The 60,948-nt window shown below is 39.8% G+C and overlaps 1 protein-coding gene and 1 pseudogene across 1 annotated transcript; both read left to right on the top strand.

Annotated features, from left to right (window-relative positions):
* Positions 1 to 281: 281 nt before the first annotated feature.
* Positions 282 to 36,240, top strand: LOC119543740 (high mobility group protein B1-like). The gene is made up of 3 exons (XM_037848642.1): positions 282 to 380; positions 1,075 to 1,560; positions 36,211 to 36,240. The coding sequence occupies exons 1-3, from the start codon at positions 282 to 284 to the stop codon at positions 36,238 to 36,240; spliced, it is 615 nt and encodes a 204-aa protein (XP_037704570.1).
* Positions 36,241 to 47,082: 10,842 nt separating this feature from the next.
* LOC119544822 lies at positions 47,083 to 47,847 on the top strand (annotated as a pseudogene).
* The last annotated feature ends 13,101 nt before the right edge of the window (positions 47,848 to 60,948 follow it).

Here is a 60,948-nt window from a genome sequence, read left to right as displayed (position 1 = left end):
TCCATTCATTGTTTTTGGCAAAAACTGTGAGGTCACCAATAATCTGAAGATCCATGATTAGCCCTAGGAGTCGGAGGCTATGTTTGGTATGTAATTTCTTATATAATTGAGCTGTGCTTCTTCCTGTAGATGTTATTGCCATATTTTGTGGAACATGAAAAGATAAATGTTTCTAAACTTTAAAGGAGTGAGTTTGAGACCAAGGCTGAATTATTGCTTGTCCAGTATAACTGCGGTTGGGGGGGTGAGGTGGGGTGAATTGTGCTTTCTTTCATTAGTCAATGACAGAAAATGCAGATGATGCAGGGACAACATTGAAGGGACAGTTTTCCTGGGGACCTGTCACTCTCTGGGAAATTCAGTGCTGCTTCTTGGTCCAGGTGATAAAATATGGCCCAGAGTTGGGACAAGGATCATTGTTCCTAACTCTGTGCAAACCAGCACCTCTCTGATGCTCAGTGGCTCTTAAGTGAGAGGACTCAGCAAATCGTCAAGGCCCCTGATATGCTCAGAAGACACACCACTGGTAGGGAAACTTTGGCAGAGGAAACAAAACATGGCAGCTGTTACATAGTGGCCTGGAGTACGGATAGGTCTGTAGGTGTGTCCCCTCTAGGAATGATAGAAATAGTGGGAGGGAAAGGGATACGTTTCTGGGGAAAGAGTGAAGTCAAGGACTTGAATTATTGGAGGCTTGAGCCCCTGTAATTTGGACATTAAAATGATTGCGATCTCACAGCACATCACCTCCTCACCCCACACCCCACCTCCAGGAAATCTCTGGTACAATTTCTGTATTCATTAATTAAAACTGAAAAGAATTTAGGGGAGGAATATAGCATAGTGATTATGTAAAAGAATGGATTCTGGAAATCAGCAGATTTCTGTCTTGGCATCCCATTTACTACTTGTATCATCTCAAACAAGTTATTCATCCTCTTTAAGACTGTTTTCTCATCTATAAAATAGAGGGTGTGGCATATGGTGCTTTCTAAAGTTAACAGCACCAATATATATTTCATCACACATGCTGTCTCATAAAATGACATTGACACTGCTTCATAAAGAAATTAGGTCTACGTATCTGCTAAAGAGAAAGGAAAATTTGAAGACATGGCCAAGGTGGACAAGGCCCATTATAAAAGAGAAATGAAAACCTATATCCATCCTAAAGAGGAAACAAAAAAGAAGTTCAAGGATCCTCATGCACCCAAGAGGCCTCCTCTGGCCTTTTTCTTATTTTGTTCTGCATATCACCCAAAAATCAAAGGCGAACATCCTGGCCTATCCACTGGTGATATTGCAAAGAAACTGAGAGAGACATGGAATGATAACAAGCAGCCTTATGAAAAGAAGACAGCTAAGCTAAAGGAGAAATACAGAAAGGTTATTGCTGCATACCAGGCTAAAGAAAAGCCTGATGTGGCAATAAAGGAAGTTGTCAAGGCTAAGAAAAGCAAGAAAAAGGAGGAGGAGGAAGACGAAGAAGATGAGGAAGATGATGGGGAAGAAGAAAATGAAGAAGACAACGATGAAGATGATGATGATGATTATGATGAAGTCAGTTCTGGTGCAGTTTTTTTCTTGTCTATAAAGCATTTAACCCCCCTGTATGCAACTCACTCCTTCTAAAGAAAAAAATTGAAATGTAAGGCTGTGACATATTTGTTTTTAAACTCTACAGTGTCTTTGTTTGTATAGTTAACAAACTACCAAATGTGTCTTTAGATAGCCCTGTCCTAGTGCTCTTTACAATAGCCACTAACCTTGCCTGGTACAGTATGGTGGTTGTAACTGGCATGGAAATTTAAAGCAGGTTCTTGTTGGTGCACAGCACAAATGAATTATATATGGGGATGATAGTTTTTTTCATCTTCAGTTGTTTCTGATGCAGCTTATTTAAATAATTGTCATTCTGTTAACTGAATATCACTCTTTAAGTGCAAAAAAAATGTTGCAGCTGTTTTATTGGCATTCTTAATGCTTCTAAGTAAATACAGTTTTTTTTAATTAAAAATAAAGAAATGAGGGTAGGGAAGAAGATGGCAGTATAGACAGGAGTGGAAGCTAGTTTGTCCCCCTGGAACAACTAATAAACAACCAGGAACAACTACTAAATAATCTGGAATAACTGCAGGGAGACAAACGTGATTGTCCACTCATCATACACCAACCTGAATTGGGAGAAATGCCCGAGATCGCAGCATAATATCTGTAAGTAAAAACTGTGGATTCAAGCCAGGAGCCCCCTCCCCTCATGGCCCAAACTGCATAGCCTCATGGTGCTAGAGAGCAGCACTTTCGGAGCAAGCGAATATAGCTCAGCTGAGCTCCAACTGGAGTTTTAATTAACAAACATGGACTGCACAATACAAGCTACGAATCCCCAACAACAAGAAAGAGGCTTTTGGTGATGACTGACCTCAGAGAGCCAGAGGGACTGGCCCTGAAGGGGGATTTCTGTCCCTTTTTTGGCTCAGTGGAGAAAGCCTCAGCCATTTTCAGCTCCCAGTGCTCTGACCCAGACAAGGTTGGAGACAGCACAAGCAAAGAGACTATTCAAATGTAAATTACTTCTCCCTAGGGGTTTTATCTTCCCTAAGAGGAGAGAGGTGGGACCCAGCTCTGCTATCCACCTTCCATTCAGAACCAGACCTGAAAGCCTGGGGAAAAACAGCCGTGGGCCATACCTCCTTGCACCAGTCTGGAGCTACAGGCTGACAGGTGTCACCTGCTAGGCAGAAAACCACAGTGACTTGAGGTCTCACAGGTATACCAATCTTCTAAGACACCCTCAGGGAAACCGGATACTATTCCCTCCTTCCAAGACCTGAGCCCATTCTGTTCTGGGAAAACCTGATTGGGGTAAACAAGGAAACCAGATGCCTAGACAATAGAAAACTACAACCTACACTAAGAAAAATGCAGATATGGCCCAGTCAAAGGAACAGATTTACACTTCAGCTAAGACACAGGAATTTAAACAACTAATACTAAATCAATTCAAAAAGTTTAGGGAAGATATGGCAAAAGAGATGAAGCATATAATGAAAACACTGGGCATACATAATGTAGAAATCGAAGTTCGAAAAAACAGCTGGCAGACTCTATGGAGATTAAAGGCACAACATAAGAGATGAAAGACACAATGGAAACATACAATAGCAGATCTCAAGAGGCAGAAGAGGGGAGGCGGGGCAAGATGACAGACTGGTGAGCTGTAAGTTTTAGTTACTCCTCCAGGAAAGTAGGTAAAAAGCCAGGAACTGCGTGGACTGGACACCACAGAGCAATCTGACTTTGGGCATACTTCATACAACACTCATGAAAACGTGGAACTGCTGAGATCAGTGAAATCTGTAAGTTTTTGCGGCCAGGGGACCCGCGCCCCTCCCTGCCAGGCTCAGTCCCGGGGGAGGAGGGGCTGTCAGCTCCGGGAAGGAGAAGGGAGAACTGCAGTGGCTGCTCTTATCGAAAACTCATTCTACTGATTCAAACTCCAACCATAGATAGACTGAGACCAGACACCAGAGACTCTGAGAGCAGCCAGCCCAGCAGAGAGGAGACAGGCATAGAAAAAAAACAACACGAAAAACTCCAAAATAAAAGCAGAGGATTTTTAGAGTTCTGGTGAACACAGAAAGGGGAAGGGCGGAGCTCAGGCCTTGAGGCGCATATGCAAATCCCGAAGCAAAGCTGATCTCTCTGCCCTGTGCACCTTTCCTTAATGGCCCTGGTTGCTTTGTCTATTAGCATTTCAATAACCCATTAGATCTCTGAGGAGGGCCATTTTTTTTTTTTGTTTTTGTTTTTGTTTTTTTTTTTTTTTTTTTTTAAATCCTTTTTGCTTTTTCTAAAACAATTACTCTGAGAAGCTCAATACAGAAAGCTTCAAAGAATTGCAATTTGGGCACGTCAAGTCAAGAGCAGAACTAAGAGAGCTCTGAGACAAAAGGCAATAATCCAGTGGCTGAGAAAATTCACTAAACACCACAACTTCCCAAGAAAAGGGGGGTGTCCGCTCACAGCCACCATCCTGGTGGACAGGAAACACTCCTGCCCATCGCCAGCCCCATAGCCCAGAGCTGCCCCAGACAACCCAGTGTGACGGAAGTGCTTCAAATAACAGGCACACACCACAAAACTGGGCGTGGACATTACCCTTCCCTGCAACCTCAGCTGAATGTCCCAGAGCTGGGAAGGTGGAGCAGTGTGAATTAACAAAGCCCCATTCAGCCATCATTTAAGCAGACTGGGAGCCTCCCTACACAGCCCAGCAGCCCAGAACTGCCCTGGGGGGACGGCACTCACCTGTGACATAGCACAGTCATCCCTCAACAGAGGACCCGGGGTGCACGGCCTGGAAGAGGGGCCCACTTGCAAGTCTCAGGAGCCATACGCCAATACCAAAGACTTGTGGGTCAGTGGCAGAGACAAACTGTGGCAGGACTGAACTGAAGGATTAGACTATTGCAGCAGCTTTAAAACTCTAGGATCATCAGGGAGATTTGATTGTTAGGGCCACCCCCCCTCCCCGACTGCCCAGAAACACGCCCCACATACAGGGCAGGCAACACCAACTACACACGCAAGCTTGGTACACCAATTGGGCCCCACAAGACTCACTCCCCCACTCACCAAAAAGGCTAAGCAGGGGAGATCTGGCTTGTGGAGAACAGGTGGCTCGTGGACACCACCTGCTGGTTAGTTAGAGAAAGTGTACTCCACGAAGCTGTAGATCTGATAAAGTAGAGATAAGGACTTCAATAGGTCTACAAACCCTAAAAGAACCCTATCAAGTTCAGCAAATGCCACGAGGCCAAAAACAACAGAAAATTATAAAGCATATGAAAAAACCAGACGATATGGATAACCCAAGCCCAAGCACCCAAATCAAAAGACCAGAAGAGACACAGCACCTTGAGCAGCTACTCAAAGAACTAAAGATGAACAATGAGACCATAGTACGGGATATGAAGGAAATCAAGAAGACCCTAGAAGAGCATAAAGAAGACATTGCAAGACTAAATAAAAAAATGGATGATCTTATGGAAATTAAAGAAACTGTTGACCAAATTAAAAAGATTCTGGACACTCATAGTACAAGACTAGAGGAAGTTGAACAACGAATCAGTGACCTGGAAGATGACAGAATGGAAAATGAAAGCATAAAAGAAAGAATGGGGAAAAAAATTGAAAAACTCGAAATGGACCTCAGGGATATGATAGATAATATGAAACGTCCGAATATAAGACTCATTGGTGTCCCAGAAGGGGAAGAAAAGGGTAAAGGTCTAGGAAGAGTATTCAAAGAAATTGTTGGGGAAAACTTCCCAAATCTTCTAAACAACATAAATACACAAATCATAAATGCTCAGCGAACTCCAAATAGAATAAATCCAAAAAAACCCACTTCAAGACATATACTGATCACACTGTCAAACATAGAAGAGAAGGAGCAAGTTCTGAAAGCAGCAAGAGAAAAGCAATTCACCACATACAAAGGAAACAGCATAAGACTAAGTAGTGACTACTCAGCAGCCACCATGGAGGCAAGAAGGCAGTGGCACGATATATTTAAAATTCTGAGTGAGAGGAATTTCCAGCCAAGAATACTTTATCCAGCAAATCTCTCCTTCAAATTTGAGGGAGAGCTTAAATTTTTCACAGACAAAGAAATGCTGAGAGAATTTGCTAACAAGAGACCTGCCCTACTGGAGATACTAAAGGGAGCCCTACAGACAGAGAAACAAAGACAGGAGAGAGAGACTTGGAGAAAGGTTCAGTACTAAAGAGATTCGGTATGGGTACAATAAAGGATATTAATAGAGAGAGGGAAAAATATGGCAAACATAATCCAAAGGATAAGATGGCCGATTCAAGAAATGCCTTCACGGTTTTAACGTTGAATGTAAATGGATTAAACTCCCCAATTAAAAGATATAGATTCGCAGAATGGATCAAAAAAATGAACCATCAATATGTTGCATACAAGAGACTCATCTTAGACACAGGGACACAAAGAAACTGAAAGTGAAAGGATGGAAAAAAATATTTCATGCAAGCTACAGCCAAAAGAAAGCAGGTGTAGCAATATTAATCTCAGATAAAATAGACTTCAAATGCAGGGATGTTTTGAGAGACAAAGAAGGCCACTACATACTAATAAAAGGGGCAATTCAGCAAGAAGAAATAACAATCATAAATGTCTCTGCACCCAATCAAGGTGCCACAAAATACATGAGAGAAACACTGGCAAAACTAAAGGAAGCAATTGATGTTTCCACAATAATTGTGGGAGACTTCAACACATCACTCTCTCCTATAGATAGATCAACCAGACAGAAGACCAATAAGGAAATTGAAAACCTAAACAATCTGATAAATGAATTAGATTTAACAGACATCTACAGGACATTACATCCCAAATCACCAGGATACACATACTTTTCTAGTGCTCACGGAACTTTCTCCAGAATAGATCATATGCTGGGACATAAAACAAGCCTCAATAAATTTAAAAAGATTGAAATTATTCAAAGCACATTCTCTGACCACAATGGAATACAATTAGAAGTCAATAACCATCAGAGACTTAGAAAATTCACAAATACCTGGAGGTTAAACAACACACTCCTAAACAATCAGTGGGTTAAAGAAGAAATAGCAAGAGAAATTGCTAAATATATAGAGACGAATGAAAATGAGAACACAACATACCAAAACCTATGGGATGCAGCAAAAGCAGTGCTAAGGGGGAAATTTATAGCACTAAATGCATATATTAAAAAGGAAGAAAGAGCCAAAATCAAAGAACTAATGGATCAACTGAAGAAGCTAGAAAATGAACAGCAAACCAATCCTAAACCAAGTAGAAGAAAAGAAATAACAAGGATTAAAGCAGAAATAAATGACATAGAGAACAAAAAAACAATAGAGAGGATAAATATCACCAAAAGTTGGTTCTTTGAGAAGATCAACAAGATTGACAAGCCCCTAGCTAGACTGACAAAATCAAAAAGAGAGAAGACCCATATAAACAAAATAATGAATGAAAAAGGTGACATAACTGCAGATCCTGAAGAAATTAAAAAAATTATAAGAGGATATTATGAACAACTGTATGGCAACAAACTGGATAATGTAGAAGAAATGGACAATTTCCTGGAAACATATGTACAACCTAGACTGACCAGAGAAGAAATAGAAGACCTCAACCAACCCATCACAAGCAAAGAGATCCAATCAGTCATCAAAAATCTTCCCACAAATAAATGCCCAGGGCCAGATGGCTTCACAGGGGAATTCTACCAAACTTTCCAGAAAGAACTGACACCAATCTTACTCAAACTCTTTCAAAACATTGAAAAAAATGGAACACTACCTAACTCATTTTATGAAGCTAACATCAATCTAATACCAAAAGCAGGCAAAGATGCTACAAAAAAGGAAAACTACCGGCCAATCTCCCTAATGAATATAGATGCAAAAATCCTCAACAAAATACTTGCAAATCGAATCCAAAGACACATTAAAAAAATCATACACCATGACCAAGTGGGGTTCATTCCAGGCATGCAAGGATGGTTCAACATAAGAAAAACAATCAATGTATTACAACACATTAACAAGTCAAAAGGGAAAAATCAATTGATCATCTCAATAGATGCTGAAAAAGCATTTGACAAAATCCAACATCCCTTTTTGATAAAAACACTTCAAAAGGTAGGAATTGAAGGAAACTTCCTCAACATGATAAAGAGCATATATGAAAAACCCACAGCCAGCATAGTACTCAATGGTGAGAGACTGAAAGCCTTCCCTCTAAGATCAGGAACAAGACAAGGATGCCCGCTGTCACCACTGTTATTCAACATTGTGCTGGAAGTGCTAGCCAGGGCAATCCGGCAAGACAAAGAAATAAAAGGCATCCAAATTGGAAAAGAAGAAGTAAAACTGTCATTGTTTGCAGATGATATGATCTTGTATCTAGAAAACCCTGAGAAATCAACGATACACCTACTAGAGCTAATAAACAAATTTAGCAAAGTAGTGGATACAAGATTAATGCACATAAGTCAGTAATGTTTCTATATGCTAGAAATGAACAAACTGAAGAGACACTCAAGAAAAAGATACCATTTTCAATAGCAACTAAAAAAATCAAGTACCTAGGAATAAACTTAACCAAAGATGTAAAAGACCTATACAAAGAAAACTACATAACTCTACTAAAAGAAATAGAAGGGGACCTTAAAAGATGGAAAAATATTCCATGTTCATGGATAGGAAGGCTAAATGTCATTAAGATGTCAATTCTACCCAAACTCATCTACAGATTCAATGCAATCCCAATCAAAATTCCAACAACCTACTTTGCAGACTTGGAAAAGCTAGTTATCAAATTTATTTGGAAAGGGAAGATGCCTCGAATTGCTAAAGACACTCTAAAAAAGAAAAACGAAGTGGGAGGACTTACACTCCCTGACTTTGAAGCTTATTATAAAGCCACAGTTGCCAAAACAGCATGGTACTGGCACAAAGATAGACATATAGATCAATGGAATCGAATTGAGAATTCAGAGATAGACCCTCAGATCTATGGCTGACTGATCTTTGATAAGGCCCCCAAAGTCACCGAACTGAGCCATAATGGTCTTTTCAACAAATGGGGCTGGGAGAGTTGGATATCCATATCCAAAAGAATGAAAGAGGACCCCTACCTCACCCCCTACACAAAAATTAACTCAAAATGGACCAAAGATCTCAATATAAAAGAAAGTACCATAAAACTCCTAGAAGATAATGTAGGAAAACATCTTCAAGACCTTGTATTAGGAGGCCACTTCCTAGACTTTACACCCAAAGCACAAGCAACAAAAGAGAAAATAGATAAATGGGAACTCCTCAAGCTTAGAAGTTTCTGCACCTCAAAGGAATTTCTCAAAAAGGTAAAGAGGCAGCCAACTCAATGGGAAAAAATTTTTGGAAACCATGTATCTGACAAAAGACTGATATCTTGCATATACAAAGAAATCCTACAACTCAATGACAATAGTACAGACAGCCCAATTATAAAATGGGCAAAAGATATGAAAAGACAGTTCTCTGAAGAGGAAATACAAATGGCCAAGAAACACATGAAAAAATGTTCAGCTTCACTAGCTATTAGAGAGATGCAAATTAAGACCACAATGAGATACCATCTAACACCGATTAGAATGGCTGCCATTAAACAAACAGGAAACTACAAATGCTGGAGGGGATGTGGAGAAATTGGAACTCTTATTCATTGTTGGTGGGACTGTATAATGGTTCAGCCACTCTGGAAGTCAGTCTGGCAGTTCCTTAGAAAACTAGATATAGAGCTACCATTCGATCCAGCGATTGCACTTCTCGGTATATACCCGGAAGATCGGAAAGCAGTGACACGAACAGATATCTGCACGCCAATGTTCATAGCAGCATTATTCACAATTGCCAAGAGATGGAAACAACCCAAATGTCCTTCAACAGATGAGTGGATAAATAAAATGTGGTATATACACACGATGGAATACTACGCGGCAGTAAGAAGGAACGATCTGGTGAAACATATGACAACATGGATGAACCTTGAAGACATAATGCTGAGCGAAATAAGCCAGGCACAAAAAGAGAAATATTATATGCTACCACTAATGTGAACTTTGAAAAATGTAAAACAAATGGTTTATAATGTAGAATGTAGGGGAACTAGCAGTAGAGAGCAATTAAGGAAGGGGGAACAATAATCCAAGAAGAACAGATAAGCTATTAAACGTTCTGGGGATGCCCAGAAATGACTATGGTCTGTTAATTTCTGATGGATGTAGTAGGAACAAGTTCACTGAAATATTGCTATATTATGTAACTTTCTTGGGGTAAAGTAGGAACATGTTGGAAGTTAAGCAGTTATGTTAGGTTAGTTGTCTTTTTCTTACTCCCTTGTTATGGTCTCTTTGAAATGTTCTTTTATTGTATGTTTGTTTTCTTTTTAACTTTTTTTTTCATACAGTTGATTTAAAAAAGAAGGGAAAGTTAAAAAAAAAAAAAAAGAAAAGAAAAAAGACAAACAAGGAAAAAAAAAATAAAAAAGATGTAGTGCCCCCTTGAGGAGCCTGTGGAGAATGCAGGGGTATTCGCCTACCCCACCTCCATGGTTGCTAACATGACCACAGACATAGGGGACTGGTGGTTTGATGGGTTGAGCCCTCTACCATAAGTTTTACCCTTGGGAAGACGGTTGCTGCAAAGGAGAGGCTAGGCCTCCCTGTATTTGTGCCTAAGAGTCTTCTCCTGAATGCCTCTTTGTTGCTCAGATGTGGCCCTCTCTCTCTGGCTAAGCCAACTTGAAAGGTGAAATCACTGCCCTCCCCCCTACGTGGGATCAGACACCCAGGGAAGTGAATCTCCCTGGCAACGTGGAATATGACTCCCGGGGAGGAATGTAGACCCGGCATCGTGGGATGGAGAACATCTTCTTGACCAAAAGGGGGATGTGAAAGGAAATGAAATAAGCTTCAGTGGCAGAGAGATTCCAAAACGAGCCGAGAGATCACTCTGGTGGGCACTCTTACGCACACTTTAGACAACCTTTTTTAGGTTCTAAAGAATTGGGGTAGCAGGTGGTGGATACCTGAAACTATTAAACTACAACCCAGAACCCATGAATCTCGAAGACAGTTGTATAAAAATGTAGCTTATGAGGGGTGACAGTGGGATTGGGAATGCCATAAGGAGCAAACTCCACTTTGTCTAGTTTATGGATGGATGTGTAGAAAAGTAGGGGAAGGAAACAAACAGACAAAGGTACCCAGTGTTCTTTTTTACTTCAATTGCTCTTTTTCACTCTAATTATTATTCTTGTTATTTTTGTGTGTGTGCTAATGAAGGTGTCAGGGATTGATTTAGGTGATGAATGTACAACTATGTAATGGTACTGTAAACAATCGAAAGTACAATTTGTTTTGTATGACTGCGTGGTATGTGAATATATCTCAATAAAATGATGATTAAAAAAAAAAAAAAAGAGGCAGAAGAAAACACTCAGGAACTGGAGAACAAGGCATCTGAAAGCCTATGCACAAAAGAACAGATAGAGAAAAGAATGGAAAAATATGAGCAACATCTCTGGAAACTTAAGGACAAAATGAAATGCAGAAATGTATGTGTCATTGGTGTCCCAGAAGGAGAAGAGAAGGGAAAAGGGGCAGAAGCAATAATAGAGGAAATAGTCAATGAAAGTTTCCCATCTCTTATGAAACACATAAAATTATGGATCCAAGAAGCACAGCATACCCCAAACAGAATAGATCTGAATAGGCCTATGCCAAGACACTTAATAATTAGATGATCAAATGTCAAAGATAAAGAGAGAATTCTGAAAGCAGCAAGAGAAAAGCGATCCATCACATACAAAGGAAGCTGGGTAAGACTATGTGTGGATTTCTCAATAGAAACATGGAGGCAAGAAGGAAGTGGGGTGATATATTTAAGATACTTAAAGAGAAAAACCACCAGCCAAGAATCCTATATCCAGCAAAACTGTCCTTCAAATATGAGGGAGAGGGAGGTGGGGCAAGATGGTGGAGTGGTGAGGTGTAGGTTTTAGTTACTCCTCCAGGGCAGCAGGTAGAATGCCAGGAACTGCGTGGACTGGACACCGGAGAGCAATTTGACTTTGGGCATACTTCATACAACACTCTTGAATGCGTGGAACAACTGAAGTCAGTGAAATCTTTAAGTTCCGTGGCCAGGGGACCCAAGCGCCTCCCTGCCAGGCTCAGTCCCATGGGAGGAGGGGCCGTTGGTGCTGGAAATGAGGAGGGAGAACTGCAGTTGCAGCTCTTATTGAAACCACAGATGTCTGATCCAAACTCCAAACATAGATAGACTGAGACCAGACACTGGAGAATCCAGGAGCAGTCATCCTGGCAGAGAGGAGATAGGGCTAGCAAAAACAGTAAGAAAAACCCAAAAATAAAAGCGGAGACTTTTTGGAGTTCTGGTGAACAGATAACAGGGAAGGGCAGGGCTCAGGAAGAGTCAGGCTCATATGCAAATCCAGAAGGCAAGTTTTCTTGTCTGAAGAGCCAGTTTATCTGCTTTCTTGATTATTCCTTAATGGCCCTAATCTCCTTGTCTCTTAGCATTTCAATAGCCCATTAGATCTGCAAGGAGGGCCCTTTTTTTTTTTATCTTTTTCTCTTTTTCTAAAACAATTACTCTAAGAAACCCAATACAGAAAGCCTCAAAGACTTGCAATTTGAATCCAGACAAGAGCAGAGCTAAGAGAGCTCTGAGACACAAGGCAATAAGTCCAGTGACAGAAATTTGCTAAACACTACAACTTCCCAATAAAAGGGGGGTGTCCCTTACAGCCATCTTCCCGGTGGGCAGGGAACACTCCTGCCTGGCCCCAGCACTACAGCCCAGAGCTGCCCCAAACAACCCAATGTGACGAGAAGTGTTTCCAACAACACATGCACACAGCACAATATCGGGCATGGACAGTAGCCTTTCCCGCACCCTCAGCTCATTATCCCGGAGCTGGGAAGGCGGAGCTACATGAAAAGGGGGATATTAACACGCCCCATTCAGCCATCCTTTCAGCAGACTGGGAATGCCCCTACACAGCCCTGCAGCCCAGAACCTCCCTTGGGAGACAGCACTCACCTGTGACATAGCACAATCATCCCTCAGCAGATGACCTAGGAGTGCACGGCTTGGAAGAGGGACCCACTCGCAAGTCCTAGGGACCATACGCCAATACCAAGGACTTGTGGGTCAGCGGCAGAGACAAACTGAATGATTAGACTATTTCAACAGCTTTAAATCTCCAGGAACACCTGGGAGATTTGATTATTAAAGCCACCCCTCCCTAACTGTTCAGACACGCGCCCCATGTGCAGGGCGGGCAACACCAACTACACACCCAAGCTTGGTACACCAATTAGACCCACAAGACTCACACCCCCACTCACCACAAAGACAAAGTGGGGGAGAACTGGCTTGGGGGGAATAGGTGGCTTGCAGATGCCACCTGCTGGTTAGTTAGAGAAAGTGTACTCCACAAAGCTGTAGATCTGACAAATTAGAGATAAGAGTTTGAATCAGTCTGCATATCCTAAAAGAACCCTATCAAGTTAAGCAAATGCCAAGAGGCCAGAAACAACAGAAAATTTTAAAGCATATGAAAAAAACAGATGATATGGATAATCCAAATATGAGGGAGAGCTTAAACTATTCTCTGACAGACAGTAACAGAGTTTGTGAACAAGATACCTGCTCTACAGGAAACACTAAAGGGAGCACTACAGACAGAAAGGAAAAGACAGGAGTGAGAGGTTTGGAACACAATTTTGGGAGATAGTAGCATAGCAATGTAAGTACACTGAACAAAATGACTGTGAGCATGGTTGAAAGAGGAAGGTTAGGACCATGTGGGACACCAGAATGAAAGATGAAAGATAAAGACTGGGACTGTGTAACTCAGTAAAACCTAGGGTGCTCAACGATTGTGATAAAAGGTACAATGATGTAGAACAAATGAATGTCAACATGTTAAAAATAAGGTGGGATTGGGGGAAAATACAATCAATGCAAACTAGGGATTATAATTAACAGAAACATTGTATTATGCTTCCTTTAATATAACAAAGGCAATATACCAAAGCTAAATGCATATGGGGGGGGCATAGGGGAAGGGTATGGCACTCCTGGCATTGGTGATGTTGTCTCTTTATTCTACTTTAGTTTATTGCTGTCTTTCCTTTTGTTGCTTTCTAGCTGTTATATTTTCTTCTATATATGTATTTTTTTTCTTTTTCTTTTGTCCCTCTACCTTCTTTGATTCTTCCTCCTTCTTTGTGGAAGAAGTGAAGGTGTCCTTATATAGATAGTGGCGATGGTGCTGAATACATAAATACATGACTATACAGGGAACCAACAATTGTTTACTTAGGACAGAATGTATAGTGTGTGAACAAAACTGCCTTCAAAAATGGGTTGAAGAAAACTTGAGGGCACTATATTGAGTGAAATAAGACAGACACATAAGGTCAAATATTGCAGGATCTCACTGATATGAACTAATTATAATATGTAAATCCACAGACATGAAATATAAATTACAAGAATATAGAATGAGACTAAAGAATGGGGAGTGGTTGTTTATTATAAACAGAATGTTCAACTAGAGTGAACTTAAACTTTTGGAAATGGATAGAGGTGATGGTAGCATGTTGTGAGAATAACTAACAGTGCTGAAAGGTGTGTGAATGTGGTGAAAGGGTAAGCTCAGAGTCACATATATCATCAGAAGGAGGATTGGAGGTTAAAAGATGGGAATGTATAAAACAGTGAACCTTGTGGTGGACAATGTCCATGATTAACTGTACAAATATTAGAAGTCTCTCTCATGAACTAGAACAAATGTATGACACTGTAACAAGAAGTTAATAATAGAGGGGCATATAGGGAGAAAATATATACCTATTGAAAACTGTATACTACAGTTAGTAGTATTTTAACATTCTTTCATCAACTGTAGCAAATGTACTATACCAAAACTATGAATCAATAATGAAGGGGGTGGTTAGGGAGTATGGGATGATTTGAGATTCCTTTTTTTTTTTCTTTATTTCTTTTCTGGTACAATGAAAATGTTCTAAAAATTAAAAAAAAAATTAATTGTGGTGATGGGTGCATAGCTGTATGATGGTACCGTGGGTGATTGATTGTACACTTTGGATCTTTGGATAATTGTATGGTATGTGAGCAGTCTCAATTTTAAAAAAAATCATGGCAGTGATAACAATAAATAATAATAAACATTTCTTAAATAAAAAAAAAAAAGAAATGAGGTCTGTATTCCCTTCCCATGAACCTGAGCTGACCTTTGAAACTCTCTCAACCAAAGAATGGGGCAAAGGTGATGTGACTTCCAAGGTTAAGTCATGAAAGGCAATAGACTTCTGCCTGGCTGTCTCTTGGAGACTCTTGTTCTTGGAATTCAGTCACCATGTTGTGAGGAAGCCAGGGCCACCTGGAGTTGCCACAGGTGGGTGTTCCAGTCAACAGTCCCAGCAAGACCCCTAGCTGACAGCCAGAATCAACCAGCAGACATGTATGTGAAATGAGCCATCAGATGATTCCAGGCCCCAGTCTGAATCTTCCAGCTGAGACCCCAGAAATTATAATGAAGAGACAAGACGTCCTCTCTGTGCTCTGTCTTAATTCCTGACCTACAGAAACCATAAGAGATAATAAATGATTTTTGTTGTGAGCCCCCATATTTGAGAACAATTTGTTATGTAATGATAGATGGCTTAAAAAAAAGGGCAATCATACGTAACTCATGGTGTTGTTATGAAGATTAAAAGAAATAGTAAAATGCTTAGCATGTAGTTAGTGCTCAGTAAGTTTTGTTTTGTTTTGTTTTTTAATTACAACAACAAAGGCAATTACTCTGAGGTGAATGAGGGCTCTCAATAGACAACCTTTTCTGGTTCTTTTAAAGACAGATAATCAGGAGAAAGAGAAGTTGAAATATATGAGGAACCAAAATGGAACCCAGAGGTTTGTGGTGTTTGTGCTTGAATCAACAGTCATGTATAGACTTTGTTTTTACACCTCTAGAAGAGGTCCTCTTAAAACCCTTGGAGGAGATGACATCAACAACATGGTGATGTAAACAGCTATTGAAAACTCCTCTTGAGAGATTCAATGAAACAAAGGGACATTTTTGAATTGTTGGAAACTCTGGAAGAGGATGTAGGCTGGAGAAGGACCCTGCAAATGCTGAATTGAAGAAAGAGAAGAAATGTCAGGTAGGAATCCTCTGTCCTGGACCAGCCCGTCCTCTCCCCTCCTTCTCAATTGGTATCATGGAGGAAAGGCACAGAATCAGAAGATGGGACCCCTCACCATGGATGCAGACTACAAAATCTCTCACAGCTTTGAGGCACACCCCCACTGTTTGAAGACCCAGGGGACAGGAGGGAACATTTCAGTGCCCAAGTCATTGAGGGACAAAGAGACTAAAAACGTGGGCAGACACTGTGTTTCTAGCCCTGGGTTTGAAAGCCCTTCCCCTACCCTTGAGAGAAGCAGCACCAGTGGACATTTCCTTGCCTGGGGAATGCCTGGAGTACTGGGTCAGCTGAGGGAGTACTTTTCCACAGGTGGTGCCCCACACTGAGCCATATTTTGGCTGGGAAAGTGAGGGCACAGGAATCCCACAGTTTCAGCTCACTTGTGTAGATGCAACCTGTGCTCGGAGGCAAAGCAGCTTCTGAGGTCAATTAAGTTACTAAACAGCACTATCTTCTAGAGAGTTTAGAAGGTACAATGGAATTAAAAAACATTTAAAAATCTGCTCCAGACCCTTTCCTAAGATGACAGAAGCTGGTCTACATTCCTGGCACTGTTTGGCCTGAGCAATACAGAAGACCAAACTGTTAAAGCAGGGCTCTAAAACAAACCCAGGTCTTGTTGGCTGGTGGAAAGCAGAGCACCACTGGAAGCCAGCGGATTTGTATTACCACACACAGTGAACTTGCTGGAGTGCCCAGTGCCTACCTCCCATCCCTGTGGTAGGCCATGGTAGGCACCTGATTTGGGGGGGAAGACTGGGGGCAGAGACAATCTGACAACTGGCCAGCAACAGAAACAAAGATAGAGATCAAAGGCAACCAACAATAAAACCCTAGAAAAAGAGATAAAACAACCTCCAAAATAAACTAATAAAGAAAATCAGATGCATAGAAAGCAAAAAAATCACTAGCCACACCAGGAAACATGAAGATATGGCCCAGACAAAGGAATAATCTAACACCTCCACTGAGATTCAGGAGTTGAAACAACTAAAGATGTTCAAACAAATCTTCTAAATCAAATCAATGAGTTGAAAGAAAATGTGACCAAAGAGATGAAGGATATAAAGAAGACACTGGGTGAAAATAAGGAAGAATTTGTAAATTTGAAAAAACAAATAGCAGAACTTATAGGATTTAAAGACACAATAGAAGAGATGAAAAACACAATGGAGATATACAACAGCAGACTTGGAGAGGCAGAAGAAAGCATCAGTGAACTAGAAGACAGAACATCTGAAATCCTACACACAAAAGAACAGATAGGGAAAACAATGGAAAAATATGAGCAGGGTCTCAGGGAACTAAATGACAACATAAGGTGCATGAATATATATGTTATACGTGTCCCAGAAGAAGAGAAGGGAAAAGGAGCAGAAAGTATAATAGAGAAAGTAATCAATGAAAATTTCCTCTTATAAAAGGCATAAAATTACAAGTCCAAGAAGCTCAGTATATCCCAAACAGAATTGATCCAAATAGACCTAACCCAAGACACTTACTAATCAGATTTTTAAATGTCAAAGACAAAGAGAGAATTCTGAAAGCAGCAAGAGAAAAGCAATCTGTCACATACAGGGACGCTTGATAAGACTATGTGTCGATTTCTCAGCAGAAACCGTGGAGGCGAGAAGGCAGTGGTATGATATTTTCAAGATACTGAAAGAGAAAAACTGCCAACCAAGAATCCTATATCTGGCAAAATTGTCCTTCAAAAATGAGGGAGAGTTTAAAATATTTACAGATAAACAGATACTGAGAGAGTTTCTCAACAGGAGACCTCCTCTACAAGAAATACTAAAGGGAGTGCTACAGACAAATAAGAAAAGACAGGAGAGAGAGGTTTGGAGAAGAGTGTAGAAATGAAGATATCAGCGTTTGATGCTGAAGGAGTACAGGATGTTCAAGAGCACTGATTATGTAGATCCAGAAATGCATAGAACAATACTGTGTGATAGTAGCACAATATTGTAAGTACACTGAACCAAGATGACTGTGAGTATGGTTGAAAGAGGAAGATTAGGAGTAGTTATGACACCAGAAGGAAAGATAGAAGATAAAGCCTGCAACTTTGTAATTTAGTGATTGTGATCAGTGGTCAGTGATTGTGATTAAATGTACAAATATAAAAATATTTTTATATAAGGGAGAACAAATGAATGTCAACTTTGCAAGGTGTTGAAAATGGAATGATATTGGGGAAAAAATACAGTTAATGCAGACAAGAATCTTCAGTTAACAGTGGCATTGTGATATGCTTCCATTAATTGTAACAAAGGCAATATACCAAAGCTAAATGTCTACTAGAGGGGGATATAAGGGAGAGATAAGGGACTCTTGGTGTTGGTGTTGTCTGAACTTTTTATTTTATTTCATTTTTATTTTATTTTTTCTCCTTTTCCTCTTTGTGTAAGACATAGAAATGTCCTCATATATTTTGTGGTGGTGAATGTATAACTATGTGATTATACCAGGAATGGTGTTTTAAAACTTCAGCTTCTTTGTGAGACCAAAGAAGAGATGTTTATTTCGTGCAAAATCTATATTCTCTGTAGCACACTATATAATTGAACTCGTATGGTCAGTTCATTCAAACATCGTAATTACGTGGAACTTTGGATAGGGAGTGAGATCTACTTGTCTTGTACAGGTTAGTGTGAAGCCCCAATATATCCCAGAGTAATTTGGGCAGAGAATAAAAGTGTATTTGCAAAGCCCCCTTCAAGGACTGGGGGAAAGTATGGAAATATTAAACTTCCCCACCTGGGGAATTACCTATATTTTCACAAGCATTGGGGGCTACCAGTTTAGAAGGCCACATCCTGGATTTATGCCCTTATGAAGCTTGTTACTGCAAAGGAGAGGCTAAGTCTACTTAAAATTGTGCCTAAGAGTCACCCACAGAGAACCTCTTTGTTGCTCAGATGTGGCCCCTCTCTCTCTAAGCCCACTCGGCAGGTAAACTCACTGCCCTCCCCCTCTACATGGGTCATGATTCCCAGGGGTGTAAATCTCTGTAAATGTGGGACATGACTCCCAGGGATGAACCTGGACCCCACATAGAGATATTGAAAAAGCCTTCTTGACCAAAAGGGGGAAGAGAAATGAAACAAAATTAAATTTCAGTGGCTGAGAGATTTCAAATGGAGTCTAGAGGACATTCTGGAGGTTATTCTTATGTGTTATATAGATAGCCTTTTTAGTTTTTAGTGTATTGGAATAGCTAGGAACTGTTGAACTATAACCTAGTAGCTTTAATTCTTGAAGACAATTGTATGACTATATAGCTTATACTGTGTGACCATGTGATTGTGAAAACCTTGTAGCTCATACTTCTTTATCCTGTGTATGGACAGAGAAGTAGAAAAGGGGACAAAAAGTAAATGAATAATAGGGAGGGATGGGGGGGATGGGATATTTTGGGTGTTCTTTTTAACTTTAATTTTTATTCTTATTCTTATTTTTTGTGTGTGTGGTAATGACAATGTTTGAAAATTGATTGTGGTGATGAATACACAACTATATAATGGTACTGTGAACAATTGATTGTACACTTTGGATGATTGTGTGGTATGTGACTATATCTCAATAAAATTGAATTTTAAAAAAACTCTTGGAGCTAGACTCTCAGACCAAAAGAAAGAAAATATTTGTGGGGGCAAGAACTATGTTTTAAGAGATGCTAGCTTCTGTGTGTAATTACAGTTACCTCTCCAAGTAGTCTGTCATTTGCTGATCTAATGTCAGTTTCTTGGAATATTTTGGTAAGTCCTTCTGTAATGTAAGTACTGCTTTCATGGGACCTTGGAAATGTGTGAAACTTGTCCTGCATTATTAAGGTAACTGTAACCGCATCATCCTCAGAATTTGCTCTGGTTTCCAGAGCCATCCATAATTTTTTGTAGATAGAGGTAGGTCTTTGAATATTTTCCTGGAGTTTATAATTACCAAGGATTTCAACAGGAAGAGGAAAGACCATGGCCTGTTTATACTTCTAAACTTTTTCCCCAGCAAAGTGTTATAAAGTATTACACGGTCAGTAACAGAAGGACGGTGAAAATCAACTTGGAAATGTATCTTTTTAAAAAAATCTGTTTCTGATGTGTGGTGCATAGAATTTGGGATTGGCTCAGATGATAAGCAATGATTTGAAAAAAGAGGAGAGATTTTAATGGCAGAGTCTCTGAAAATAGCAAGGAATTGGTTTAAAGGTTAGGTATCATTTTAGCATCCTTTAAATCATTTTCTCATCCTGCTGAAGTTCCATGTACTAGTATAACTAGAAACCATTTATTGAGGGCTTTTTCTTGTTCTAAGCCCGGTACTATTCTCTTTGTTTATATGACGTCATTATAATCCTCATCAGGACTAATATTATGATCCAGGCATCATTAGCTGCAATTTATCATGTGGAAACTGAGACAGAGAGAGGCTGTTCTAGTTTGCTAATGCTGCCAGAATGGAAAACACCAGAAATGGAACCAGCACAGAGGCCAAACAACTTCTAAGAGGAGAAGCTTCTGTGTGATTCCAAAGATGACTCCTTGTACAACTTGAACACACGGCATTGTGTCTCTGCTGGAGGCTGAAGTCCCTTCTCCACTCTGTATGTCCAAAGACTACCCACCTTTCAAGACTTAGCTCAACTGTCACTGTCTGGGACAGTTTTCTGTCTTATCATTCCCATCTCTACCTGCTTCCCACCACATACACAGGGAAGTAATCTCCCACTCCTCTCTAATCTTCTATAGCAATGCTATAGAAGAGAAATAAGGCGAGTCACATAAGTAAATTTAAATTTTCTAGTAGCCACGTTTTAAAAGTAAAAGGAAACAGATGAAATTAATTTTACTTTATTTAATCCATTATCTCCAAAATATTAACATTCAAGGTGTAATCCATGTAAAATATATTAATGAGATGCTTTACATTTTTTGCACTAAATCTTCAAACTCTGGTGTGTATTTTCCATCTACAGTACATTACACTTACAGCCACAATTCAAATGCTCAATAACCAATAGCAACCAATAACCAGTGACTATTCTATTGGACAGTTCCATAGCATTTAGCATGGGTTGTTTCTTTCTTACTTTGTGGAAAAAAAATTCCTTGAGTTCAGGAAATTGGGCTTACCCATCTTTGTATTTCCCAACATCCCTAGCGTACCATACATAATAAATGGTTGAGCAAACTTGTGAATCAAAAAACAAGTTGTCTTAATTCCCAGAAGAGAAGTGTCTATACCATATCAAGGCATATGTAGTTCTCACAAAATACTGCAGGAGTCTTAGGAGCTACAAGTTGCTCTGAGAGTGCCATGAGGGAGGCTAAGATAACAAAAAAGACAGAGAGAAGAAACCAGACCACTGGTTTAGCATTTGATAAAAAAGAAAATGAGATAAACAGAAAATAGTTAGAGTTCCAAGTGACTCAATAATAGAGCAGTAATTAACACTTGAGTGTAAAAGGATTCTTTAAAGCTCTCCAGAGGGCCTTACACAGTTGAATCATATCTTGAGCAAATACTTCCAGGCTATAAAGGTGGCATTTTTTTAAAAAATGTGTTTATTTTTGGTCACTTAGGTTAAATCTGGTTGAAACAAAAATCAAACAGGTAAAATTCACTTTTTAAAAATCAGTTATTAATTATTATCTTAAGAGATAATAATTTTTTTTCTATTTCTTCTATAAAAAATATTTCTAATATTTTTTCTATTTCTTCAAGAGTAGCTGTTCCAATATGAGAATATAGCTTCACAGTATTGTTTGTGAATTTGTACTAACTGTTTCCTAAAGGGCTGTGACAGTTTCTTGTGTATCATAAAATACTTTACATTCAGTTAGGGTTTTACAGTACCCAAATCCCTTCTGATCACATTATCTCATCTTGATGAAATGTCCAGGACATTTTGTGTTACTCTAATGGCCCTTCTGTCAAGAATTTCTTGAGTGATAAAATTAAAATTTCCGATTGCTGATTTTGGAAATCATATTAATTCATACAGTTTCCTGGTGATTAAAACTCAGTTGTCTTTAAAATCGTAGCCCTTCCTAAGTGCATACGGATGTTTCAGTGCATACATGTCGATTCGATGCAGAAAATCCTCAGATGCTGGGTCTGATCATCTGAAATCTGCACACTGGCTGAGAAGAAACACCTTATTCTGGATTTCTTTTTGCTCTCACCAAGATGCAGCATTCACCAACTGACATTTGATGGCTCCTACAGAAAAACAAGATATAAGGCTACTTCTTTTCTCTTTTTCAACCCCATGCTGATTTGCATTTGAATTATTTTAAGCATCCAGTAATAAAGCAAAGGTTTGCTCCCTTAGGAGAGCTTGGGTTGGGTCTCCATATGCTCTTTACCCTCAGTAAAGCTCAGAGAGAAACTGAGCTCTCAGTAGTGATAGTTTTAAAATCCCCCACTCCCACCCCAAACACACACTTTTTTTATCAGCATTTGAAATGAACCATTAAACCTTCAATTAATATCAGTCCAAGATATAATGATGTAGCTTGACAAGAATAGAGCCATGTTCTAAAGGTGTTTGTGGAAGAAACAGGAAGAAAAATGTTATTTATAAAAACTGAGTAACACTCTAAATTCCACACTCATTGTTCTCTATTAACAAACATCTTTTGGTTATGGAAATGGGGGGATCTGGGGGAAGGCTAGAATATTGGGGAAAAATAAGAGGGATTTAGGGCCACTGTTTTCAGACCTGTCAAATCAAGTTTCTAAGGAGAAAGACCAGCAGTGAGCACTTCCCAGAGATGCCCTATGTTCCATTTTAAGCTGTTTCCTGTTTTATATAATGCTGAGATCTCCTATTCTTAGCCCCAAACCTCCAGTAGAGCTGGAGAATCAGGCTTAGAGGTGACCCACCATGAGCAACATCCCCAATCATGTCCTGGAGCTAGTTTGGTGAAGACCCTGCTGCTGCTACCACCAGGCACAGACAAATCATTGTGTGCAGGTGCCATCACACCCAGAAAATAATGCAACTGTCTCCATAAGCATCACCTTCAACTGTGTGATGACTGCATGATCCCTGCTTCTTCAGAGCACTGATTTTCATGACAAAGGCTGCAGTGAGTGCATCTGACTGGCTCAGCCTGGGCCATTTGTCCTTGTCTTAACTGAGAGGGGGGCTGGGAAAGAGAACTAAGCATCTTCAGCTACTATATGGGAAGAGGATTCTGTTTCCTTCAAATATAGGAAATAGGTTCAGATAGTGAGCAGCCTAAAAGAATGACAAATGCCCACTCCAGTTAGTTGGCCACATTAGTTGTACAGAAGAGAAGTATGATGGAATTTGGGAGCAGAGAGTGATCATGTTGAGAAGGCATGGACAAGGAAAAGTTGGCTTAGGAGGTGACATCTCATCAAGCCTTGAAGGATGAGAAAATTGGTAGGGTTAAGGATAGGTTGTAGGTAAGGATGGGGGAAAGAATTCTGGAAAGATGGAATGACATGAGCAAAAATGCAAAGTTAGGGAATGGTGCAGTGCAAGAATCTAGGCTTTTGACAGCTGAGGTTTCATGGGGAGTCACTAGAAAGGACATGAAAAGCAGGGAGGAGTTGCTGTAACTGTGGTTTTTGAACAAAGGTGTGATGTAATCAAAGTGTTATTTGACAGAGGATTGCTTATGTTTTGTATTTACTTTCATTGCTTTACAACATATAATGTCCTTGGCTATTTGAATCTCCCTCTTAGTCTTTGAGAAAACAGACCTGATTTCATGAATTTCCAGGAGCCTTTAGTTTTTGTTTCTTTGTTGTTTTGCTGCTGTTGGTACTGTTGCTGGTGGGGTTTTTGTTTGTTTTGTTTTGTTTTTTGGGTGAAAGGGCTACTACCCTTTTACTCTGAGTTTGCCATCACATTGTATCCACAGAAACTTCACAAATGACTTTTGGATGATTCTAAGAGTGAGCCCACCTGCAACTTTTAATCAAACCAGGCACCATGATCCCTATTTCCAACACTCATTGCCCACCTAACATGTGCCATGCTCTCTACTTAATGCATTCACCCACATATTTAATTTAATCTTCAAATGATTCTCTTTTATTTGTGAAGAAATAGGATCTGAGAGAATAAGTAATTTACACAATGACATGCAGAAAGTGGTGGGATATGAGTTCAAACTCAGGTCTTTCTAATCTGATTCCTACATCATTATGTTGCTTGCCCCAATGTTGCTCTCTTATATGACTCGGCTTTTTAGAAAGCTCGGACATATTTGGGTTCAAGACATACTGAAGTTAGGAGTGGAGACTCGGCTTTAAAGAACTTTAGAGGAGGTGGATCTTGTTTGACATCTCGCCTAGGGTCACTTGGGTTTAAACCTGGAGATCTGTTGACTTGCCAAGGATGCCCTTGGCACGTATAGAAGTGGTTTTTATGCCATTTTTGTTTGGCTGTCATGGCAGCCCTGCTAGATGTGATATAAACATCCTTCTTTTGTATTTCCTTGGCAGTTCCAAGTACTTCTATACTGTACTGCCAACCTGGTGCACTCTTCTGTGATAAAGTAACACCTAAGGGAATTTGCCACATTCTTGCCTCAACCCTCTGAACCAGTGGCTCCAAGTCTTAGAGAGTGGCAAGACAAGTCAACATCCATGGACCAGGGATTATGATGGAGAAGCATAGATGATAGAAGTCCAGTGATAATCTAGCAACCTATTTTTGTCCACCATTTACACTGTCCACCTCTAGGAAAGCTTGAGCAGAAATTCTGATATGTAGTCATCCAGTCTGACCTGCAACATTTGGTTTTCCTTTTCTATTTTCTTGCCTTGTTCACCCTTTGAGAGAGAGGCTATCAGTCAATAAAATGTCAAAAAAAAAAAAAAAAAAAAGTAGGCAGTGGCAGGAAAAAGGAAAAATAAGCTTTGTTTCAAGCATGGATGAACCCTCTTTCCTTGGTGAACTTGACCCTGCAGCAGGGTATCAAAAATGGTTAACCCTCCCCTCCACAAGTCCTTACTCCCTGTAACCCTCAATTTACAGACCACTTTATCTCATATTTCACCAAGAAATGAGGCCATCAATTTTAAATCTCTCAACTCTTTTCTCCTCACCTTGGAGACCTCTCTCTAGTTAGAAAGATGTGCCTCTTGCTTTCCAAAGCTAATCTCTTTGGTGCTTCTCACATCATTTCTGCCTACCTTATTCTGTAACTTGCTCCATTTAATTTTATCTTTTTTTTAAAAAAACTCTCCCAAGTCTCTCAGGCTACAAGCATATTCAGGGATGCCATAACCCGAAGACAAACAAACAAAAAACCTTTCCTACTCCCACCCTGCACACTACCAGCTTACTTCTCATTTCCTTAGTACAAACTTCATGTACAGTCTGTACTTCTCACCTCTTCAACTTGATGCCATATGATATCTTTGCTCAAGAGGCTTCTCCCAGGTCAACAACGTGTTGGACGTCTGTTGGTTTTGTTTATTTGTCCTATTATTTTCTGGCTAGCATCCCTGACCAGAGTCCCTTTGCAGGCACAGTTAGAGGAGATACATAGAAGCCAATGTAAGCCATTTTGAGTTTCTTTCTCTGGAATTTCACCTTTTAACAGAGTCAAGCAAGGAAAGAAGACATGAGTACTGTTCAATTCAGCTCAGCCCCAAGACCCAAGAACATGCCAGGCACAGAGTTAGACATGCGTTTAATAGGACTTATGGACAGGAGAAAGCTCTTCTCAGTGGCAGCCGGCCAGAAAATGGCATTAGTGCTCTGCAAAAAGTGGGGTGGTGGTGCCAGTTTATAAGGGTTAAAACAAAGACATTCCATAAGATAAGAGAACAGAGTTTTGGCAGGGTCTTATGACACAGGGGTGTGGAGATTTGTTATTAACAGTGATCAGGGAAAGGAGTTTCAATACTTTGTATACAATATCATTTGTACATTCTTCCCCCTAAAGAGATGTCTGATGACCTTTAACATCTGTCCCAGTCAAGTAGGTGGCTATGTGCAATAACTTACTTTTACTACAGAGGGGAGGGGGCCTGAGCCCTGGGTCCCCACAGTTGACCACAGGAAAGACATGGCCTCCGTATTCCACAACATTATGAGAGATAGAACACTGGAAGTCCCCCAGGCAGAGATAACAACCCCACAAAGAGATGCCGCCTTGGCCAAGAAAGAGAATTAAACCATTTAGACAAGGGGTCTACTGATAATTGATCACTATTATGTACGTGCTCTTTTTTTTTTAATTCATTTTTATTGAGATATATTCACATATCATGCAGTCATACAAAACAAAGCATACATTCAGTTCTTTACAGTACCATTATATAGTTGTGCATTCATCACCAAAATTAATTTTTGACATTTTCATTACCACACACACACAAATGATAAGAATAAAAATTAAAGTGAAAAATAACAATTAAAGTAAAAAAGAACACTGGGTGCCTTTTTCTCCCCCCCCCCCATTTTTGTACTCATTCATCGATAAATGAGACAAAGGGGAGTGTGGTCCATATGGCTTTCCCAATCGCATTGTCACCCCTCATAAGCTACATTTTTATATAATCATCTTCAAGATTCATGGGTTCTGGGTTGTAGTTCGATAGTTTCAGGTATTTACTGCTAGCTATTCCAATTCATTAGAACCTAAAAAGGGTTGTCTATATTGTGCATAAGAGTGCCCACCAGAGTGACCTCTTGGCTACTTTTGGAATCTCTCTGCCACTGAAGCTTTTTTCATTTCCTTTCACACCCCCTTTTGGTCAAGAGGATGTTCTCCATCCCATGATCCCAGGTCTAGATTCCTCCACAGGAGTCAAATTCCACGTTGCCAGGGAGATTCACTCCCCTGGGTGTCAGATCCCACGTAGTGGGGAGGGCAGTGATTTCACCTGCCAAGTTGGCTTAGCTAGAGAGAGAGAGGGCCACATCTGAGCAACAAAGAAGCATTCGGGAGGGGCTCTTAGGCACAATTATAGGGAGGCTTAGCCTCTCCTTTGCAGCAACAGTCTTCCCAAGGGCAAGTCCTGTGGTAGAGGGCTCAGCCCATAAAACCACCAGTCGCCTATGTCTGTGAGCACATCAGCAACCATCAAGGTGGGGAAGCCCAACACCCCTGCATTCTCCACCAGCTCCTCAAGGGGGCTCTGCATATTTTTTCATTGTTTTATTTTTTAATTAACTTTTTTTTAAATCAACTATATCAAAAAAATTTTTTTGAACATACAATAAAAAAAACATTTCAAACAAACCATAACAAGGGAGTAAGAAAAAGACAACTAACCTAAGATAACTACTTTACTTCCAACATGTTCCAACTCTACCCCAAGAAAATAACCTAATATAGCAACATTTCTGTGAACTTGTTCCTACCATACTCATCAGAAATTAACAGACCATAGTCATTCCTGGGCATTCCCAGAACATTAAATTTACCCACGATAGCTTATCTGTTCTTATTGGGTTATCATTCCCCCTTCCTTAATTGTTCTCTATCGCTAGTTCCCCTACATTCTACATTACAAACCATTTGTTTTACATTTTTCAATGTTCATGTTAGTGGTAACATATAATATTTCTCTTTTTGTGCCTGGCTTATTTCACTCAGCATTATGTCTTCAGTGTTCATCCATGTTGTCATGTGTTTCACGACATCATTCCTTCTTACAGCTGCATAGTATTCCATCATGTGTATATACCACATTTCATTTATCCAGTCATTGGGTTGTTTCCATCTCTTGGCAATTGTGAATAATGCTGCCATGTACATTGGTGTGCAGACATCTGTTCATGTCACTCCTTTCAGATCTTCCGGGTATATACTGAGAAGTGCAATTGCTAGATTGAAGGGTAACTCTGTATCTAGTTTTCTAAGGAAGTGCCAGACTCACCTGCAGAGTGGCTGAACCAGTATACAGTCTCACCAACAATGAATAAGAATTCCAATTTCTCCACATCCTCTTCAGCTTTTGTAGTTTCCTATTTGTTTAATGGCATCCATTCTAATTGGTGTGAGATGGTATCTCATTGTGGTCTTAATTTGCATCTCTCTAGAAGCTAGTGAAGCTGGACATTTTTTCATGTGTTTCTTGGCTGTTTGTATTTCCTCTTCAGAGAACTGTCTTTTCATATCTTTTGCCCATTTTATAATTGAGCTGTCTGTACTATTGTCATTGAGTTGTAGGATTTCTTTATATATGCAAGATATCAGTCTTTTGTCAGATACATGGTTTCCAAGAATTTTTTCCCATTGAGTTGGCTGCCTCTTCACCTTTTTGGCAAATTCCTTTGAGGTACAGAAACTTCTAAGCTTGAGTTCCCATTTATCTGTTTTTTCTTTTGTTGCTTGTGCTTTGGGTGTAAAGTCTAGGAAGTAGACGCCTAATACAAGGTCTTGAAGATGTTTCCCTACATTATCTTCTAGGAGTTTTATGGTACTGTCTTTTATATTGAGATCTTTGATCCACTTTGAGTTAATTTTTGGGTAGGGTGTGAGGTAGGAGTCCTCTTTCATTCTTTTGGATATGGATATCCAACTCTCCCAGTCCCATTTGTTGAAAAGACTGTTATGTCCCAGTTCAGTGGCTTTGGGGGCCTTATCAAAGATCAGTCAGCCTTGGATCTGGGGGTCTATCTCTGAATTCTCAGTTCAATTCCATTGATCAATATGTCTATCTTTGTGCCAGTACCATGCTGTTTTGGCAACTGTGGGTTTATAATAAGCTTCAAAGTCAGGAAGTGTAAGTCCTCCCACTTGGTTTTTCTTTTCTAGAGTGTTTTTAGCAATTCAAGGCATCTTCCCTTTCCAAATAAATTTGATAACTAGCTTTTCCAAGTCTGCAAAGTAGGTTGTTGGAATTTTGATTGGGATTGCATTGAATCCATAGATGAGTTTGGGTAGAATTGACATCTTAATGACATTTAGCCTTCCTATCCATGAACATGGAATATTTTTCCAACTTTTAAGTTCCCCTTCTATTTCTTTTATTAGAGTTATGTAGTTTTCTTTGTATAGGTCTTTTACATCTTTACTTAAATTTATTCCTAGGTACTTGATTTTTTTAGTTGCTATTGAAAATGGTATCTTTTTCTTGAGTGTCTCTTCAATTTTTTCGTTTCTAGCATATAGAAACATTACTGACTTATGTACATTAATCATGTATCCCGCTACTTTGCTAAATTTGTTTATTAGCTCTAATAGCTGTATCGTTGATTTCTCGGGGTTTTCCAGATATAAGAGCATATCATCTGCAATCAATGACAGTTTTACTTCTTCCTTTCCAATTTGGATGCCTTTTATTTCTTTATCTTGCCGGATTGCCCTGGCTAGCATTTCTAGCACAATGTTGAATAACAGCGGTGATAGCGGGCATCCTTGTCTTGTTCCTGATCTTGGAGGGAAGGCTTTCAGTCTCTCACCATTGAGTACTATGCTGGCTGTGGGTTTTTCATATATGCTCTTTATCATATTGGGGAAGTTTCCTTCAATCCCAACGTTTTGAAGTGTTTTTATCAAAAAGGGATGTTGGATTTTGTCGAATGCTTTTTCAGCATCTATTGAGATGATCATTTGATTTTTCTCTTTGGATTTGTTAATGTGTTGTAATACATTGATTTTCTTATGTTGAACCATCCTTGCATGCCTGGAATGAACCCCACTTGGTCATGGTGTATGATTTTTTAATGTGTCTTTGGATTCAATTTGGAAATATTTTGTTGAGAATTTTTGCATCTATATTCATTAGGGAGATTGGCCTGTAGTTTTCCTTTTTTGTAGCATCTTTGCCTGGTTTTGGTATTGTATTGATGTTAGCTTCATAAAATGAGTTAGGTAGTGTTCCATTTTCTTCAATGTTTTGAAAGAGTTTGAGTAAGATTGGTGTCAGTTCTTTCTGGAAAGTTTGGTAGAATTCCCCTGTGAAGCTATCTGGCCTTGGGCATTTATTTGTGGGAAGCTTTTTGATGACTGATTGGATCTCTTTACTTGTGATTGGTTGGTTGACGTCTTCTATTTCTTCTCTGGTCAGTCTAGGCTGTTCATATGTTTCCAGGACATTGTCCATTTCCTCTACATTATCCAGTTTGTTGGCATACAGTTGTTCATAGTATCCTCTTATAATTTTTTTAATTTCTTCGGGATCCGCAGTAATGTCACCTTTCTCATTCATTATGTTGTTTATATGGGTCTTCTCTCCTTTTGATTTTGTCAGTCTAGCTAGGGGCTTTCAATCTTGTTGACCTGCTCAAAGAATCAACTTTTGGTGTTATTTATTCTTGTTATTGTTTTTTTGTTCTCTCTGTCATTTATTTCTGCTTCAATCCTTGTTATTTCTTTTCTTCTACTTAGTTTAAGATTGGTTTGCTGTTCATTTTCTAGCTTCTTCAGTTGATCCATTGTTTCTTTGATTTTAGCTCTTTCTTCCTTTTTAATGTATGCATTTAGTGCTATAAATTTTCCCCTCAGTACTGCTTTTGCTGCATCCCATAGGTTTTGGTATGTTGTGTTCTCATTTTCATTCCTCTCTATATATTTAGCAATTTCTCTTGCTATTTCTTCTTTAACCCACTGATTGTTTAGGAGTGTGTTGTTTAACCTCCAGTTATTTGTGAATTTTCTAAGTCTCTGATGGTTATTGACTTTTAATTGTATTCCATTGTGGTCAGAAGAGTTTCAATTTTTTAAAATTTATTGAGGCTTGTTTTATGTCCCAGCATATTATCTATTTTGGAGAAAGTTCCATGAGCACTAGAGAAGAACATTTATCCTGGTGATTTGGGATGTAATGTTCTATATATGTCTGTTAAATCCAATTCATTTATCAGATTGTTTAGGTTTTCAGTTTCCTTATTGGTCTTCTGTCTGGTTCATCTATGTATATGAGAGAGTGATGTGTTGAAGTCTCCCACAATTATTGTGGAAACATCAATTGCTTCCTTTAGTTTTGCCAGTGTTTCTCTCATGTATTTTGTGGCACCTTGATTGGGTGCATAAACATTCATGATTGTTATTTCTTCTTGTTGAATTGCCCCTTTTATTAGTATGTAGTGACCTTCTTTGTCTCTCATAACATCCTTGCATTTAAAGTCTATTTTATCTGAGATTAATATTGCTACACCTGCTTTCTTTTGGCTGTAGCTTGCATGAAATATTTTTTTCCATCCTTTCACTTTCAATTTCTTTGTGTCCCTGTGTCTAAGATGAGTCTCTTGTATGTAACATATTGATGGTTCATTTTTTTTTGTTTTTTTTTTTTTTTTTTGATCCATTCTGCAAATCTATGTCTTTTAATTGGGGAGTTTAATCCATTTACATTCAGTGTTATAACTGTGAAGGCATTTCTTGAATCAGCCATCTCATCCTTTGGTTTATGTTTGTCAGATATAGTTTTTTCCCTCTCTCTCTTAATGTCCTTTAATGTATCCATACTGAATCTCTTTAGCACTGAAACTTTCTCCATATCTCTCTCGTTTCTTTGTTTCTCTGTTGGTAGGGCTCCCTTTAGTATCTCAAGTAGGGCAGATCTCTTGTTAGCAAATTCTCTCAGCATTTGTTTGTCTGTGAAAAATTCAAGCTCTCCCTCAAATTTCAAGGAGAGCTTTGCTGGATAAAGTATTCTTGGTTGGAAATTTTTCTCTCTCAGAATTTTAAATATGTCATGGTGCTGCCTTCTCACCTCTATGGTGGCTGCTGAGTAGTCACTACTTAGTCTTATGCTGTTTCCTTTGTATGTGGTGAATTGCTTTTCTCTTGCTGCTTCCCGAACTTGCTCCTTCTCTTCTGTATTTGACAGTATTCTGTATTTGACATATTCTTGGAGAATATGTCTCGGAGTGGGTTTATTTGGATTTATTCTATTTGGAGTTCGCTGAGCATTTATGATTTGTGTATTTATGGTGTTTAGAAGATTTGGGAAGTTTTCCCCAACAATTTCTTTGAATACTCTTCCTAGTCCTTTACCCTTCTCTGCCCCTTCTGGAATACCAATGAATCTTATATTTGGACATTTTATATTATCTACCATATCCCTGAAGTCCATTTCAATTTTTTCAATTTTTTCCCCGTTCTTTCTTTTGTTCTTTCATTTTGTGTTCTGTCATCCTCTAGGTCACTGATTCACTGTTCAGCTTCCTCTAGTCTTGTACTATGAGTATCCAGAATCTTTTTAATTTGGTCAGCAGTTTCTTTGATTTCCATAAGAGCATCTATTTTTTTATTTACTCTTGCAATTTCTTCTTTATGCTCTTCTAGGGTCTTCTTCATGTCCTTTATATTCTGTGCCTGCTCTCATTGTACATCTTTGGTTCTTTGATTAATAGCACCAATTACTGTGTCTCCTCTGGTCTTTTGTTTTGGGTGTTGGGCCTTCGTTTATCCATATCATCTGTTTTTTTCATATGCTTTAAAATTTTCTGTTGTTTTTGGCCTTTTGGCATTTGCTTAACTTTATAGGGTTATTTTAGGATATGTAGACTGATTCAAACCCTTATCTCTAATTTGTCAGATCTACAGCTTTGTGGAGTACACTTTCTCTAGCTAACCAGCAGGTGGCATCTGTGAGCCACCTATTCCCCTCAAGCCAGTTCTCCCCAACTTAGTCTTTGTGGTGAGTGGGAGTGTGAGTCTTGTGGGGTCCAATTGGTTCACCAAGCTTGCATGTGTAGTTGGTGTTGCCTGCCCTGCATATGGGGTTTGTGTCTGAGTGGTTAGGGAAGGGGAGCAGCTTTAATAATCAAATCTCTCAGGTGTTCCTAGAGATTTAAAGCTGTTGCAATAGTCTAATCCTTCAGTTCAGTCTTGCCACAGTTTGTCTCTGCCGCTGACCCACAAGTCCTTAGTATTGGTGTATGGTCCCTGGGACTTGCGAGTGGGTCCCTCTTCCAAACTGTGGACTCCTAGGTCCTCTGCTGAGGGATGACTATGCTACGTCACAGGTGAGCACCATCCCCAAGGGAGGTTCTGGGCTGCAGGGCTGTGTAGGGGCGTTCCCAGTGTGCTGAAATGATGGCTGTATGGGGCATGTTAATTTCCCCCTTTTCACACCACTCTGCCTTCCCAGCTCCAGGACATTTAGCTAAAGGTGTGGGAAAGGCTATTGTCGATGCCCAATATTGTGGTGTGTGTGTGTGTGTGTTGTTGGAAACACTTCCCGTCACACTGGGTTGTTTGGGGCAGCTCCGGGCTGTGGTGCTGGCATCAGGCAGGAGCGTTCCCAGCCCACTGAGAAGATGGCTGTAAGGGGATGCCCCCCTTTTATTGGGAAGTTGTAGTGTTTAGCAAATTTTCTCAGCCACTGGACTTACTGCTTTGTGTCTCAGAGCTCTCTTAGCTCTGCTCTTGTCTAGACTCAAATTGCAAGTCTTTGAGGCTTCCTGTAATGGGCTTCTTAGAGTAATTGTTTTAGAAAAAGAGAAAAAAAAAAAAAAAAAAAAAAAAAGGAAGGGCCCTCCATGCAGATCTAATGGGCTATTGAAATGCTAAGAGACAAGGAGATTAGGGCCATTGAGGAACAATCGAAAAAGCAGAGAAACTGTCTCTTCAGACAAGGAAACTCACCCTCTGGATTTGCATATGAGCCTGACTCTGTTGAACCCTGCCCTCCTCCATTCTATGTTCACCAGAACTCCAAAAAGTCTCTGTTTTTATTTTTGGGGGTTTTTTTTTCGCTGTTTTTGCTAGCCCTATCTCCTCTCCACTGGCTGACTACATCTGGATTCTCTGGCATCTGGTCTCAGTCTATCTATGTTTGGAGTTTCAATCAGCAGTCTGAGTTTTCAATAAGAACTGCAATTGCAGTTCTCCTTCCTCATTCTCAACACTGATGGCCCCTCCTCCCATGGGACTGAGCCTGGAAGAGGGGGTGCAGGTCCCTTGGCCATGAGAACTTACGGATTTTGCTGATCTCAGCTATTCCACATGTTCGTGAGTGTTGTATGAAGTATGCCTCAAGTCAGATTGCTCTCCAGTGTCCGGTCCACACAGTCCCTGGCTTTCTACCTACTGTCCTGGAGGAGTAACTAAGACCTACACCTCACCTCTCTGCCATCTTGCCCCACCCTCCATGTATGTGCTCTTGCATATGATTTAGAACTTGTGCAACATTGTGTGAATGATTAGGAACATATACACAGCACTGCACATTCATTAAGGCACCGGTGCTGCCCTGTGCAGCAGTGAGGATATCTAAGGCCCTTCTATTTTATAAAACTACTTTACTAAGCTTTGTGGTTTCTTTTTTTAGCAAGGCTATAACTACTTTGGAATCATTAGGTGCTTGGGCAGTGTGATTGGCTAAAGCTGCCACATGTTTTTCAGTAGCTATTGCAGCTCCACTTGTTGCAAGAATGGCACCAGGAAGTGCACTTTATTCTATATCTGGCTTTAACTATTTTCCAATTACTGGAAGTATGGGGCAAAGAGTCATATAAGGTACCGAGGACACAGGGCTGTCCCCACATACAAAGTCCTGTCCATTTATAGGGTAAATAGGGCCAACCATATTACCCACAGGTCCATAGCCATCCCTTAGGGGAATGTATGCCCCATGTTGGTTGGAGGTATTTTGCCTGTGGAAAAGATTATTGTTTTGTAGTTGAACAGTACAATTATACAATTCGGGGGAGGTAGCCACCCTATATCATGAATTCCATCAAGTTGCTCCATACAGACAGGGCGACATAACATGATCTATGGTTACAGGTTCTGCCATCAGCCACCCTAACTATCGTATATAGCATACCGCAGTCCAGGTCGGGGCTTGTTCACCTGCTCTCAGACAAGAGAGGAAATGTAAGCCCCTCTCTTTATAGGATGGTAATTAGATTTCTGTCTTAAATGAGAAGATTCTGTTCCAGATTTTCTTGTGGGCTGAATTCTGCCAGGCCATCAGGGGATTCTGTGCAGTCCAATTCACCGGGGTCATAGTCCAAGGAAGGTCAGAAGCACCTGAAGGTAGCAAGTCCATGGAAACTCAACACTGGGTTCAATTGTGGGTATCAGTTACCACTGAAGCCCACTGTAGGAAGGTGTTTGCTAGGGTGCCATGGATGAAAAGAGGGACTTTTGTTAGGGAACAATAAGGGGTAAATCCTGCTGATCTAACAATATACATGCTAGAGTTCCATTGGTTGATAACAAGGAACCAGGCAGAGGAATATTATGAGGAAGTTTTATATACCATATAGTCTCCCCCTGTAAATCTTACATCAGTTGTTAATTTGGGCATAGGAAGTGTCCACACAGTCATGCCTAAAGTTCCTGTGGGAATAGGAGGCCCCAGATTGGTGATAAAGATTGTAACATGCATTTTCTGAATAAAGTGAGGTCTTATTACAATATTTTGGGTAACACCTATTCCCCAGGGACTTAGGATTCCTAACCAGTACAGCTGCATAAGCCAGCACCAAGGCCAACTGACCCCATTTTCCCTGTTTTGTGTGGTCCGAGACACAGGCAACAACAAGTTATTACTATTTCCCTACTTAGGCTGTAAGGCAGCTGACCCTTTAACTTGGATTCTCAATGCTTGCATTGGTCCTGCCATTAGCATTTCAACAGGGGCAGGTGCAGCAGCCTGCTGCATTGCATTCAAGCAAGTTAAGGCCTGATAGATCTTTTTAGTCCACTGCTGCAAGGACCTTTTATCATCTTCTAGCTATTCCATTAACAAACCATTCATTCTTTCAATAAGACCTGCACTTGTGGGGCTATAAGATAGATGAAAGTCCACATTACTTCATAGTCCATAGCCCATGCTTGGGTCATTTGTCCAGTGAAAGGGATCCTCCAATCACTGTCTGTGTAGGTATGCCATACAGAGCACCCTTTCTTTCCAAACAGCATATGGTGGCCCACTAGTTCGCCTTCCCCACTGGGAAAGCTAACAAAAGTCCTGTAACTGTATCCACAGCAGTAAAATCATACCTTGCCGTCTCCAAGAGCAGATGTAGTCCACTTGCCACCAGGTCACTGGGATTTGTGACCGGCCAATGTGTGGTAGTCTACGTGGTTGATGCAGGGAGCATGAGGGGCACTCTCTAGTGAGGTTCACTAGCTTCTGGTATGTGATTGGAAACTGGGACTGCTGAGCCAGATGCCACAGTGTTTGATACACCCAGTGTCTGTTTTCTGATGAAGCCACTCTGCTGCTTCCCTGGTCTCACCTGTGCTGCTCTGAAATGGCACAAGTGCATCTGCTTCCACATTCCTGGATAACATGTTGAGAGTGTGAGTAAGAACATAATAGACAGCTACCTTTTGTCATTGGCAGGCATCCCAGATGTCCCCAGAGGGGACAACCTATGATTATCCATTGTTTCTGCTTCCAGGTTGCCATCCAGGTTGTAAAGCCTTCGTAAACAGCCCAGCTGTTGGTACAGATGGTAAACATGTCTCCTGGTTCATGCACTATTACCAACCACACTGCTCTTAACTCAGCCCATTAACTGCTTTGCATATCATCAGTCTCCCACCATGTAGTGTCAGTAATGGATTGCACTGTCACAGCTGTCTGTGTGGGAGGCTGTGGGCTAGCAGGCCCATCACTGTACCAAGCAGACTTGGGAATGGTACTTGTGCCTTCTATAGTGGGCATTTCAATACCTATTTCAGGTACGGTGACTTTAGCCATTGAATTTTCTGTGTAGGACACTGATCTGAGAATCTCGTGCATTTCTGCACTCAGAGGGCTGGTATCGAAAATGCTGCACTGTAGCAGGTAGGCTTTCCATTTGGTCAGTGTGCTTAGTTGAACACTGCCAGAGTGCGGCTTAGAAGCCATGTCAGTTATCCACCCCTGAATAGGGAAGGCCATTTTCAAGGTGACTGGGCATCTTTGCATCAGTCCCTCAACTTGCAATAAGGCGTTATATGCAGCGCACAATTGCTTTTCTGGGGACCGTATCTCAGTTCTGCCCCTTTCCATAATTGTGACCAAAAGCCAAGGGGCATTCGTTTAGAATATTGCCTCTGCCACCCAAAGCAAATATCAGCTCTGCCTACATCCAATTCACAGGGCAGGTCTGGGTCTATGCCCCACCCCCCACCATGCTTGTGCCTGTGCTGTTGCCCTTTTTGCCTTTTCAAAAGCAGCATGTTGGGAGATGTCCCATTCCCAGGGATGGCCTTTCCTAATCAAAGCATGCAGAGGTTTTAACATTTGGCTAAGTGAGGAACAAAGGTTTCTAATAACCCCCAAAAAACAAGAAAGCCATTAGCTGCTTTGGCATTTGTGGCATGGGGAAACATTGCACCTTATCAACTACAGCAGAAAGTATTGTTTTTGTCTTACCTGGCCATACAACACCCAAGAATTTGACAGAGCAGCAGTTTGTCACCATTGACTGCCCATCCCCAACTGTCAAGGTGAGATAGCAATAAGCCTGAATCTTCTTTTAATTCTGAAAGACAGTTACTGGTTAGCATGACATCATCAATGTAGTGAAATAGAATTAGACTTGTGGGACATTTCTGTTTAGCCAAATGCTTTGCTATGGGACCGTGGCAGATGGTCAGGCCGTGTATATAGCCTTGGGGAAGCACAATGAAAGTCTGTTGTTGGCATCCCCAAGAGAAGGTGAATGCAGGCTGGCTTGGCTTTTCTAGGGAGATGCTAAAGAAAGCATTAGCCAGATCCAGTACAAAATGATATTGACACAATTGGGTACTAATTTCTTGTAATAAACCAGCAATGTTCGGGATTGCAGCACACAATGGTGGTGTTACTTTGTGTAACACCCGATAATCTGTCATGTACCACATTCAATCAGGTTTTCATACTGGCCATACAGGACTATTGAAAGGGCTATGAGTGGGTATTAGTGTCCCCACCTGCTCCAACTCTTTAATAGTGGCTGAGATTTCTTGGTGCCCTCCTGGAAGTTTATATTGTTTTGAAGCACAACCCTCCAAGGTGGGGGTACTTTTACAGGGGACCATTTTGCTGCCCCTTTAAGATAGCTTTGATCACTCTACACCAATGGCAGAATTCTCCTATAGTGGTCTGCAATGTGGCATTCTGTAGAAGATCAATTCCTAAAATGTATTCTGGTAAAAGGAAATATATACTGTATACACTTGGGGTGGGAGGGCAATCTCCCAATTTGTAAAGTTAGACTGTGCCACTTTGCCTGGATCATTTCCTCCTATAGCCATCTATAGCCAGTACTGGCCTGTGAAATTGGGCTGCATTCCCGTAAATTAAGGTACATTCAGCTTTCATATCTACTAGTGCTAACGCTGCTGGTTAGTAGGGGGCCAGAAAATGGTTAATTCTACATGTGGTCTCTGATCCCCAGGTCCCCAGCTATTGTTCATACCTGGGGATCTCAACCTCCCCCCTAAGCAAGAGGAAAAGGGACTTGATGTGCCTCTTCCAGGGGAGCAGAGGGCTCCTGGACTTGGGCTCCAAATGGCAGTTTCTTTCTTGACTTTCTCCCACAGAGTCTTGGGAGTTCACTTCAGTAAATCTCTTGCCCTTAGGCATCCTGCTCCATAGCTTTACTACTATTGCATTAGGTTGCTTATCTATAGCTGCTGTTTCTGTGCCTGCAGTGATGCAGTCTATCCACAGGGAGCCTTTCCCATTGCCCATATTCCCACATCCCTTTTCCATAGCCTCTCCAACTCTTCAAGGTTGGCTGCATTCTGAGTGGCATGGGAAACCAGATGTCCTACTAGCAGACTTAGGATAGACACAAAAGGCCCATAGTAATGGTCAGGGGGGCAGTATGCAATACAATATTTTTCATTCCTGCAGTAAAAACCTCAGTGTCAGGACCCACAGAAGCCACAGCATGAATGGTATGTTTCATTCTTAGCCCCCTTAAAGCATCTTGTATCTCCTCCATAATTTGCCAATGGGGGGGGGGTATTGTGCGGTTTATACCCTTCATTAGGCCATGCAGCCTGACACCCATCAACCAGCCATATCAATAAGGAGGCAGTTTTTGCATTAGCTGAGGTATCATACAAGCATTGTTGTAGCGAAGGGTGGGTTGTAGTAGACACCAATTTACTCATCTCCACTCCAGATAGCATCACCCTTCTGCTCAGGTGTCCCATAACCTCAGAAGCCAATTGGGGAGGGACTCCCTAGTTTTTTGTCTATACCGCTGACCTAAGCCATCCAATTCAGCCATGGTATATTCCCTCATAGTAATGTAACTTCCGTTCAGGAGGCTGGAATTGCTGAACCCCAGGGGGTTGATCTTGTGATGCCTTCCATTTCTGTTGTATCACGTGGCTCACCTGTTGGGGCTCTTCGCCCCCCTCTACCTCCCATTCTTCCTCCCCTTCCTCTTCCAAGGAGGAGTCTATGGGGTCCCACAATTTGGGGTCCCATCCCAGAGTAACTAAAATCCTCTAGACTCAAACTCAGGTCAATTTATAGCCTTTCATTTGGGCATATTTGCATGCCATCTCTAGCTGTCCACTTGGAGCAGGCGATCAGTCAGTGAGTCCTTCATTTCCACCTGGGCAAGGCGCAGTTTTATTTTCTCCTCTAAATGGTGCACAGCAGCTTTCACCACTTGCTCTTCCTTGGTAACCATCCACAGGGCTCCTAACAGAGGCCATGCTATGGTTGCTGCTATTTGGTGGTCTCTTTTCTTCTTACTCAAATTTAGTTGTCCTGCTATTTGTTACGAAACAATTAGCAACCCTGCTGGAGTTTTCAGGATGTCCCCATACTCTTGCACTGGTTCCATTTGTCTAGGAGGGCAGCCACCCCTCCCCACATGGATGATATGGACCAATTTGGGATTCTCCCTTCCCAGGACTCATGCCTGCTATGGCCAGTGGCTCTTTGGTCTCCTTGCTGATTTTCTAATTGTTCCAAACCAGCTCAGCCCCAAGACCGAACAACATGCAAGGAACATAGTTACACATGAGTTTAATAGGACTTATGGACAGGACAGATTTCTTCCCAGTGGTAGCCAGGCAGAAAATGGCATTAGCACTCTGCAAAGAGTGGGGTGGTGGTGCCAGGGGGTGGTTTATAAGGGTTAGAACAAAGATATTCCATAAGGTGTGAGAACAGTTTCGGCAAGATCTTGTGACCAGGGATGAGGATATTTGTCATCAACAGTGATCAGGGAGGGAAGTTTCAATGCTTTGTTTATGATGCCATTTGTACATTCTCCCCCACCCCCACCCCGGGGATGTATGATGACCGTTAATGACTGTCCCGGTCAAGTAGGCAGCTATATGCAATAACTTACATGTTGGGGCCCCCAATAATAGTGGGTCCCCACAGTAATAAACCATCACCTGGCATCACCCTGAAGAAAAAGTCCATCAGTTTCTTCTGCTGAGATTCCCAGGCTTACTATATTTCCTGCCCTTTCTGATGCATGATATTTCAGCTCTTCATGAGACTCTCAGCTAAAAGGTTTCCTTGCAACAGCTCCTCTGTCTCTCTTTTTTAAGTTAGTCTCCGTTTTTTGTTTGCCATCAAAGAGCCTTGTCAAGCACAGTGACCTCCCAACTGTGGGATACAATGTTCCTTTTTACTCCTTATTCTAATTGGCCTCTATGTTGGTTTGAATCTATTATGTCTCCCACGAAAGCCATGTTTTTTAATACAACCTTGTGGAGACAGACTTATTAGTCTTTTGATTAGGATGGACATTTGATTAGGTTTTTTCCATGGAGATGGGACCCACACAACTGTAGGTGAGACCTTTTGATTAGATCGTTTCCATGGAGCTGTGACCTTCCCCATCTAGTGATTAGTTCACTGGAGTCCTTTAAGAGACCTCATGGAGAGGAGAAGCTCAGAAAAGCTGAAAGAGACATTTTGGGGAGAAGCTAAGAGCCCACACAGACCTAGATGCTTGGAGATGCTGGGAGATGCAGACAGAAGGACATTTGGAGATGCTAAGCTAGGCAATGAAGCCCCAAGTTTGCCCTGGAAAAGCTAAAAGAGGACTCCCAGATGCTTCAGGAGAAATGCCCTGGGAGAACAAACAAGGATGCACAGAAGCTGAGAGAGAGAAGCTAAAAAAGACAGAAGCCCAGAGACAGTTTGGAGAAAGCTGTTTTGAAATGCAACCTAGGAGCAAAGGACCAGCGGATGCCAGCCACGTGCCTTCCCGGCTGACAGAGGTATTATGGACACCATCGGCCTTTCTTCAGTGAAGGTATCTTCTTGTTGATGCCTTAGTTTGGACACTTTTGTGGCCCTAGAACTGTAAATTTGTAACCTAATAAATCCCCTTTATAAAAGCCAAACCATTTCTGGTATTTTACATAATGGCACCTTGAGCAAACCGGAACAGCCTCTCAGAAACATCTAACGCTATTGACCATCTCCACCTTAAACTCTCCCTCTGTTCTATCCCATACATTACAGAACAATTATTCTCAGTCCCTGTCCTGGTCTTTAATCATCAGCCTCCCTGTTCAGGTCCAGGACACCTCAGTGTTCTTATCCAGGCTCCTTTAACTATTACCTGTGGGATCTTGGGAAAATTACTTAATGCAGTGAATCTCCAGTTTCTTCAACTGTAAAACAGAAATAATACTGCCTACCATAGAGTGTTGCAAAGACTAAATAAAATAGTGTAAATAAGGCAACCAGCATTGGGAATGGGACAATGTGACATTCTATAAATAAAACTAATTTCTCTCTGTTGTCCAACTCCCTCATGTCTCTCCTCCTGTCAACTCCACTCCTTTACACTGGGTTTCAGCTAAGAATTACCTGCTAAGCAACCCTATACATTGAGTTCCTGAGCTCCAGTTTTTATTTCCCACTGCCTTTGATATATCTCCATCTGGATGTCCTACAGGTGTCAGAGGCCAAAGCACACTGTTTTGGTTTGCTAAAACCACCGGAATGCAATATACTGAAATGGGTTGGCTTTTTCAATGGGGTTTTATTAGATTTACAAATTTACAGTTCTAAGACCATGAAAATGTCCAAATTAAGGCATAAAGAGGAAGATACCTTCTCTGAGGAAAGGCTGCTGGCATCCGGGGTTCCTCTGTCTCATGGGAGGACACATGGTGATGTCTACTGGTCCTTCTCTCATGGGTTTAGCCTCTGTTTTCAGTGGCTTTCTCTCTGAGCATCTGTGGGACCTTTCTTAGCATCTCCAGGCATTTTTCTCTCTCTCTCTGCCCTCTCGCTCTCTGTGTTTCTACCTTTTATCTCATAAAGGGCTCCAGTAAAGGATTAAGATCCCCCTTGAATGGGGTAGATTACATTCCAATTGAAACAACTAAACCCAAAGTTCCCACCCACAATAGGTCTGCACCCACAAGAATGGATTAAAAGACAATAGTGTTCTCTGGGATACAGCACAGTTCCAAACCAGCATACACATTTAAGAAACTCCAGGGTTGTATCTAATTGGAAAAAATCCTAAAACTTTGCAAGGTGCTTTATTAGCAAAATTTTAGGGATATGGGCACTTTCATCCACTGCAGGTGAAAAAATAAATTGGAAAGACTTGTAGGGAGGGTGATTTGGCACATTCATCCAGGTTACAGATGCATATATCCTCTGACCTAGCAATTCCAGTTCTGAGAATGCGCCCTCCATCTATAATCACAAACATGTATGATTTATGTAAAAGGTGATTCACTGTAGCAATGTCTATAGTAAACAAAAGATTGGTATGGTCCTAGTGTCCATCAGTAGGGCACTGGTTAGTGAAATTATGGAACAGCTATAAAGTGGAATACTATGCAGTAGAAAAAAACAATGAAGACATTCTTACATACTGATATGGATAAAATATTTGCTTGACTTCATGTATTTGCATAAAGAAACTCTGGAAGAATACACAAGAAAAAAATTTTATGCAGTTACCTGTGGTGCAGAGAGGGGTTGTAGATTAGATATGTGGCTCTACATAAAGTGTATGACTGTTTAAAATATCAGATCTGTTTTTATGTATATTTTATTCATCAAAAGCTTTAGGCATAAATAATGATATCCCCTATATGACACCACTTACTCAAGGAGGGTACAATACCAAATGAATGAATAAAGACCATGTCGATGAACTAAGGGAGGGAAGGAAAGAAGGAAGGAAGGAAGGAAGGAAGGAAGGAAGGGAGGAAGGGAGGAAGGGAAGGATGCAAAGACATCAGATATATAATGCCTCAAGAAAGACAGCATTATGATAAAGGAAATGATGGTCAGAGTTCACCAAACTCAGTTTTTCTCAACCTGGCTGTATATTAGAATCATTTAGCTAACTTTTTAAATTACCAGTGCTTGGGTTCCATCACAAACCAAATTCCTGGAGGGATGCTTAGGCATTTGAAGCTTTTAAAAGCTCCCCAAATAAAAAAGACAGACAATGCTCAGTGTGTCAAGGATGTAGAGAAATTGGAACTTTCTTATTTTGCTGATGAGAATGTAGAATGGAGTAGCCACTTTGGAAAGCAGCTTGGCTGTTCTTCAAATACTAAACATGGAGTTACCATATGTCCCCACAGTTCCACTCCTAAGTATATATATGTATACCGAAGAGAAGTCAAAGCATATGTCCCCACAAAAACTTGTATATGAATGTTCACAGTAGTAGTATTCATAGTAGCCAAAAGAAGGAAACAAACCCGATGTCCATCAGCTGATGAATGGATAAACAAAATGTGGTACATCCATAAAATAAAATACTATTCAGTAACAAAAGGAATGAAATCTGGAAACCACTAGGGTTAGATCCTCACCAGAATGATAGGACAAACTCCAAATGGATCCAAGATCTAGATGTAAAAATTAAAATCCCGAGAATCAGAGGAAAACACTAATGAATCCCTTTATAACTTTGGAGTTGGTAAAGACTTCCAACTATGACTTGAGATCCAAAGCCAGAAAAGAAAAATGATAAGTTAAATTATTGGTAGTAATAAAAATAAAACTTCTACATGATAAAAAAATCACCATAAGTAAAGTCAAAAGACAAAGGATAAACTGATAAAAAATATTTGCAACTCGTATCACAGATAAGAGGCCATTATGAAGAGTTCCTAAAAAAAAACAGACTAATAACCCAATAGAAAAACAGGCAAAAGATTTGAAACTTTCAAAGAAAAAGAAATATGTGTTCCTTAAACATGAGATAAAATGTTCAACCTCATTCATGTTAAGAGAAATATAAAGTAAAACTACACTAGGATACCATTTGTCACCAATCGGATAGACAAAAATCCGAAAGATTGACATACCCTATTGTGTTTGGAAATAGGCACCCTCACACATTACTGGTGGAAATGTAAAATAATACAACCTCAATGGAAGGCATTTTAATAATACTTCTGAAACTTGCAGATGCATTTACCCTTTGACCCAGTAGTCTCATTTCTGGGAATTTACTAAGAAGTTACACCTTGAACATGTAAGAAATGACATATGCACAAGTTTATTCAGTGCAGCTGTCTTATCTATAAGGACTAACTAAATAAACCATGGTTCAACCACGGAATGGAATACTATGCCATAAAGAAAAAGAAAAAAAAAGAGGCAGCTCTCTATGTACTAGTATGGAATGGTCTCCCAGAAATACTAATAAGTGAGAACAATTTGCAAAACAGCATATATGTATGCCAATACAGACAGAAATACATGAAGAAATATTGGAATATACACAAAAAAACTAATATTGTGATTTTCTCCAGAAAGCAGGGGAAGGGGATAGCTGGGACATGGAAATGGAATTTCTAATGAATGCATTTTTATAGCAGTCTGAATTTCAAACCATATAAATGTATTGCACATTCAAATTATTATAATGATATTCAAATAAATGTATTTATTTATATATTCATATATATATCTTTAAATATCCTTGCCATGTAAGGAGAAAAAGAAAAAGAAATGAAATACTGATACATGCTGTAACATGAATGAACTCCAGAAACATTATGCTAAGTAAAAAAAAACAGTCATAAAAGACTACATATTGTATGATTCCATTTATATGAAATATTCAGAACAGGCAAATCTATAGACATAGAAAGCAGATCAGTGGCTGTCTAAGGCTGAAGGTGTAGGGAATGGGGAGTGATGGCTAATGGGTATGGGGTTTCTTTCTGGGTTGACAAAAATTTTCTACAATTAAGTCATGGTAGTGGTTGCACAACTCTGTGAATATACTAAAAACATTGAATTGTACACTTTAAAAGGATAAATTTTTTGGTATATAAATTATATTTCAGTAATGCTGTTAATTTTTTTAAAGCCTCCCAATAATTTAGATGTTCAGTGGATGTTGAAAAGCAGTTATTTATCACATCCCCTGATATCTGTAACTTGGTTTCCAAGTTCTAGTTCACCTTTGGTTTAACCTGGACTAAACTAGAGTCACTCTCAATTCCTCTTGTAAATCCTCTTATTAACTCCCAGTGCTTCCTCTGCTATCTGATACCCACTTAGCTTCTCCATTCATTCCTCGAACAATGCATTCAGAACTGAGCTGATGTTCTAGTTCTTAAGTCTGCCTTGCCTTCTCCATTTCTTAACTGAGTTATTGGCATAAGTTTCAGCCTATCAGCTTAAGAAGTACCACTTGTCTCTTCTCCTTCTAACTTATATCCAGTTAATCACTGAGTTTTAGCAATTTTATTTCTGAAGCAAGCTCTTGCATCTCCCTCTTACTCTCCATTTCCACTGCCAAGCCTCAGAGTCCGGGCTATATCATTTCCTGCCTGAATTACAAACAAAACGAAACAAACAAACCAATAAACAAAATGCTATAACTATCTTCTCTCCAATCCATCCTCCCTATAGCCATTGAAGTCATCTTCCTAACACTGGGATATGATTGCTTCTATCTCGTCCCCCAAACTTTTCAGTGGCTCCACAAAGCCTACTGGATCACTCGATACTCCTTCATGTGAGAAGACCCTGTTCAGTCTGGGCCAAACTTCCCTTCTTAACCCTGTGTCCTTAGCCTTGTGTCCTAACATGTCCCCCTGCACAGACTTCAGGTCTGATCACACTAACTACTTATCATTCCCTACCGTGCCATTCAACACCCATGTGCCACAGTTCATAACTTCCCTTTTCCTGGAATATTGTTTCCACATGGCCTGGAAAATGAGCAAGCCTTTAAGTTTAGTGTCAGCAAAGAGGTTATTGACAATGGAGCAGATCACAGATAAGAGCAGGTGTCAATGAGAAGAAAGGTGTTTCATAAAGAAGTGAGCTCATTCCATGCCATACCTCTGAAAACCGAAGCCCAAAGAGGAAGTAGAGATCCAATCAACTGCTGAGACAGCTTGGGGGGCTGAGCAGCCTGGAAGCTGGAGAGAATAACCCAGTGGGTTGATGTGGGTGTAACCAAAGGATCAATTCATTACCAATCTAGGAACTTTGGAATCTAGAGTGCTCCAGCCCTCTAGATTTAAACAGGAAGGAGTTCTTTGTTTGAATGCAGGCTCCTTAAAGAGAAAGACCTGCATTCAAACAGAGAACTCCTTCCTCATTTGTCTCCTAGACCAACTATCACCCCCTCTCTATAGCATTCTCTGAAGCCATGCCACTTAAATATGCTTCTGGGGTAGCACCAACTATATTTTACTTTAATTTTTGAATCTTTGTCCTCTACATCTCAAATCTTGGAGCTTTTTAAAATTAGGAAATAAGACGTATTCATCTTTGTATCCCTAGCAACAAATATGATTACTAGCACATAAAGAGGTATGCAGTAAATTTATGTTGAATGAATGTTTCCTATGCCATTTCCTGCATCATTTATCCTCGGAATGGTATTGGTTCACACCAGGTACCTGGTGAATAAATGATAGTACTTATATAATGGAACAGCTAAAATATTAACCCTAACATTTTTATCTCTAGTACACACCTTTGAAGACCTTAAAGTTCCTTTATTTCCACATCCTAAGATCATGGGAATACAGAGGATAAATTAGTGATATCATAAATTTCCTAAAAACTCTATACAGTATTACAGAGCAAGTCATTAGCATGAGTCCATTAGAATCCACTTCCTCTACATTCCTCTGCACAGAATTTTCCAGCTATCAAGTAGCATTCAAAGGTAGAGTAGAGATGGTTCAAAAGCTTTCCAGGGTGGGCCCGTCTCGGCTGCCTCTCGGGCCTGGTCTCCCTCGGCATCTGACTGTGTACTCTGCTAGCCATCGGGCACTGTGGGGAAATGGGGCAATCGCGTGGTACTCCCAAAATTGTGACATGATATTACCAAAGAAATCAGAAGGCCTATATGAACCCAATAGCAATGGCCAGATCAAAGGGTCCAATCCAGTCTTCACGGCCAATGATACAAGATTATCTGAATTGACCAAGGCCTACCTGGAAAGAAGTAAAAGAGCAACTAGAAAAGAAAAAGAAAGGTTCCAAGGCATTGGCTGAATTTGAAGAAAAAATGAATGAGAACTGGAAGAAAGAACTAGAAAAACACAGGGAGAAATTATTAAGTGGGAATGAGAGCTCAACCAAAAAAAGACAGAGAAAGAAAAAAGAAAAGAAGAAATCTGATAGGTATTCATCATCTTCATCAAGCTCTAATTCTTCCAGCAGTTCTTCAGATTCTGAAGATGAGGATAAGAAACCAGGGAAAAGAAGAAAGAAAAAGAAGAACCATTCACACAGATCTTCAGAAAGTTCCATGTCAGAAACTGAATCAGATAGCAACGATGGTTTAAAAAAAGAAAAAGAAATCAAAGGATTCAACTGAGAAAGAAAAGGACAATAAAGGACTCCGCAAAAAAAGAAAGATGTATCCTGAAGATAAACCTTTATCATCAGAGTCCTTGTCAGAATCTGATTATATTGAGGAGGTACAAGCAAAAAAGAAGAAAAGCAGTGAAGAACGAGAAAAAGCAACAGAAAAAACAAAAAAGAAAAAGAAGCATAAAAAACACAGTAGGAAGAAGAAAAAGAAGGCTGCTAGTTCAAGTCCTGATTCTCCGTAACGTTAAGAAAAATCAGGATTCCCTTAAAGAGAAAGTGCAATGTCTAAGGAAATTTCAGCTGTGGAAATTATGACATATTTACTAAAATGCATGATTTTTCTTATTTTTAGAATTATTCCTGGACTTTCGGTAGCCACTCAGATGCCACTGTGTGAAAGGGCCGTTAATTGTTGCCTGCTGCTTGCAACAAGAACATTACATGGGTAGATACCATTATTATCCCCATTTTCCAGGTAAAGAAACAGAGGCTTAGAGAGTTTCAGGAACCGAATACCACAGTGAGGGATGAAGCTGGACTTAAACTTGGATCTTTTTTTTTTCTCTTTCAGTGCTTAATTAATGGCTCTGGGAGATAATACACTGCAGTCTTACTAGTGGTTTATATATTTAGGGATAAAGTGAATATTTTTGACTATGATTACCTAATTATAAATCAACAGAAATTGAATCTGAATATATCTTTAAGATGGTTTCAGAAATATCCAGACAACTTTAGTTAGCATTTTTGAGGTAGGGATTATATTGATAATCCAAAATCCTGATTCTGTAGATAAATGTATTTTAATTTTTTTTTCCCTTGTGTACTTTTTATTTACCTGGGGAAGGAACCTTTAGGTTGGGGGGAGGGGGTTGCTATCTCTTTAGCTAGCAGAATAGTGTGCCTTTGATTCCCACACATCCTAGTTTTGTGGAGGCAGCAGCCGTGCTTCCTGGGGAGGTCAGAGCTGGACACCAGCAATCTCGCCGTTTGTTGAGCTTAGTGACATCCTTGGACTCTGTCATATGCTGCCTCGAATGAACCAGGGAAATAGCCTTGTGCAGCATGAGATAGCCCCAAAAGCTCTGGAATTTACCTTCACTTCAGTAATTCTGAATATTTTTTAACATTACAATGTGTTATGTCACCTGAATTAATTTTGACTACACTTTGGCTTTGGAAAGAAATCATTTCAAATAAACACTGGTACTTTTTGAACTAGACAGTTAAAAGATTCTAAAATGCATGTTTTGTACTGTTAAGTTTTAACCACTCAGGAAGATTTTATGTAACCAGTACAGTTATTTATTTTTTTTGTATGAATTTTGTTTAGGCTGAAATGTTTAGTTTTTGTTAACTCCTTACTCTTGCTATCTTAAGCTCATTACTGTGTTTAATGGCGCACTTGCCGAGATATTTAGCCATGTAAAAAGCAGGTTTTGATATTTTTCTTTAACAGCTTCATATTGAAACTGAGACTCACCATAAACAAGATGAGTGGCAAAAAAAAAAAAAAAAAAAAAAACTTTCCAAAATTGAAAATCATAAAATAAAAGGAGAGTGATAGGGATGCTTATTAACTAGTTAGAAGAATAAAGAATCAGATTGAGCACCAATTGAGCACAGACACAAAATCAGCAGATCTAGATCTGAGTTCCGGCAGATCCAAGTTTAAGTCCAGCTTCATCACTCAGTGTGGTATTCAGTTCCTGAAACTCTCTCTAAGCCTCTGTTTCTTTACCTGGAAAATGGGGATAATAATGGTATCTACCTGTGTAATGTTCTTGTGAAGGTTAAATGAGCTGTAAAAATGGAAAACGGTTAGCAGAGTGTCCATTACCAAGTGAGCTCCATAAATGTAAATTGCTATGACTATTATTATCTTTTTAAATACACTTATAATCTCACTGGTTTGCCACAAGCTATTTCAGTGGATTGTCATGAGGAATCACATTTTAGCTGAGTTTTAAAAAATTATTATTAAAACATCATTAAATTATAATAAGAAAAATTTGTTTGGACCCTTTAAGAAGACAAAGATAGACTTGAGCACTCAGTGACAATAACTGAGCTTCCTAAGAAAATGTAGCAAATTGGTTACTAGGAAAATTTTTTTTCTCTTTTCTGAGGGAGAAGCAATCATGTGTTAGCCTATCATTTTAGATGTGTGTCATAGTTATGGGTCCTTTATTGTCCAAAGAAAAGGTAGTAAGGTGGGCAGTCAGTCTCACTTTACAAACTAAGACAAAAAAGAAAAAATATTGAACTTGGAGAGAACCTGAAGTTTACAATGGCAATTAACACATCATCTAAAACTGCAAAATAGACAAGTGAATGCTGTGTGGGTTTCAGCCATTCAGTACAGGGAAAATGCAGATGTCACACCCAGAATATAATAACATCAATGGGTTCCTAAAGTAACAAGGAGGGTTATAATTGAATAGAGATTTGTAATACTGGAGTTTACAGGAATTGTACCTGGATGCTTGTTCTCTGTGTTGTTATAGCCCAGTGTTACAACAAATTGCATGGATAAAAAACCAGAGGCCCAGGCCTTACATCCCTATTCCACCACTTAGTACCTGTGTGGCCTTTCTGTACCTAATTTTGCTGGCAACTGAAAAGTGTTCCAAATAAAAATGCTTTCCGTTCAGACCTCAACAAACTATTGGAAACATCAAAAGAAATAATTAGTGTGAATCACAACAAATATTGGTTGTGATTATGCAAAATTTAGTTGTTAGCAGGTAGCTAAACACTCTATATTTTGAAAGGTATATATTTTTAAATACAGTTTTATTGCGATGTATTCACATACCATGTAATCATCCATGGTGTACAATCACCTGTACACAGCACCATGATATGTTGTGCATTCATCACCCCTATCTATTTTTATACATTTTCCTTACACCAGAAAGAACAAAAATAAGAATAAAGAATAAAAGTAAAAAGAACACCCAAATCATCCCCCCATCCCATCCTATTTTTCATTTGAGTTTTGTCCCCATTTTTCTACTCATCCATCCATGAGTGGATAAAAGGAGTGTGATCCACAAGGTTTTCACAATCACACTGTCACCCCTTGTAAGCTACACTGTTATACAATCGTCTTCAAGAGTCAAGGCTACTGGGTTGGAGTTTGATAGTTTCAGGTATTTACTTCTAGCTATTCCAATACATTAAAACCTAAAAAGGGATATCTATATAGTACATAAGAATGCCCACCAAAGTGACCTCTCAACTCCATTTGACATCTCTCAGACTCTGAAACTTTATTTTGTTTCATTTCGCATCCCCCTTTTGGTCAAGAAGATGTTCTCAATCCCATGATGCTGGGTCGATTCATCCCCGGGAGTCATATCCTGCATTGCCAGAGAGATTTACACCCCTGGGAGTCAGGGCCCATGTAGGAGGGAGGGCAGCGAGTTCATAAAAAGTATATTTTTATAGAGAAAGCAAAATCAACTTTATCATAAATTTATTATATATATATATACATATATATGTGTACTCATAAATAACCCTAGCATATGTATTCCTAGCAATAAGTATGTGTAGATACATCTATAAAGTATACACATATATATAGCTACACACACACACACACACACACACACACACACATATGTATATGTAAAACAACCATAGGTTCCAGAAATAGATACCACCTGGTGGTGGTAAACAGTAATACAAGTACATTGCTGAGCTACTACACAAATGTCAGAAAATGTTAAGTAGAGCGGATACTGAGAGCCTTGAGCAGGGGAGGGTTGTTCCAGTTTGCTAATGCTGCCATTTTGCAAAATACCAGAAATGGATTGGCTTTCATAAAGGGGGTTTATTTGGTTACAAAGTTACAGTCTTAAGACCATAAAAAAAGTGTCCAAGGCATAAACATAAGTACACCTTCACTGAAGAATGGCCAATGGCATCCGAAACATTCTGTTGTCTGGGAAGACACATGGCTGGTGTCTTCTTCCTTTGCTCCCAGGTTGTGTTTCAAAATGGCTTTCTACCAGGATGTTTCTCTCTAGGTGTCTGGGGGTATTCTCTTAGTTTCTCCCAGGCAAACTCTGGAGTAGCAAAGTTTACTTTCAGTGGCCATCTTCAAAGTGTCTCTATTGGCTGCAGCTACTCTGAGTTCCTTCTGTCTGTGAGCTCTTTTATAGGACTCCAGTGATCCAATGAGACCCACGCTGAATGGACGGGGTAACACCCCCATGGAAGTTATCCAATCAAAGATCTCACCCACAGCTGATTGAGTCACATCTCCATGGAAACACTCAATCAAAGGATTCCAATCTAATCAACACTAATACATCTGCCCCCACAAGATTGCATTAAAGAACATGGCATTTTGGGGGACATAATACAGCCAGACTGGCACAGGGGGCTTAGACTAAATGATCTGGAATGAAACTTGGCACACCTAGGATTGAATCTAGAAGATGATCCTGGAGTTTTATGTGCCATAAACTACAGAAGCTAGCCACTGCTTGGCTCAGTTGTAGCTAAATTAGGGAATGAAAGTCATGCCTCTTATTTATTTCTTGTCTCAGTTTTCTTGAGCTGCTATGATAAGTACAACAAACTGGCTTTGGCTTAAACAACAGGAATTTATTGGCTCAGTTTCAGTAGCATTCTGGCTGCTGGCAATCCTTAGGCTCCTTGGCTTTCCCATCACATGCTAATGTCTTCTCCTTTCCTTTCCAAGGTCTACTTACTTCCAGCTTCTTACTCTTCCCTGCTGCTTTCTCTCTCTACCTTCTGGGTTCTTCTCTTTATAAGGCCTTCAGTAATGAGATTAAGACCTATCCTGATTTAGTCAGCTACCCCTTAACTAAACACAACATCTTCAAAAGGTTCTATTAACAATGGGTTCATGCCCACAGGAATGGATTAAAATTAAGAACATGTTTTTCTGGGATACATAGCTCAACCTACTGCAATCCTTGATTCCCCAGTGACCAGCACAGTAATCAACAAAAGTTTATTAACTTGTTGTTATTTATTGTTAACAAACAAATAAATAAATAAACAAGGAAGGAAAGAAAATTGAAAAGAAGGGAGAGAGAAGGGGAAGGAGAAAGGCAGGGAGAAACTTAAAAGAAATTTAAACCAACTGTTCTAGTTTGCTAATGCTGCAGAATGCAAAACATCAGAGATGGACTGGCTTTTATAAAAACGGGGTTTATTTGGTTACACAGTTACAGTCTTAAGGCCATAAAGTGTCCAAGGTAACACATCAGTAATCAGGTACCTTCACTGGAGGATGGCCAATGATGTCCAGAAAACCTCTGTTAGGTGGGAAGGCACGTGGCTGGCGTCTGCTCCAAAGTTCTGGTTTCAAAATGGCTTTCTCCCAGGATGTTCCTCTCTAGCAAGCTTGCTCCTCTTCAAAACGTCACTCACAGCTGCACTGAGTTCCTTCTTTTTGAGTCAGCTCATTTATATCGCTCCACTGATCAAGGCCCACCCTGAATAGGTGGAGCCATGCCTCCATGGGAATAACTCATCAGAGTCATCACCCACAGCTGGGTGGGGCACATTCCAAGCAAATCTAATCAGCACCAAAACATCTGCCCCACAAGACTACATTAAAGATAATGGCGTTTGGGGGACATAATACATTCAAACTGGCACACCAACCCGTTCATGTTTTCATTTTCATTGCATTTCTTCTAGTTGCCAATTCAAGTTTCTTTTCAAAAATCCCAGTCTCGTGCCAATGAACTAAGTTGAAATGGGCCAGGCTGAGACAGACGAGGAGAACAATACATAGACTTGTAAGGAAACAAGTCAACCCCAATCCAGAATGCTGGGAAGAGCCCATGGGATAAGGCAAATGAGATCTAAAAATTGAGAGGGTCTGCTGAAGATGGCTAAATTCACAGCTCACTAGTCCCTTCCTGCCTCAGATTATCATCAAAACAACAGCCTTCAAATAGAAGGGTAACTCCTCCAGTCTCACTTGGTTTCCTCCTGCCTTTTGATATGGCATCCCAGCAAAAGTGGGCAAACTTGATGAAATGTCTCCTCTTAAAACCGTAGCATTTATCCCTGGTCTTTCCCCATTTTTTCCTTCCCCAGGAGGTCTCCAGCATGCTGCCAGCAGCACAGCATGCTCAGGGTGTGACTTGTCCATGATTATTTTTTACTGCAATGTGAGGAAATTTGGAAAACAGACTAAAAATGTAACACTGTTGGCTACATTATACTAGCATGATAGACAAATCGAGAACTTGGACTTCAAAGACAGAGTGAATTGATAGAAATTTTTCAACTCATTGGTCAATCCCAGCCATCCATGCAAAAATTGATTTAATTTTCACATTACTGTGATGTAGATATTCCTATTATCCTTACTCTGCAGTCTCCAGAAGAAATGACTCTTCCTTGATGAACATTCAGAAGATACGTATACCTCCAAAAGTGATTTTATATAACAGCTAGAAAAAATCATGAAATGTTTCTTGGAATTCTAAGTAGGAGGCCTCAAATCATAGCCACTATGATAGAGGGGCAGACATACATAAAGCAGAGACAGAACTGCAAATGGAGATGGCTGACTTTTTTTTCTTTAATGCCAGATTTGGGGAAAGAATATATTTAAGATTTCTGATATCTATTCTCTAATTATATTTCGAAAACAATACCCACAAGTACAGTCCTACCCACAAGGCATGAAAATGCCCATTTCATTTCATTACGCATTGCACATTTACAAGTCTTTGCTACTTTGACAAACAAGAAAATTTAAAGTTCTCATTTCTTTGAACATATTCTTACATGTGTCTAAGTATTTCCTCTTCTATATATATATGTATCTATTATTTCTTTTTGTATTTTATAATAAACATACTATTACAAAATAAAACAATGTAATAAAACAAATATAGATTGTTGTTATCCTACATTAGAATCAAGAAATATTATAGCAACAGAATCCATGAAGTAGAGGGCAATTTTGAGAAACTCTGTAGGAGTTCATATGCAAAAGGAAGAAATGAGAGAAAAGTTGAGCCCAAAAAGAACAGAGAATGAAAATCAATCCTAAGAAGTGTAGGTGTTCCATGACTGGATTTAGCAGTGGTGGCAGATTGGGTGGGGGAGACAAGAAGATTTTAAATAAAAGAAATAATCAAAGATGTGTTTTAAGAAAGCCAAGTTGAAATAAAAGGCCTGCATAATATCAAACAAGTCATTTCATTTCCAACCAGAGTTGAGGACCACTGATATAATTAACTCATGTAGTCTTTTTCCATCTGGATCCCTTGTTGAATTCAAAACATTATATTTTATCACAGCTACTTTTTTTTTTTTTTTTTTGCCCGCAATAACATTAGATGGAGAGTGGAGGAAAAATGTTTCCACAAGATTTTTGGAATTCAGTGATTTTAATGGCTTGGCAGAAAGAAATGGGTGACTTGATAAAATATCAATCGATCTCATGGATTTTTAAACAAAGCTCTTTGAGGCATTTTCCCTTTTAAAAGAAACTATCTTCTTGAAAAAAAAATTTAAGCTTTTACTCTAATTGGACTTTAACTTACTATTATTTTTAAATCATGAGGTTTTTTTAAAAATTGGCAATGAAATTAATGAACAGAAACACACTCCAAAAACCCTGATGAATAATTGAATGGGGGTGGGGCCAGATGACAGCAACCATGAGTGACCCAGAGGGAGAAACTTCTGTCTCCTGTGGGATTTTCTGTTAACCTCTGATTAGTAACTAACTCTTCTGTGACTGTACAGCAACTTTCCCTGTAAAAAATAGCCTTACTTTGGAGATTGCCAATTTTTTACAGGAATTTTTTAGCCAAAGGTTGAAACCAAAGGTCAAGGAAGACTAACCTTCTCCTTACCAGGGTCTAAATTAAATCAAATAGTTTGCTTTTATGTTTTGTTCCTTTTATTTTCTGTTTAAGATTGGGGATAGTGAACGGGAAGTTAAGGCTTAAAATGTATGGGGTTCCTGTTTGCGATGACAGATATGTTTTGGTAATGGATGGTGGTGATGGTAGTGCCACACTGTGAACATAATTAATAGCACTGAAATATATATCTGAATGTGGTTAAAAGGGGAAATGTTTGGTTGTATATACGGTAACAGAATAAATTTTTTTAAAAATTCATGGAACTTAACACTACACAAACAATGAACCCTAAGTTAAACCGTGACTATGGTTAATAGTACGATTATAAAAATGTACTTTCATCAATTGTAACAAGTGTTGCACATCAGTGAAAGGTGTTGATAATAGGGTAATATATGGGAATCCTGTATTTTATGCTTGACTGTTCTGTAAACCCACAACTTCTTTAATAATGAAAAGGTTTCACCTTTTACAGGTTGACTTACTTTCTTCTAAATCCCAGCAAAACTCATAAATTATCTCATGGAAATGGAATGCCTCGCCTTCCTGTTACACTCTCTGTTAGCAATAGCACCAATCTAGATTTCTAGATAAAGGAAATATTGTCAAATGACAAATGCCCATGAAGACCTCTCAGCCAGATTATCCAATGGCCCACTCCATGCAGTCCCTTTAGACCCTGACATTTTAGAGTTTTATTATGCTTTTAATAGTGCTTTTTTAATGGGGCCTGAGACTATTTTCTGCTTTTGATAACTTCTTAAGCGATATGCACGTTGTGGTAGTTTTATGGTTCTTCCACCTGCATGAGAAGCTCATCGTATTCAGGCCATCTCTGGGCCTGGACTTTCAAACTCCACCCTCAACTGCCAGTGCCCTGTGCCTGCAACCTCATTCCAGAGTTCACAGACTCTTTGGCTGGGGATTCTGGCACTCTTTGCCCCAAACTCCTAATTCCTTTACACTTCCCACTTTCTAGCCCTCCTCTATTAACCTGAGGACTAGACCCCTCTTGCCTCCCTTCCCCAGACTTTAAGCCAGAAGCACAGTCTGATGGCAAGGTGTATGTTTTCAGGGGTGAGGGTCTCAGGGTCACTTGCTCTGAGCACACTCCCCCAAAGTGGTACCTTTTCAACAATATCCCCCAAGTTAAATGTTAACATGATGGATAAGCCTTAGAAGAAAAGCCTTAAAGGAAGTGAAATATGAAAATTAAGCGTGGCGTTCAGACCATGAGTTGCATAGAGAATGTAGTTGAAAGCTCAGCCGATCCATTCTCCAACAGCACCATCAATCTGGCCCCCTGGCTCTACCCAGGTGGTTAGACCAGGCACAAGCTTTGCCCAGAGCATCTGCATGCCTGGACTTATGGCATCTTCCTGCCCCTCCCTGTTATATTTCATCCTGGTGAACTCCTTCTTCCTATCCAGTTGATAAGTTGTCCATGCCAATCCTCCATTGATCTAGCCTGCCCTCATTCTCCTCATCCTCTTACCACATACCTTATAAAACATAATAATGATTCCAAGTGGTTGACAGTCTGGTTGGGAATCTCCATGAGCTAGAACTAAAAATGAGGGCAGAGGTGGGTATGGCAAGTGTGTCAGTTTGAATATATTGTGTCCCCCAAATGCCATTATCTTTGATGTAATCTTGTGTGGGCAGATGTTATCAGTGTTGATTAGATTGGAATTCTTTGAGTGTTTCTGTGGAGATGCACCCCACCCAGCTGTGGGTGATGACTCTGATTGGATAATTTCCAAGGAGGTGTGGCCCCACCCATTCAGGGTGGGCCTTGATCACGGACACCATGTAAATGAGCTGTCAAACAGAAGGAACTCAGTGCAGCTGAGAGTGACAATTGAAGAGGAATGACAGCCAAGAGGGACACTTTGAAGAAAGCACAGGAGCTGCAGATGAGAGACAGTTTGGAGACAGCCATTGAAAGCAGACTTTTACTCTGGAGAAGCTGAGAGAGGACAAATATCCCAAGTGCAACTAAAAGTGACATTTTTGAGGAACTGCAGCCTAGAGAGGAACATCCTGGGAGAAAGCCATTTTGAAACCAGAACTTTGGAGCAGACGCCAGCCATGTGCCTTCCCAGCTAACAGAGGTTTTCTGGACACCATTGGCCATCCTCCAGTGAAGGTACTCGATTGCTGATGTGTTACCTTGGACACTTTATGGCCTTAAGACTGTAACTGTGTAACCAAATAAACCCCCTTTTATAAAAGCCAATCTGTCTCTGGTGTTTTGCATTCCGGCAGCATTAGCAAACTAAAACAGCAAGGAAGGGTCATTTGGCTCTGATCACCTCTTCACAAAGGTCTCAACTATAGATTTTTAGCCTTATCTTCCATGGTGTCTTCCACAGAGATACGGAGAGGATTAAAAAACAAAGGCATTCATTCAGAACTGTTCATTTCCTTCCCATCACTGGAACAGACTTCCACACTGCACTATGAATGCATATTTTTTTATGATTTGTAATTGTCATGACTAATATGTTGTAATTTGTATTAAAAACATTTTAATACTTAAAATACGATTCTTGTTAAGTGTATTTTGGCATTTCATTATTTTTTAATGCACCAGATCTTCAAAAAAGTAAAAGTGTCCCAAACTTCTTTTGGCTTCTGAGATGCTCTAAAATTGTGTGACAATATGTAATAAATGCTAAATTGCATCACCTGCTAGTAATACTCAGGCTTTGAAGTTAGCATGGACTGCATTGCACAAGAAGACTTTCCCATGCCGTGGACTTCAGTCCTTCCCTCTTTTGCCATTATTATGCTGTACCAGAGCATTTTACCTTTTTGGTATCTTACACAGAAAGAGTGCAGTAATTCATTGCCAAGAACATCTTGCCTAAGTCTCAAGGGAGCTGACACCTCTTGCTTCATTTGTTATTTACTTTCCCTGCTCACTAATGCAATACGTCCATGCTCTGCCAAATGGAGGAGTTTGAGGGGCTGTAGGGAGGAGTGTCTAGAGAAAACCGGTCTCCAATTTCTCTCCTATGCCTCAACCCCACAGGCATCAGGCCTTTCTAAAGGAACTCTGGGAATTCTCCAGAATGAGCTTGGTTTCTGAACTCTCTCTTCTATTTTCCTTTCCATATCTAAACAGCCCTGTTCAGAAAAATGACCTGTCTGTTCGAATCAGGGACCTTTCAAAAAGAGAATTCTAAGGACACTTTGGTCATTTGGCCTACTTGTTTATATTATGTGAGCAGAAATTTACAAGTACTATTTTTTATTGTGCTTAATATTGAGAGGTTCAAAGGAGAAAAATTATATAGAGTAATATAGCAAATAACTTATTTGGCCATTCTGAATTAGCCATGTTAATATTTACATCACTGGCTCTCAATCTTTTGTTTATTTAAAGAATACTACACTACAGGTAAAGGCAAGTGTTCTTTTAAGCCTGTCCCCAGGATTACCACCCTCCCTGCCAGGCCGATCTCTTCTATTGTGTTTGAAGTATTGGTTGTTTCCTTCCAGTCTATTCTAAAATAGTTTTGCATTCATCTACATGTAGTTTCACATATATCTTCATACAAGTATAGGTTTACATATATTTGTGCACACATATATAATATGCCTATGCATTTACATGCTATGCACATGTAAAAGATAAAAATAATATACATGTAACAATGGGCTTTTTGATATATGGTTAATATACATACATGACATCATACTGTATGTTTTAATCTATATTATGCTTTTCTCTTTCAACATTGGTTTTGAGATCTATTCATGTTGATATTTATAGATCTGAAGATCTTTTAACTGCTACTGAGTATTGAATTGAATGGATACAATACATTTTATTCAACCATTCCCTTATTGATGAGCTTTAAGGTCAGGATATCTACTAATATAAACAATGCCTCTATGAATGTCCCTGATGTAGCTCCATTTTGCTAATACGGGTGTCTTTCTAGAGTGTGTACAGAGATGAGGAATTAGTGGATCACAGGTTATTAATATTTTCAGTTTTACTAGATAATGCCATGTTATTCTCCAAAGTGAGAGGAAGTTTTCTCTCTATCATGACCAATAATGGTATTTCCAGAGTTTGAAATTTTGCTATTATAATAAAAATGGTATATAAAATGGCATCTCAGAGTTATTTTAATTTACATGTTGCTGATATTAATGAGGTTGGGTGTCATTTCACGAATCTATTAGCTATGTGAACTTCCTCTTCTATGAATTGCCTGTTCATATCCTTTGTCTTTTTTTCTATTGAGTTGTCTTTTTTTATTAATTTGTAGCTCTAGATATAACCTAAATATTGATCCTTTGCTAGTTATTGCACTGAAAAGACTTTTCCCAATTGCTTCTCTTTTAACTTTGTTCATAGTATCTTTTACTGTGTAGAAATTTGAGCTTTAATGTAGTCAAATTTATTGTATTTTTTCTTTGGGTTGATGATTTGAAAAATCATCTTTAAGAAATCCTCCTGGAACTGCTATATATCTGTTTTAGTTTGCTAATGTTGCCAAATGCAAAACACTGGAAATGGATTGGCTTTTATATAGGGGGTTTATTTGGTTGCAAAGTTACAGTCTTAAGGCCAGAAAGTGTCCAAGGTAACAACACATCAACAATCAGGTACCTTCACTGGAGGATGGCCAATGGTGTCTGGAAAACCTCTGTTAGCTGGGAGGGCACATGGCTGGTGTCTCCTGCAAAGTTCTGGTTTCAAAATGGCTTTCTCCCAGGACGTTCCTCTCTAGGCTGCAGTTCCTCAAAAATGTCACTCTTAGTTGCCCTTGGGGTATTTTTCCTCTCTTAGCTTCTCCAGAGCAAGAGTCTGCTTTCAAGTGCCATCTTCAAACTGCCTCTCATCTGCAGCTCCTGTGCTTTCTTCAAAGTGTCCCTCTTGGCTGTAGCTCCTCTTCCAAGTGTCACTCACAGCTGCACTTCAAAACGTCACTCACAGCTGCACTGAGTTCCTTCTGTTTGTCAGCTCATTTATATGGCTCCAGTAATTTAATTCAGACTCACCCTGAATGGGCGGGCCAACACCACCATGGAAATTATCTAATCAGAGTCATCACCCACAGTTGGGTGGGGCACATCTCCACAGAAACACTCAAATAATTACAATCTAACACTGATAGGTCTGCCCACACAAGATTACATCAAAGATAATGGTGTTTGGGGGGACATAATACATTGAAACTGGCACAATATCCTATTCAAAAATTGCCTTAGCTTTTCATGTACTTTGACTTCTTTATATGAATTTTGGAGTCAGATTGTCAAGTTTGTTGAAAAATCATTTTATAATATTTACTAGACTATTGATTAATTATTATTAATTGTTAACTTGAGGAGATATTTTAATAATAGGGTATCTTCTGATCCTTGGATGTAATTTTTATTTATTCAAGTTTTTGTATTATTCCCTTCAACAAAGTTTACAATTTCTCTATAAAAATATAACTTTTGAAAATTTAACTTCTTGATATTTTATATTTGTGCTGGTTTTGTGA

Source organism: Choloepus didactylus, chromosome 9, assembly GCF_015220235.1.
Source record: "Choloepus didactylus isolate mChoDid1 chromosome 9, mChoDid1.pri, whole genome shotgun sequence".
NCBI classification, from domain to species: domain Eukaryota; kingdom Metazoa; phylum Chordata; class Mammalia; order Pilosa; family Megalonychidae; genus Choloepus; species Choloepus didactylus.
The sequence above is the reverse complement of the archived record's forward strand: the minus strand, read 5'-3'. Positions and strand labels throughout refer to the sequence as shown.

Coding starts and splice junctions, on each gene's coding strand:
- LOC119543740 (XM_037848642.1), top strand. CDS start 282: ATGACAGAAAATGCAGATGATGCAGGGACAACATTGAAGGGACAGTTT. Junction 381..1,074: donor AGTGCTGCTTCTTGGTCCAG/GTGATAAAATAT, acceptor TAAAGAAATTAG/GTCTACGTATCTGCTAAAGA. Junction 1,561..36,210: donor ATGATGATGATTATGATGAA/GTCAGTTCTGGT, acceptor TTCTGCTTCCAG/GTTGCCATCCAGGTTGTAAA.